Raw genomic sequence first — 72089 nt, 5'->3', positions numbered from 1 at the left:
TTAGCAGCATTGGACATACTGGCTAAGAGCGCTGCCCTCGACTCCATTCCTAGAGTGGGGGTCGGACGCAACCATGGACCTGGAGTACAATGGAACAGTAGAGTATTATGACAAGAGAATTTAAAGGGCAAGACCTACTGGTTTAAGGCTCGTTATTCCCCTTACCTCCTCGTGCGAATGCCAGGTTGTCCGCAGCAATGTCAGGTGTGAGAAAGTATTCCAGATGATACTTCCCCACATTGGAGATATGGGTGGTCTCGAACAGAAATGTGCGTCCGGTATCCTGATGGCAGAAATGGAAGAACCCCGTACCGTCTTGGTTGGGGTTGGACTTAAGGTCAAATAGATAATTGACCTCATGGGGAGAGGGGGCTGGCCATTTCTTGAGTTTATAAAGGATATAGAGCGCGGTCAGCATCCTATATCCATTCAGGGTAATCTGAAAAGGGGCCACCCCGAAGTAATTAGCCACCCCTTGGAAAAATGAATGAAGAGGCAAGGTGGCACCTGCCTCGATATGGTATCTCGACCAGGCGCTATAAGCCCCCCTGGCAGGTTGGCTCGCTGGTCGATGGAAGGTCTGACTAGGGTCACCCCCGTTAGATTGTACTTATTTAAATAATTGGAGACCATGCGAATGGTCACCGTGCTTGGAGACACCACGTGCCACTCAACATCCCGCTGGTTGGCATGACGAGGACGGGCACGTGCCTGGACTTCTGTAACGCCCTACTTCCTTAGAGCCGTTACTAAGTGAGTTTTTAAGACGAAACAGTGTGCAATGAACTCGCTAACCGAGGTTTTGAACAAAAGTGTGACTAATTAAAAGTTAAGGCTGTAATCTTTGAAAATGTGTCGTTTCATTAAAACTTCTATCATTAAACATTTGGGATCCCAAAATAAGGTTTGAAAACTAAGTACATCTTGAAATAAGGTTACAGTTAAGAAATCATAAAATCATAGATTATTACAGCCCTTTTCGAATAAACCCCCAACCAAAGCAGTCGGGCAGGCCAAACATGTACGCGTCGCTTCACGCTCTCCGTACTCATGGTTGGTTGACTCAGTCATTGCCCTTACCTGCAACACAGAGCACCCGTGAGCCGAAGCCCAGCAAGAAAACTCATGCAGAACATAACATATGCAATGTATACAGTTTATCATAACAGATAATCCACAAATAAACAAGTCAACCATTAGACTAAGCAAACACGGCCAAGCCGCCCCAGAGCCTTACCGAAGCCTGGGGTATCGGTTCTCACCGCGAGGATAACTCATGTATCCCTTGGGTCCCACCCTGAATATAGCATAACACATGTATCCACCGGGCCCCGCCCTGACTATAGCATCCCATGTGCTAGGTGTTACTTTCGGCCCACGGCCGCCCCGGCTTACGCCGTACTCGGCCCACGGCCGCCCCGGCCTACGCCGTACTCGGCCCTTGCCGTTCATTTCATCATAATCACACATATAGTACATTCGAAATAATCATTCACATACATCATGATTCATTTAAGGTTAAACATTTGCACATAATACAATCTGGGGCCATGCCCTAACCTCGGGTGTTATAGTTTTCTTACCTGCATTCCGAGCCTCCTGATGCACTAAAGCCGCGAGCACGGTCCTCTAGCACGAGCCTCACCAACAACCTAGTCACAACACACAAGAAACATCCCTCAATACTAATCAACCCAAAACCACTTCCCGGGACCAATCCCGCACTCTCGGGACCTCTAAAACCTTAAAACAACACCCCGGAGACATCCCCCGAACCCCCGGAGCAAAGGCCTAAAATTGCCAAAAATGTGAACCTGAAATTTGCCTTGTGCCGCGGCACAACTTTCTTGTGCGGCGGCACCCATCAGACAGGGGCTCCCTTGCCGCGGCACGAAAAACCTGTGTCGCGGCACGCCATCGCAGACCCAGAATTCTGGGTTTTCTCCTGCATTTTCTCCGAGCTAAAACCTTCCCAAATCATACCAAACCAATACCCAAACCCCAAAACCAATTTCAAGCTTCATATGAACAACTTAACAACCTATAGGCACTAGATACAAGACCAAAACATCAACACACTCAAGAATCCACCCCTTGATTCCTAATTTCAGCATCTCAAACCAAAAACTCAAACACACTAACTCAAGCTCTAGATTTCACAATTCAAAACAGAAATCAAACTTAAATGCTCATAAAATCCATACCTCAAGTGGAGAATCCACCCAACAAGCTCCCTTGATTCACCTCCTAAGCTCCCACTTCAGCCCATTTTCCTCTTCTTCTTCTTCTCTTCCTTGCCCTAACTCTCCTCCTCTTCATTTTAGCAAAGCCAACATATATCCCAAATGCCCAAACCGTGACCCACTAAAAACCCAGCTGAGAATTGCCTATAACCCTTGCCAAATGACCATTTTACCCTTTCCTACTAATCCTCCTTAGCTAAACCTCAAAGGACACTTAAGTCTTTTCATTTCTATTTCATTTCTACCACTTTTTACCTTAAAACTTGTTACCCACAGCAGTAACTAATGGTTACCCAGGTTACTAAATCTCCAATAACCATTACCCGCTAAATCTCAACTTAGCCATAAAATTCCCGAGATACCCCTAGGCTCCTCCCGAGCCGGGTATAGAAATCCCGTTGTGACTCTTAAGTTAACTAGCTCTCTAGGACCGTCTCGGCACGTGCATCACAATAATACAACCACACCCACGTGGTACAATTCACAGAATACAATTATCACATATCAGTACAGTTATGCCCAACATGGCCAAAATTACAATTACGCCCTTCTAACACGATCCGGGCCTACATGCATACTAGTAAACATAGCCATGCATCTCAGTTAAACAAATAGCCAAATAACATGCTTTAAATCATAACCATGCATTTAACTCATAAAATCACAAATAAATCCCAACCTGCCCTCCTGGCACACTAATCAAGGCCCTTAAGCCTTATTAGCGAAATTGGGTCGTTACAACTTCGGTCTCAGGAGGGAATTCTCCTCGACCACTCGTCGAGGGGGCATCAGCAGGAGGCTGACTGGGAGAAGGGTTGTGTCTTTTTCTGGCTTTGGTTTTTGTTCTGGCCATTTTCTGGGTAGGAGCTGGTGGAGGATTTGGGTTAGAACGTGAGAATGGAATTTCTGGAATCAACGAGGATGGATTCTCTTTGCCTTCGAGCAGTTGGGCTAAGAGTTCGTCTTCAATAGGTCTTTCTCCTCCCCAAGGGTCTTGCATATGAACTGCAAACATACAATGGAGGAGATAAGACAATCCACGAAGTAGTGTAGGAAGCTGGGATAACATTGCTCGTGCCTAAATAGCCAGTAGCATCCTAATCCTACGCTAACTTCAACGTGGGTAAATAAAAAAAAAGAGGGGAAAGAAGAACGTTTTCTGAAAGGAACTTTTTTTCTCGACTCCCAAAGGGCAAAAAAAAATTCAGTTTTTTCGTCTAGCTTAAAGGTTGAACCTTTCGACAACCTAACGCCCCAAACCAGAAACTCTATCTATCAAAGTGTTGATCTAACCCATACAAAGAATAAAGATGCACCCCTACAGAATATTAAGCGATCTATATCAAGAACCCTAAAAACCCTATTCAAGAATGCAGACATATCAGAGCACAAAAATAGCATGCATGGCATAGTACAGAGCTTAAAGGATGGAATCCTTACCTAAGAGAAGGAGGAGATTCAGAAGAAAATGAAAACTTGAGGCGAAAGATCTATGGCACAACGTCGGACTGGTTTTTTGAAGCTCTGAACACAGGTGCGAGTTCTTGAAGATTTTAGCAAAATGACGGGTAAAGGTTTCTTGAAAAAGAAGAAAGGCTACTTATAGAGATCAAGGGGGTAGCCAAAAGGCGGTAATCATCACTTCCCACTTTCAAAACGTGGGGATGTGGACAAGTCGTCAGATTGCCTTTTCAGAAACCGAAAAGACTTGATTAGACATAATTATGTCACAGTTTTCGAAAATGCACGGGGATTCTGACAGACGTGGGAAGACGAACGGTTGTTCCCTTAAGTTTCTTTATTACTGGTCGCACTAAACAAACTTGGGGGGCAAATGTTATCCCAAAAATCAGAAGTGAATGACATGGCAGGAATTAATTGCACGAGGCTGACACCTGGCAAAACCCGTGTTCGACTATCGACCAAGATGTTCGGGGGTATGCGGTCGGTCTCTTCATACGACCAGTCTGGTCGTAGGCACGTAACACGCGGAGGAAATCTTAGGCAGTTAAGATGGAATCCTAAATTCTCTCCCATGATTTCCTGAGTATCCGATTATTTAGGAAATAATATCTGTAACAAATCAATGAAAATCTTTCCTGAGCTTATAAATAGTAGAGGAGGGCTCAGGGAAGGGGATCCGATCTTTTTTCTCTTTTCCTGACTTCTAAATCGCTGAAGTTTAGAGTTATCATATCAATCACATTGTATTGTTCATCAGAGAATTAGTGAAACTCATTGAGCCCTAATTCTTTGATCACTCTCTTGACTCTCACATCAATAACAATCTAAGTGGACGTAGGTTATTACCAGATTCTGGGGCCGAACCATTATAAAGTATCGTGTTCTTATTATTTTCGCTATCACGTTCTTTTCAACGCATTCAATCACGTCAAGCGTATTTTGACTCTGTGTCAGTTGCCCAAAATCATGGTCAACATATTTGATATATTGTCTTGTCTTTCAGAGGTTGGTGAAACTCATTGAACCCTAGTTCTTTGATCACTCCTTTGAATCTTATATCAATAACAATTTAAGTGGACGTAGGTTGTTACCAGATTCTGGGGCCGAACCACTATAAACTCTTGTGTTCTTTATTGTTTTTTGTCATCACATTCATTTCAATGTGTTTGTCTACATCAAGCAAATTTGACTCCATGTCAGTTGGCCAAAATCATGGTCAACAGTGTGTTTATAATTTTTTTAAACTAAAAACAATTTCTATAAAAAAGATATAAATATTTGAATATTATATACATATTACATAAATTATATATTTTTTTCAAAATAAAACTTAAAAAAAGGTAAAAAAAAAAAAAGAAACCCTAAGACTAAATCCCCTCCACCTTTGTCTTCTTCCCGCCCGAACCAATTCTTAACTCTCTTCCTTTTCTCTCCCGGCAGCGGCTTGTCTACCCACGGCGCAACAATGGGAGCATAGGCAGCACGACAACAGCGGCGGCAACAGAGCCAGATAAATCTTCTAGTTTTCTTCTCTGTTTCCCTCTTGCTCTCCCTCTCATCTCTGTATCTCTCTGTCTTTTACAGGTGGTGTTGGCGCGAGGCTTGGTACGTTGACACAGGGATCTTATTACCCTCCCTTCTGCTACGTTACTGTGAGTATCGCTCTCTCTCTCTCTCTATTTCTGTGTTTCAGAAGGTTGAGGGTTTGGGTTGTCAGGTCAGGGCTTCACGAGACCTCTAAGGTCTGAGATCGGGGGTAACGGGGGCTTGGGGTTTGAAATCGGTGGGTCAAAGGGCCTGAGGTCCGAGGTCAGGGGGTCACAAGGCTTGAGGTCTGAGGTCGGGGGGTCTCAATGTTGTGATCACGAAGCTTTTTCTTATATATATATATATAATATAAATATATATACATTTGAGATATTACCAGTTGATTTGTTCTTTGAATATGGTTTTGTTACTGAACTTTGGGCTCTATGTTTAGTTTTGTCTGGGTGGATCACGGTGGTGGTGGTGAGGGATTGCTACGACACTTGGTATTGGTGGTGGGCTTGGGCTCTTGGCTGTGAAAAGGTCACCGATTCTACTCTCTTAATTTACTAGCACGGTTTTTCTTTTAATCGCAATCCCAATTTTTTTTTTCATTATTGATTTGGATCGTTAGTCGCCTGGTTTAGCAATTAACGTAGACTTTTCTTAAAATTGAATCTACTGGTATTTGTATTGGTATTGGGGCATAGACTTTAGTTGTGTTGATTTTAGTGAACTAGATATTAGGTGAATTTTGGGGTTGTTCATTATTGTAGAGCAAGAGAGTTCATGTTCCAATTTTAGTATATATGTGTACTCGTATTGTTCACTGATAGAGTTAATTTGCTTTAATTGTGTCACTCCATTCGATTTACTGAATATTAGAATTTGATTTGCTTTAATTGTGTTCATTATTAGAATTCAAGGTTCATAATTAATCAATCTCAGTTTCTTTATTTGCTAATTTTAAATCTTTACCATTGATTTGTGATGTTGCATTTGAAACAAATGATCGAATTGTTTAAAAATATAAGGGAGATGAAGTCAATCCTTTATGGCAATAGTGAATCTGAACCAGCCTCTGAATCTTGTGCACAATTGACTAGGATTTTTTTTTAGAGAGAACACTCTGAGACTTTTTATTAGGTGTCTTCCAAAATTGAACTTGGAGGTAAGCTTGCAGAGCTGTTTTTGGATATATTTGGACTGTATTTATTATTATTATTATTATTATTATTATCTTTTCTTACCTAGTATTGGAAGAGATTTTATTTTAATGATGGAAGTAAACTTTTAACTCAAGTTGAAGATTCCATTTGTGATATGTATGAATGTTTGTTTGGAATAAGTATAATATATTCCATGTTATAATATTTCAAGCATTCATTTTATTTTTAGATAGTGGAATTAGCAAGGTGTATTAGAAAAGTTTGCTATTAATTGGAAGATGTATAATCTTTTATTCTTTTTAATATTATACAAGTGTACGTTAAAGGAGTTTGAATATCTAAAATATTCATCCATAGTGAAGTAGGTTCTGGGATTATAATTGTGTGTTGCGGTGATAACGGATGGTTGAGAACTTGCATGTCTTAGTGAAGTAGCGTCTGTGATATATATTGTTTACCCAAAAAAGATTCACTTGATGATGTGTCAAGATTAGTACGCACGTGAGATGTGTGTGGCAATTTAAGTGGTTATGTTCTGGTCGAGCATCGACCAGAGGAGAATTCACATGACAAAGGGGATATTTCATAAGCGACCAGGGCTGGTCGCAGTATGTCAGATATTTCCTAGAGATATTTGATCTTGCATTTATGTAATAATTATAATTTCTATTATTATTCAGATATGTTTGTATTAAATGTAATCAAGACCCATCGGCCCATAAGGAGATCCTTGAGTCTATAAATAGGACTCAAAGGGCTCATGAGAGGGATTTTAGAGATTGAGAGAGAAAATCATTGTTCTTACGCAATTCTTTGTATCTATTATTGAGCTTGTGAAACTTGGTAAACCCTTGTTTACTGATCGCAGGTTTTCATTACATTAATAAGAACACTAAGTGGGCGTAGGTCATTACCATTACTTGGGGCCGAACCACTATAAATCTTTGTGTCATTTATCTTCTTGACTTGAATTCATCTAATTTTGGTTGTTTTATTTGACTCCATGTCGTTGACAAAATCGAGGGTCAACATTTTGGTGCTTTCATTGAGAGCTGAACTCAAGACCTCAAAGAAAATCAAATGGCGAAAACAACTAGGAAAACTGGGCAAACCTCTGGGAATGTGCCAACTCAACCTCTTCCACAAGGTGTAGCTGAGGATGAACCACATGTGGAATTGGAGGAGGAGGAGATGAATGCTGAAACTTTAAGGACGACTTTGATTGTGTTGCAAGGAGAATTAACTAATTTGAGAGCTAATCAAGAGAATGTGGCTGAAATAATGGTGTTGCAGCAGAGGGAGATCGATTGGCAATGCTAAGAACAGAATGAGCGGCAGGCTGACATGGACCGCCGGCAAAGGGATGCCACTGCAGCCTTAGAGGCAGCCATTCAATTGGCACGAGGACAGCCTACACCTGCCTCCCAACCAGATCAGCCACCTAGTACTCACCCACAATAAAACCCACATTCAAAGCACCCCCAACATCACCACAATCTGCCACAACCAATGCGTTCTCAGAGGCCAGAGCCACCCCGTGCTGCTCAACAGGAGAGACCTTTCCAAGATCCTGAGCAGTAAACACCCTATTGCGCTGGTCGAGAAAATGCCCAGCAGCCAAGGCAGAATAGGGCTAAGCAAAATCCTAGAAACCTTAGACGCCTGATGGCTAAGGAAAAAAAACCCCCGAGCAGAGGACAATGTCCTTCGGGGGGCAAAAGGCAGGTGGAATCAAGCTCTGTGGTCAGGGGTCCCCCACGACATAATAATGTTAGGGGACCTACCGACCAACGCAAGCCTTCACCTATCTAACGGGACGTTCCAGCGGGGAGATAAGGAAATAGTGCGAACAGCAGGTCGCACCGTCATAGGTCACAATTTAGAGATGGCCATGATTATAATGAGGCGGATTTTGGCAAGAGGAATGCTGGTCGACAGCAAGAGGAGAGGGGTGAAGGGCAGAACCCCCCGCCAATGGAGAACTGACCAATAAGTCAGAATGTTGGGGGACAACCTAAACAACCCAATGTTTTTGACCGACTAGGTGTGAGCGAGCAAAAGCCTAGGGATGAAGTTCTGAGGGATGTTCTTAATGATCGAATAGAGAAAGACACGACGAGTATTTCCCCCCAGCACCGGTCGCTCCAACTGTACCAGATGTTGTACAGGCTCAGCTAGATGCTTTAAATCATGTCGTCCAACAACTGGTTGGGAACCAGACTTCCCATATAAAATTTGATCGGAGAAAAAGCACTCCCTTTGTGCAAAGAATCGCTGTGGCGGAGACTCCAAGCAAATTTAAAATGTTGGTCTTTCCTAACTTCACTGGATTAGAAGATCCTGTATCTCACGTTAACAAATTCGAGATACAAATGGACATCCAAAAGGTTTCAGACAATGCTCGGTGCAGAATTTTTTCGTCAACTTTATCCGAAACTACTCAGGAGTGGTTTTTCAAATTCCCTCTGGCCAGTATAGTTTCTTGGGAAATGTTCGTAAATGAGTTTTATGGACAATTTTATGCTGGTCGAGTACATCCGATCGAGGCTAATCAGCTGGTTGAAATACACCAGAAGGAAGGAGAGACCCTGAAGGGGTCTATTCAATGATTCATGCGAGCAGCTGTTGGGGCCAAGATGGTTGGGGATGAGGGAAAGATGATGGCTCTCACTACTGGGGTACGATGCCACTCATCCCTTTGGAACAATTTGCGAAAGAATGGAGTCAAGAGCACTCAGGAATTTCTGGATCAAGCAAACAGGTATATCAAGCTCGAGGCCATTGCCAATGAAGGAAAGTCTCCTACAAATGACCACGGTCCGAAAGAAGATCCCACCAAAGCTGCCAATGGATCTGGGAAAACCAATGGCAACGACAAAAATAATGGGAAGAATGGGGGAAAAGGGCGAACCACGAGCCGACAACGTCTGATAACAAGCGCCCGAAACAGAATAGATACGAGTCGAGGTTCACCAACTACACGACCCTAGTCAATAACAGAGCGGAGGTGTACCAGGCCAGTCACACTACTGTTCCCTTTAGGCGACCAACCCTAATCAGGAAAGATATTTCCAAGAGAGACACTACAAAGTTTTGTCATTTTCATAATGACTATGGCCATGACAGCAACGAGTGCAACCAGCTCAAGGATGAGATTGAGTTCCTTATCATACAAGGACATCTGAGGAGGTATGTGCGAACAGCTGGAGGTTCTCAGCAAGGGGCTCAAGGAGGCAACGACCAGGCACCTGTACGCCAACGCTCGACTCCTTTACAGCCAGCTGCAGTTTCTGGTTCATTGCTAACCATCTACAAAGGACCACACATAGCAGGTGACAGTGGGAAGGCAAGAGAAAGGTATGCTAGAACCTTACGTCACAATCAGGATATTGAAATGCTGAACGTTGAGGAGCAAACTCCCAATAAAGCTCGTACAGAGGAAGAATCAATAACTTTCTTCGACCTAGACGCTCAGCATGTTCGATTTCCCCACTCAGATCCTCTGGTCGTGGATGTTCAGATCACTAACATGATGGTCAAGCAAGTGTTGGTGGATACAGGAAGCTTAGTCAACATTTTGTATAAATCTTCACTGGAAATGATGAAATTGTCAGTGCAATATTTGGAACCACGCAACCAAACCATTTATGGTTTTTCCGGCGAAGGACTCGCACTAACTGGATCAATCAGACTTCCAGTTATAGCAGGGGATGCACTTGCGAACGGGACATTACTCGCCAAGGTTTTGAAAGGCGAAATCGCGAGGTGAGGCGTTTTCTCTTAGTACCGCGAGGCGTAAGCCTCGAGGCCTCGAGGCGTACGCCTCAACTATAAGAACAAATAAAATTTAAAAAATATAATAAAATTCATAAAATATCCTAAAATTCATGAAATTTCATAAAATTCATAGAATTTATAACAAACAACACATAAGTCCATATCAAAGTCATAAAAGTTCTAGTTATAAGTCTTAAAATCATAAATAAAATGCATTAAATCTCCAAGAACTCTTCACTTTCTTCATCATCACTCATGAAATTGTATAGCTTGACCATCATCTCCATCTTCACTGTCATTTTCTCCTCCTTCAAATTCATCTTCCTCATCCAAATTCACTTCAATTGGTGCTTGATTTCTTTTCCTCTTCCTCGGTGCTAAACTTCCGCCCTCTATTTCAACACTATACTTCCAAGCAGGATCTTTTCTACTCATCCTTCCCAACTTAAATTCAGCAACTAAAAGCATAAAATAAAATAAAAAATTCAACAACTTTAAAACAAAAACTAAGGAAATTGAAAAACAAAAAACATAGAAGATTGAAGAAATTATTTACCTCTCTAAAACAATCAACTTTGAGAAAAAGATTGAAGGCTGGTAGCTGCCTTGACTTTGAGAAAAAGAGGTGAAAAAAAAAGAGATGATGAGTGAGAGGAGAGAGCTTCTTGCGTGAAAAGGAGAGAAATGAAGAATGTGAGGCAGAGCTGGGATGATGGAGAGAGGCTGCTGTGAAGTTGGAGAGAGGGGAGATGCTGCCGTGAAGATGGAGAGAAAGGAGATGCTCTTGCGTTAGAAGGAGAAAGAAAAGAGGGGATTGCTGTGAAATAAGAAAAGAGAAGAAACTTAGGGTTTTTTTTTTTTAACTTAAAATATGATAAAATAAGCCCATTTAGTTAAAAGAAAAGCCCAAAACACTATTTTAAAAAAGCCCCACGTGTGAGGCAATAAAACAGCCAAAAAAGAGCAAAAACATGAGGCATATTGTAATGCCCCAAATTTCCTAATAAGGTTTATGACCTTGATTAGGAGGCCGGGAGGGCCATAATTGATTTATTATGATATTTAATGATTATATGCATGTTTATGTGAATTATATTATTATATGATGGTGAATGCATGTATATGGGCTCATATTTTAAATGCAAGGACATTTTGGTAATTTGGCCGTTGGGGGGCGTGATTGTGTAATTTTATGCATATGGGTGAATTATAATTTTACCACATCATATGTGGTTTGGTTCGAGCCATTCGACATGAGACGATCATGGGAATGTAAGTGTTCGGTCTAGTCATAACGGGTTTAAGTTCGAGGCTCGGGGTGAGTCTCGGGGTTATTTTGATGATTAGAACATTACCGGGAATTAAAGGGCAATGGGGTATGATTTATTGGTATTTGAGAATATTGAGAATAGCGGGAATTGGAGAGCGTTAGTTATAATTAACGGTATAGGTTGGAAATGACGATTTTACCCTTGGAAGTGTTTAGAAGCTTTCAAGTGACCTAGGGGCATTTAGGTCATTTGGCAAGGGATATGTATCAATTAGAAGGCTGTAGAAAAACAGAACCAAAACAGAGCATCAACATCCTCATCCTTCTCTCTTTGCCGTACACCATTTCCCTTCTTTCTTCCTTTGGAATTTTGAGAGCCAATTTGAAGGAATAAGCTAGGAAATCAAGGGTTGAGCTTAGGAACTTGAATCAGCCATTGAAGGGGTTTGAAAACCGAACTTGAGGTAAGGAAACTCAGCCATGAAAGTCTGATTATACTCTGTTTTCTTTTAAGTTTCAGCTTGTGATTTTGATGTGTTAGTTGGGAATTAATGGGAGTTTAATTGATGTTTAACTTGGGTTTTGATGTGGGTGAGTTATGGGTGATGTTTGGAGGTTTAAATGAGTGTTTGGAAGAGGTTTTGAGTTGATTTGAAGGGCTGGTTTGAGAGGAAAAACGCAGGGGAGTTTGCTGGTGCGTTGCTGGTTTTTGGGCTAATCAGGGTAATGAGCCGCGGCCTGGCTTTTGTGTGCCGCGGCCTAAAGTGGTTTCTGAGGCAATTAAGCCTCTGTCAGGGGGATGAGCCGCGGCATGGCTATGGTGAGCCGCGGCCCATCAAGGCAGATTTGGCCAAAAATAGGTTTTTGACTTGGGGATGCTAGCTTAAGGCCTCGGGGTCGATCCTACTACCCGGTTATGTGTGGATTGATGTCCTGGAGGCTAGATATTGGTTTGGAGACCTTTGCTTTCATTTTCATTGATGGTATCCTATATTTTTGGTTATGACTAGGTGACCGTTAAAGGACCAAAGGACTGATCGTTCTCAAATGTCGTTTCTTTTATTAATTCTCGCTCGAACCCAATGTAAGAAAACTGCACCCCATATGTGACATGCATGGCTATGATTGATGCATGCTGGATGTTTAAATGTGAACATTGATAGCATAATGAATGCTTGGCAATCTTGCCCATTTGCATATGGTTGTTATTAAGGCATGCTGGGTGATTAAGTGTGATGCATGTGATGCACGAGAAACATGTGATTAGGGCATTCCATGAATGATGAATATGAGAATGGACAGAGCTTGAGTCTCTGTGTTTGTGCACGATTATAATTATGCTAGCAACTGTTTAGTAAGCATGCTGAATGCCCTGTTCTTGGATAATTGGTATATGATACACATTGATAGCATTGCTTACTTGTGCATGGTACTGACTAATTAGTCAGGTTTAGCAAAGGTGCTAGTATCAACTGTGAAGCCGTGACTCATTAGTCAGGTTCGGCAGTGGTACTGGGCACTGGTCACACAGGGCTGACTCATTAGTCAGAATTGGCAAAGGTGTTAGTATCAACTGTGAAGCCGTGACTCACTAGTCAGGTTCGGCAGTGGTACTGGGCACTGGTCACATTGTACTAACTCACTAGTTATGACAACCCTAGTGTGTAGTGCAAGCTATGTCGATTGGACCTAATCGACCCTCTGCATTGAATGACTCAAAGAGCATTAATGCAGGACCGACCTCAAGTTCGATGAATATAAACAAGCATTTATCTAGCCAGAGGCTAGTCATGTAGAGCCATTGCAGGAAATGGGCACTGGGCCCCTAGTGACCTGGTTGTCAGTCACTCAGTATGGTTGACCAGAACCTCAAGTGATATTCACTCATCTGATCAGAGCCATGAGCTCTGCATGATCAATTTGATCATCATATGCATGGCTTGGGCACTGAGGCCCCAGTGACTTGCTTGTTGGTCACTCAGCATGGTTTACCAGAACCTGTTGAAGGTTAGAGGCTTACCCAACAGCCACCCTTCCACTTGAATTAGTGATTTGCTTGTTGGTCACTCAGTATGGTTTACCAGAACCTCAAGTGTTACGACACTCATCTGATTATGATTGACTTGTTAGTCCTCTAATCAAAAGGCCAGGATTTCTTATCCTGGATACCCCAGCATCATTTGAACTCATGTGCATGCTGAATAGAGCTATGAATGCTAAGCATGCCAGATATGATTTGGTATCATGATATGACTGTATATGAGCATATAAGTTTTCTTGCTGGGCTTCGGCTCACGGGTGCTTTGTGGTGCAGGTAAAGGCAAAAGAAAGCTAGACCATCCTTGAGTTGGAGAGCTTAGGTGATGATGTATACATACGCAGCTGCTCGACCAATACTTGGGCGAGGCTTGAAAGTGGAACTAGGGCTGGAACCTGTTTTGCCGCTTAGAACGGCCTGTTGTAAACACTTTCTTGTAATAAACTCTGAAATTATATTTTTGGGATCCCAATGTATATATTAAACGTTTTAGTGAAACGTTGTACCTTAACCAAAATGTTTAATCCATAAACTGCTAATCATACTTAGTTACACGTTTATGACCAAACGACTCGATTAGCGAGTTTAGCACTGTTTGTAATGTGCACTGTAGCGGTCCCTGGAGTTGGGGCGTTACACATACGCCTCAGTCCGCCTCAGCCCGCCTCGCCTCAGACACGTTCGCCTCTGTCCGCCTCACCCATGTGAGGCGTGCGCCTCACTGCCACTCTATGAGGTGGCGCCTCAGAGGCGTTTTTTTACCGCCTTGCCTCAAGGCGCGCCTCGAGGTGTACGCCTCAACTGTTTTTTAAAACCATGTTACTCGCTACTTTCATAGGAATTGGATGCATGTTGGGAAGCCAGTGAGAAGCAGTGGAATGTTATAACTCCTCGATCACAAAAGCGAAAAGAGGCAGATCGAGAGAAAAAGCCAAGAAAAGGTTGCTGGTGACAAATGAAATACAAGCCCAATCAGGTGAATATGTCACCAAATAGGGTGTTGCCTAAAGTGAGGATAAGGACTTAGATCCTACCTTTGGGGATTTTGAAGAGAATGTTGGACCCGTGGAAGACCTCGAGGAGGTCCAATTAGAAGAAACAGATCTGACCAGGGTTGTGAAAGTCAGAAAAAGCTTTAGAGACAACAACAAAAAACAAACTTGTGGAATTTTTGAAAAAACACCAGGAGGTGTTTGCCTAGTCGCATAAAGATATGGTTGGGATAAACCCAGCGGCGATCAGCCATGTTTTAAATATGGACAAAAACTTTCCACTTGTGCAACAAAAAAGAAGGCTGCTCGACAAAGACAGATTGAAGACCCTAAAAGAAGAAGTCGAGAAGCTGAAGGAAAATGGATTCTTCAGGGTAGCGTTTTATCCATCTTGGGTCTCTAATCCCGTACTGGTTCCTAAGCCGAATGGCAAGTGGAGGACGTGCGTGGATTTCACAGACCTTAATAAAGCCTGGCCGAAGGATTGTTTCCCACTTCCAAGAATTGACCAGCTGGTCGATGCTACATTAGGGCATGAAATTTTATCGTTCATGGATGCATACTCTGGATACAATCAAATCAGTATGAATCCACCTGATGAGGATCACACTAGCTTTCGAACAGATACGGGACTTTACTGTTATAAAGTAATGTCCTTCGGTTTGAAAAACCCTGGTGTGACTTACCAGCGACTGGTCAACCATATGTTCAAAGAGCTGATCGGCGTTAACATGGAAGTATATGTCAATGACATGCTGATTAAGTCAAAGAAGGCCGAAGAACACATCAAGGACCTGCAAGAATGCTTCAACATCTTGAACAAATATCAGATTAAGCTAAAACCTCTCAAGTGTTCATTTGGTGTTGGATCAGGAAATTTTTTGGGATTCATAATAAACTCACGAGAAATCGAAGCTAATCCTAAAAAAATTCAGGCACTGATCGAGATGCAGTCTCCTGTCAAGATTAAAGATGTTCAAAGCCTAACTGGAAGGATTGCTGCCCTAAGTAGATTCATATCCAAGTCAACGGACAAGTGTGTTTCCTTTTTTAATCTACTAAGAGGCAACAAGAAGTTTGAATGGACAGAAGAGTGCGAGCAGGCCTTTCAGACGCTAAAGTCCCACATGTTACAACCACCAATCTTGTCCAAATCAGTCGGAAAAGAAACTTTGTTAATCTACTTGGCAGTCACAGAGTATGTTGCTAGTGCTGTTTTAATCATAGAAGAAGACAACTTTCAGAAAGCAGTATATTATGTAAGCAATTGCAGTATCCACCCATTGAAAAGTTGGCTTATTGCTTAATTCTGGCCTCTAGAAAGCTACGACCCTACTTTCAAGCTCACCCCATATGGTACTCACCGACCAACCATTACGGCAAGTCTTGCAGAAACCAGAAGTCGCTGGACGGTTATTAAAATGGGCAGTCGAACTAGGGCAGCTCGACATTTCCTATTCTCCACGAGCAGCTGTGAAAGGACAAGCTCTAGCAGATTTCGTCGCAGAATTCACCGGAATCCCAGTTAGCGAACTGATGGAAGAAACTGAAAGTCAAAATCAAACTCCTTCCTGGAAGTTGTTCGTAGATGGCTCTTCCAACGAGCACAATGTAGGAGCAGGTTTGATCTTAATCACACCTGAAGGACATCGGTTCCATTGTGCAATCAGATTCAACTTTACAGCGTCCAACAATGAAGCCGAGTGCAAAGTTTTGCTCGCAGGATTAAGACTAGCTAAGGACATGGATATAAAGTCACTAGAAATATATAGCGATTCCCGGCTAGTAGTTAATCAAATTATGGGAGAGTATCAAGCTAGGGGTCTCAAGATGGTTGTTTATTTGAACAAAGCAAATGACTTGTTAGCACAATTTGAACAGTATACTCTCCAACAAGTGCTTTGCGATCAGAATGCAAATGTTGATGGCTTGGCCAAGTTAGCAAGTGCGAAAGATGCCGACGCCTTGAGCATAGTACCAGTTGAACATTTATTGGCACCGAGCATTCAAATACAAGAATCCTCACTAGTGATTCAAGCTACAGACACATGGATGATGCCCATCATCAATTATCTCAAACAGGGATTGCTGCCAGCAGAAAGAAACAAAGCGAGGATGCTTCAAAGACAATCAACTCGATTTATTCTGGTCGACAGAATTTTGTATAGAAGAGGGTACTCAATGCCTTTGTTACAGTGTGTTTCTAAGGAGAAAGCCAAGGAACTGATGCAAGAGGTCCATGAAGGTTTCTGTAGAGATCACGCTGAGGGTAGAGTTTGTCAAAAAAAAATTCTAAGGCAAGGGTATTTCTGGCCTACCATGAATGAGGACTCTATGGATTTCGTTAGAAAATGTGACTAGTGCTAGAGATTCTCCAAGATACCACGAGCAGCCCCAAATAAGCTCAAATAGATGCAAAGCCCGTGTCCATTCGCAGTATGGGGAATTGATCTAATCGGGTCTTTACCTGCAAGAAAAGGGAATGTCAAATATGCAGTAGTTGTTGTTGACTACTTTACAAAGTGGGTCGAAGCTGAGCCACTAGCAACAATAATGACCAAGAAAGTATTGGGCTTTGTTGTCAAGAACATCGTATGTCGGTATGGGTTGCCGAGGAAAATTGTCTCAGATAATGACACACAATTTGACAGTGATCTTTTCACTGATTTCTGCGAAAGGCATGGAATTATAAAAAGTTTTTCATCGGTAGCTCATCCACAAAAAAATGGTCAAGTTGAGGCCGTCAACAAGACTTTGAAGGACACACTAAAGAAAAGGCTCGAAGAAGCAAAAGGGGTGTGGACAGAACAATTACTAGAAGTACTCTAGTCGTATAGAACATCCCACCAGACAGCAACAGGCCATATGCCATTTTCCTTGGCTTATGGGTATGAGGTCATGTTGCCTATTGAGCTAAATCCACCATCACATAGAAGGCTAACATACGACCAGAGCACTAATAACCAATTATTGATGGAGGCTTTGGACCTAGTCAATGAAAGGCGCGAGCAAGCTCAGCTTTGAGTAGCAGCTTACCAACAAAAGGTCGCTTGATATATTAACTCTAAAGTACTTGAAAGATAACGTAGGGGATTTGGTACTTAGAAGAGTTTTTCTCAACACTCGCGACCAAGCTGTCGGAGTGCTCGGACTAAACTGGAAAGGTCCGTATCAAATTGAAGAAATTCTTCAACCAGGCACATATAAACTTGCTCGCTTAAATGGAGATCTCATTCCTCGCTATTGGAATGGAGAACACCTGCGCAAGTATTATCAATAAATAATTCTTTTTAAAGAATTGACTTCTATTAATTTTACTTTTTACAAGTTTATGAACAAGGGTTAGTCAGTTAATTGACTGGTCGCTTATAGGTGTAAGATCAATTCTTGATCACTCGTATAGACACGATTTTTTCCATTTTATTACAAGAAATAAAAAGAATTGTGCGTAGCCAGTTATTCTTGCTAATTATTGTATTTATTACAAGTATTTGCTCATTACGTGTGCTGTTTTGCTATATTATCGTTTTAATTACAAGTATGCGAACAGTAATGTTCGAACAGGACTTGGTCATGGCAAGTGACCGAGAACCTGAAAGCTCCTCAATCACTTGGGGGGCATATAAGATACTAAGCAAGCAAAGCATATCAATAAGCAAAATAAGAGAAAGTATACTACGACACTTAGAGTAGTTTTTAAAAAAAATTGGTTTAATTTTGTAAAACTAAAACAAAGTGTTATGCTAAGTTTAGTCATACGAACATATGTTATAATAATAGCAAATATTATGATATCAGAATGGAATGTCTTTACACCGCGAGCAATTGTTGCTCGGATGTTATTAATAATTAAAAGAAAAACTGCCTTATGTAGCAAAATTGTCTCAACAATACTAACCGTTGTTCGTACGTTTTAGTTACAAATAAAAATAATTAATTATAAATCATTGTACAGCTGGAGGAGGGTCTTGCTGAGGGTGTTGGTCGACTGTTGTCCCCGCATCTTCTTCGGCTCCATCGAGGCCTGTCACTAAGGAAATTTCAGGAGATTCCTGAGCTTTCTTTTTCCTCTTCCAAGTGAGCAACGCACTTCTCCAGTTCGACTTGCCTCATCTGTTCGGGAAGGTAGTCGAAGTTCGCCCCTGGGTTATTCTTCCAAAGCAGGTAGAAACAGTTGAAGGTCGCTCCTTTGAACTTCTCCAGGTTCTGGGAATTGGTTTCCTCGAGCAGCTTGACTCGCCCCTCCAGCTCATTGGCCTCTTTCATGCTGGCCGCCAGGTCCTTTTGGAGTTTGGTCTCCTCTTTGAAGTTGTTCTCCGAGGCCACCTTGAATTTTTCTTTTGGTAGCAAAAGCTTTGGCCAACTCTCCTTGGCTCCTCTTAACCTCCTTGGTTAAGCTGGCAACTTTTTCTTCAACCACCTTAACCTTCTCCTTGCACGCCTTGGTCTCCTTGGCATGTTTGGCCTCGTCCTCCTCAGCACGGCACCAACTATGGCTCATGGTTAGGATACCCTGCGAACAGAAAAAAAAAATAGTGAACCAGTCAGGGGCAATTAGAGAAAATGTTTCTCGACTGAAACTAAAAAAAAAAAAGAGAAACACACTTACACTAAGGACTTCAGATAGCCCGCGACTCATGATTTGGTTGTTCTTCAGTGGAGGAAGATGTGAAAATGCTTCTTGGCTGCGGTGGTGCCTGGACAATCTTTACAGCTTCTCGTGGGTAGCGTTGTAGGTGCTGCTTAGCAAATCGTTGGCTAGAGATCTCCCCGCCTGCTCGGAGGGAGGGCCATTGCGAGGAGGAGGAGGAGGGGCGTTGTAGTTCTTGAAGGAGCTGGAGTCGGAGGATCTTCTGTTCGAGCCCTTTTTCTAGAGGGATCACTGCTTCTCTCCCCAGGATGCGTCCTACTCGGTTTCTTTTTGCTCGCAGGAGCTTCAACATTGGCGTACATATCGAAAGTGTCTTCAGAAGGCATGACTGCAAAATAAAAACAAACGATTAGACAAATTAGTTTGGAGAAAATGGAATAATGGAAAGGGAAATTCTAAGTAGTATACCCGAACTATTATTACTGGTCGATATATTACTTATAGATCTAGAACTACACTAACTCTCTGCCTTGAAGAAGTCCGAATTAAAATTACTGGTTGTAAATTTAAAGTTGCCATCCCTGTCAAATAAATGACAAGGGATGGGCAAGTTATCTCAGAGTGGGAAGTCTATACCGTTCTCGTCAGAGGACTCAAGTATAGAGCCGGTATACTTTGGTAGTTTTTTATTTCCCCTCCCATGGTGGGTAGGGGCAGCAGCAGCCCGAGGGTTGCTGCGTGGTTCTCGGATGGTCACTCCTGCTGGTCGTTGCCTTTGGGGTTGTGACACATCTTGTTGTTGCTTGGGGATTTCCTCTCCAGTGGCACTCCCCGCGGTGGATTCCCTCACCTCTTGATGTGGTTCTAGAAGGCCGACCAGCCTTAGATTGCTCTCAGTTACCAGCTCCTTGACGCTATTCTCTATGTTTATCATGTTGGCTAAGGTTGTGGCCCTTATCTCCATTTCTGGAGTGGGGTTTGGTCGGTGCCATGGACCTAGGCGCAACACCAATTTGCTAAGGACAATGAAAGGAGAAATCGACAAAAATAAATGACCAGAGATTGGAAAATTTACCTTCTCGAGTGAAGGCCAGGTTATCGGCGACCAGGTCTGCCGTAAGGAAGTACTTTCCTACGTTGGATTTGTAGGTGACATCACTTAGGAATATGCGAGTAGATTCCTGGTGGCAGAAGCGGAAAAACCCCGTGTTGTTTTGGTTGGGGTTGGGGTTGGATTTGAGATCGAACAAATAGTTGATCTCATGTGGTGTAGGCACGAGCCATTTTTTGTGGTTATAAAGAATATAGAGTGCTGATAGTACTCTATCCACTGGGTGCTATTTGGAAAGGGACGACCTCGAAATAATTGGCCAACCCTTGGAAAAATTCGTGCAAGGGCAGGATTGCCTTTGCCTCGATGTGAAACCTCGACCAAGCGTTGAAGGCACCTCCAGGCACGTTTGCCCTTTGGTCGGGTGTGGGTTTATGTAAAGTAATTCCAGGAAGCCCATGCTTCGTGGAATACTTGGCCACCATCCTGCTCGATATGACATTAGGAGGGGCGACGTCTTGGTCCATTTATGCTCGAGGGCCATCACGAGGATGGGCTTTTGGCTTAATGTCTGGTCATGAGAAATTTAGGGGTTGAGGGTCATTTGATGGGCCCTCAGTATTAGTTGCTGGTTGGTTAGAAGGAGAATTGGTGGTTTTCTTTTTCTTACGAGCTGTGTATTTGACACGACCCATGTGTGGCTGGCGGTTTGAAGGACTGGTCGTGGGATTGTGATGTGGAAATGAAGGCTCGGGGAAAGGAAAGGAAGGTTGTTCTTGATCCTCAAACAGCAACACGAGAAGATCGTCGTCTATTGGTCTCTCACCTCCCCAAGGATCGTGCTTGAATATCTAAGAAGAGCAAAAAGGAAGTGAGAATCTACGACCAATCGATAGAAGAAGAGAAATATAAGGATAACGTTGCTCGTGTATAAAAGTTAAGTTTTTATACGACCATCAGCATCCTAATATAAACACTACAAACATGCGAGCAGTTTGAAAAAACAGATCAAAAAGCGAATGTAAAAAGTTTTTTCAAGAAATTTTTTTTACTCTGAATACAGGCGGGAAAAATCCAATTTTTTTTCGAAAACAGTAAAATCGAATTTTCACTTCGATTTCGGGCCCTAAATCAGTACTCCTATGTCCCACGTTAATTTCTAAACTCCACCTAGTACTTTATACTACCTAAAATTCCTATTCTGGCATGTTTCCATACATCTTTGTATGAACCTGATTACCCGAGAAGCTTTTTATCAAGAACAATGGAGGCACAATCAGAAAAACTCACGAAATTTATTCTAGAATGCATAAAAGAAAAGGTGGGTACGAAACTTGGATTACGGTTTGCAGAGGAATCACGAAGATTGTTGCTCGAAGCTAGTCGAAGACGTCTCGGATCACAAAGGTTTTCTAGGTTTTTTTTTTTAAAAAAATTTGAGTTCTTGAAGAGAGAGAAAGCTTCGGTAAAAAGTAAAAATTGGAAAGGTGGTATATTTATACTGATTGTGGTGCAGTTAAAAAGTAATGATGGGAGTAAGATTTCGATGTATGAGAAATCGCATTAGCCGTCGAAATATTTTTGGAAAACTGTAAAAGTCATGATTGCTTACTTTTTCAAAAAAGTGCTGACAAATGTGACAAGTCAGACGAATAACTGATCGAGTAAGTTTATTAAATGTTGGTCGTAGTAAAATAAACTTGGGGGACAAATGTTTACCCAAAAAAGATTAACATGATGACGTGTCAAGATTAGTACGCAAGTGAGATGCGCGTGGCAATTTAAGTGGTTATGTTCTGGTAGACCATCGACCAAAGGAGAATTCACATGGCAAAGGGGATATTTCATAAGCGACTAGGGTTGGTGGCAGTATGTCAGATATTTTCCAGAGATATTTGATCTTGCATTTATGTAATAATTATAATTTCCATTATTATTCAAATACGTTTGTATTAAATGTAATCAAGGTCCATCGGCCCATAAAGAGATCCTTGAGCCTATAAATAGGAATCAAAGGGCTCATGAGAGGGATTTTAGAGACAGAGAGAAAATCATTGTTCTTACGCAATTCTTTGTATCTATTATTGAGCTTGTGAAACTTGGTAAACTCTTGTTTACTGATCGCAGGTTTTTATTACATTAATAAGAACACTAAGTGGGCGTAGGTCATTACCATCATTTGGGGCCGAACCACTATAAATCCTTGTGTCATTTATCTTCTTGACTTGAATTCATCTAATTTCGGTCATTTATTTGACTCCGTGTTGTTGACCAAATCGAGGGTCAACATATATAATTGTGTGTTGGGGGAGATATAAGGAAGAAAAATTGCATGTTGTTTGAATTGATTGAATTATTTGAACTGGTATTGACCAAGGTTTACAAAAGCGTTTTTAAGCCTTAAGACGATTTTAAGCCTCAAATTGAGGCATGCCTCAAAAACGTTGTTTTAAACTATGGTATTGATAGATGGTTAGGTTACAAATATAGGGGATGTGCTGTCCGTTTTAAATTTAGCCATGATAATTATGTGTTATATTATGGTTGATTCAAAGCTGGTTTCTTTCATGGCCTTAAATTGGTCTACAAGTAGCGTTAACATGCTAATAATTTACCTAGTAACACATTTTTTTTGTTTGTTAAATTTCCTTTTGATATTGGAAAATGGAACAATAAATGTAATGCTAAATTTCTAGTTTGAAAATTTTGATTTATTGATTTTGTTTTGATATAAAGTATTAGAGAGAAAAAATTAGTTCATTGAAACTTTTGATTATGGAAAAATATAAAAAAAATTATTTGGTTCTTATTATTTGTAATTGTTGCATAATGATTATTGCCAAGAGCCAAGAAGTGAGCATAAGAAGCAAGCAAGCATGTCATTGTCTTGATTTGATATTTAATAATATGTTTAATTATAGAATATGCAAAACATTACATTCAACATAATAGACAAGCTAAACTTATTTATGTTAGCAAGAGAGTTGTGTATCAATTGTGAGTAAACTTATTTATTTACACTACAATAAAAATTTAGTTATAATTTTTCATGTTTGGTGTATTATAATGTGATTTTTCATGTTTCAGAGATGATTTTAAAAAGAAATTCATGGTAGCCAATCCTTACTTTGGAAAGACTATTTGTGACGAGGGTGAGTACAAAGATAAGAAGAAGAAATATATGTTGTATGACAATGAATTTAGTATTTTATTTTATTTGCAACTTTTATTAGAGTACAAGATTCTTTTTTGAGTGGTTAATTATTTACTTTGTAAATCTAGTTATATATTTTTTTAAGATCAAGACGATTATGTTTATAGACAAGGTTATATGATTTTTGAGTCAAGTAGTAGTGTTATATTTGTTCTAAAATTTATTTTATTAGATTTGTAAATACTTTGTATAAGTTTTATTATTTTAATCTATAATTTTTTTAGATTTGTATATAAATGTTTCATTTAAATCATAATTTTTAATATAAAATATAAATAAATAATTTTTTTGCAAGCAACGGCGACGCTTAATAAATGTCTGTGTTGCATTTTAACTATTGGCGTTGCCAGCAACAACACCTAATAACTGTCGGTGTTGCCAGCAACAACACCTAATAATTGTTGGCATTGCCTCACAACAGCGACAATTTTTAACTGTTGGCGTTTCTAGCAACAGTGACACCTAATAACTGTCGGGGTTGCCCGCAACAGCGACAGTTTTTAACTTTCGGCGTACCTACTCCTACGCCGGCATAGGCAAATACGATAGTTAGTCGACTATCGTTGTTGCTCAATAGCGATAGTCAAAAATTGTCGGGAAAGCCTACTTTTGTAGTAGTGTGGTAAAAGATCTAGCTTTATGCAAAAAAAAGATTGGTCTCGGACCAAGGAGTGAACCATAATGGGAGAAAAATCTCATATTAAATAAAATAAGAAATACTATGGCATAAGAACATTAATTTTTTCTGGAAACTAGGATTTTATAGTCAAGCCAATAAATTTAAGAAAAATTGATTGAGGTTTGAATTCCAATCAACCGGGCTTAAGGGCATTTTGGTCAATTTGATAAAATTACCAAAATTATGTGATATGTTAAAAAATTTATTTTTGGGTCACATTTAATTTAATTAATTAAGCTTCGAGATATTTAAAAACTATAGGGTAAAAATTTAGGAAATTTTAGAGAAACAAAATTCCCAAAAGGCCCTTGGATTCCTTATATGTGAGGTAAAATAAGCAATGGCATAAAAGTAAATTCCAGGAGAAGAGAGAGAGAGAGAGATGGGCAGCAAGGCTAGGGGTAGATCCTAGGGCTCTCATAAGCTAGGTTATTTACCCCAAAAGCTAAAGAATGAGAAAAGTCTCTTACCTTCTTACACAAGCCAAAACCTAATGATTTCTCTCACAAAAATTATTTTCTCTCAAGAAACACTCTCTCTTCCATTTTCTCTCTCTAACCCGAAACCCCAATAAACCCTATCCTCCATTTTTGCAACTTATTTCTCCATAAGCCAACTACACGCATCCGTCCATTGAAGAAGGGAGAAGCTCAAGAGAAAAAATTTCTAGTGTAAGTTTCGAAACCTCCATCTTTTCTTCTCTTTTCCTCTTCAAACCCAAAACCTTAAGGGTTTATTATGCATGCATGTGATTTAATTGTAGCGTACTAATTTGCTAATAAGGCTTAGGGTCTTGATTAACGTGCCTTGAGAGCAATACGTGGTTTATTATGTTAATGTGTGAATTTGATGAGTATGTGATTAGAAATGCATGTTTAGATGAATTAAATAGGCATGTGGGCCCGTTTGGTTATTAGGGGCATGCTTGTAATTTTAGCTCATTGAGGGCATAAATGTGAATGTTATGATATATTTGTGATATATCTGTGTTGCACAATTCGAGACAGTCCTAGAGAGCTGTTTAGCAAGAAAGTCACAATGCGAATACCCGACTCAGGGCGAGTCGAGGGGTATTTCAGGCATTAGACGTTTTATGGGGTTATTGGGTTATGAAAATAAATATTTGGAGATATATTTGAAGTTAGAGTGTTTAGGAGGGAATATCGGGAAAACTTACCATTTTGCCCTCAGGGACGTTTTTGGTACCTCGAGCCTTTGAGGTAACCTTAGAGACTTAAGTTAAGAAGAAACAAAACTAAGGAAGCCTTCAGAAACTAAGGAACCGAGTCTCTCTCTCTCTATCTTTCGCTTCTTTCTTCTCCCTTGGAAGCTTGGAGGTTTTGGTGAAAAACTAACCAGAGACTAAGGAATCAAGCTGGAACTTTGAGGGCTATGAGCTTGGAACTTAGGGGATTAACTCAGAGGTTTAATTAAGCACAAAGGTAAGCTTTTAACTTGATAAATTATGTTGATTTTCTGCTGGTATTTCAGAGTTATGCATGTGAGCTAGATGTAGAATCATTCTTGAGTTTTAGATGAGGTTTGGGGTTGATTCTTGTTAGGTTTTGTTGCTGAGACTGTAGTAGAACTTCTGTGATGATTGACTTGAAATGTTAGGTTGATTTTGAGATAAATTGGCTTGAATTTGGTGGAGAAAATGGAGGATTTTTTTGGGTTCGAAGGGTTGGGCCGCGACATTGTTCTTGCTGAGCTGCGACCCTCTAGAACATTAGGGAGGCCAGGAAGAAGGGCGGGCCGCAGCACACCCTAGCTTGGGTCGCGGCGCGCATGGGGTATTTTTGGGGGTTGGCTTCTGGTTGAGGCGGGCCGCGGCATAGGATCATGGGGCCGCGATACTTAGTGTGTTTTTTTTTAATCCAAGAAGGTTTTAGGCTCGGGAATCCAAAAGTTAAGGCTCAGGATGGATTTTATCACCCGGATTGATAGAATTCAAGGTCTCAGAGACTAGAATTATGACCCAAAGTTATTTAATGGATTAGGACTTGATGGATGGATGTTGTTGATGCGTTGTGACTAGGTTTTCAGCGAGGCTCAGACTAGGGGACTGTGCTCGGAAAGCTCGGGACACAGGTAAGAAAACTATTGTATCCGTAGATCAGGGCGAGGCCCTATAGTTTGTGTTGCAGGGCACGACCCTATGTGATTGTGTTGCAGGGCGTAGCCCCCCATTGATTGTGTTTACATGTATTTAAGTATTTGTTTAATTATGCTATGTGTGCATATATGCGAATGAACGGCAAGAGCCGGGAACGGCAAAGGCCGAGAACGGCGAGGGCCGGGAACGGCGAGGGTTAGGAACGGCTAAGGCCAAGTACGGCATGGGGCCAGGAGCAGCGTTAAGCACGTGGAGTGCGAGTTGCCAAGGTGAGACCATATAGGATACCTGAGATATCCTTACAGTGTAGACCGCGAACCCAGGGCCTGGTAAAGCACCTGGGACGGCATGGCCGTATGTGTTTTAGCCTGTTGGCAGTTTTGTTATGTGTTAAATGATGGTCGTATATGCATATGTTATTTGCTTGTGTGGAGTTTTCTTGCTGGGTTTCGACTCATGGGTGCTCTATGGTGCAGGTAAGAGCAAGGGGAAAATCGACCAACCATGAGTATGGAGAGCGTGAAGCGACGTGTACATGTTTGGACTGCCTGGCTGCCACAGCTAGGGGTATTTTTGGGAGATGTTTGTATTAAACCTAATTTTGTCGCTTAGTCGAATTTAAATATATTTTTGAGTTGTAAATATTTCTAAACAGAATTTTGGGATCCTAAATTTATATCGCTTTATCATTTTCAATGGTTGATTACATTTTCAAATTGTATGACTTTTATTACGGTTTAGCTACACTATTAACCTAAAACCTTGATTAGCGAGTTAATTGCACGTTTTAAACTCACTTAGTAACGACTCTAAGGAAGTAGAGCGTTACATTAATAATCATGCATGTCATTGATCTTGTGTTCTAGGGTTCAAGAGAAGCTTGTACTAGTTGGATCTCAAGGATTTAGTGTAGCGCACCAATTTATTTATTAATTTTGTGCTTTGTTTTATTTTTAATTCTTTGAATTGTTTGGTAGGAATTGTGTGAATATAATTGTTAGTTGTTTTATTTATTAATTAATTTAATTATATAAGAAAATGAGTTTTGGTTGAATGCACCAAGGTGCATGGTAGGTAGTGATGTACCTTAGCAATTGGATGTGTGCATGTGCATGGTTGCATGGTGAGCATGCAATCGATTTCCTACACATTATTTCCTTTTATTTGAATTATTTTATTTAATTAAAATAATTAAAAATAAATAAAATAAAAGAAGAGGAAAGAGAGGAGTGGGCGTGTAAGGCTTAGTGGGAAAGGAATGATTTCTTTTCCCATTTGGTTTGGTCTTAAATCAATTATGATTGGATGACTATAGCTAAATAGGAAGACGAGTTGTCATATTTTATGTACTCTTTATTTTTCTCTAATTAGGAAAAATCAAATAAAAATAAAGACAGAGGAAACTTACCCATTTTTATATTAGGACTAGTTATTGCCTTAGGTTAGATAAAAGGGAAAGAAAGAAAAGAAGAGGTCATTTTTTGCTGTGTCGTCGGCTAGGAGGAGAGAGAGAGAGTGTGTGAGAGCTAGGAAGAGAAAGAGAGAAAAGAAGATAGAAAGAAAGAAGAGGAAGAAGAAGAAGAAGAAGAAGAAGAAGGTTTCAGAAAAGGAGTAGGTTGGTGTACTCGATTCTTAAGTGATTTAGATCCTCTAATCCATATCCTCATCTTTTTTATTTCTTAGCTTTCATGTTAATATTTTGTTCTTTCTTTATGTGGGTTTCGAAACCCTAGGCTTGAACAAGTGGTGGCCATAGTTTGGGTTCTTGTCACTATTGTGTTCTTGATTCTACAATCAAGGGAGGTAATAGATCCACTTTTATTTTCCTTGTGTTTGATTTGGTGTTAATGATAGTATGTGGTTTTGAGTATGGAATGAAATTGACAAGGAAACTATGTTGATCTCTTGTTATACGTATTGTTTGATCTTAGAATCATGAGCATGGTGATATTTGATGTTATGATACCTAGGGTTTTTCCCTATGGCATGATGCTATGGCTTGTTTGATTTTAAGGTTCTATGTAAAAGCATGCAAGGGTTTTGGTTTTGATCCACTGAATATGATGATTTTGGTATTGTATGTTTATGAACATGAAAGTTTAGGCCAAAACATATGTAGGGATTGCATATTGGGTTTTGTATATGTATCTCTTGATGTTCTATGAACTTTGTCATGTTATTTGGTAAATAGGAATATGCTTAGGATTTGTGATGATTTCTTTATGTTCTTGTAAAATGCAAAAAGAAAACATGGGATGATGATGAATGTTTCGGCTTATAGGGTGTTGACGTATGATGTGTTGTTTTTATTTTTGTGTCACTTATACTCATTAGAAACATGCTAGGTTAATTGGTTAAATAGAGAATTTTTTTTGAGTCTTTTATAAATGATAATTTAGTGATACATGAAGGTTATAGTTTGAGCATTTTTTTGAAAAGCATGAATCAAAGATGAATTTCATGTTAATTATGCTTGCAGATTTTTTTTATATATGTTGATCCCAAAAGAGGGTGTTTTAATATTTAAACTCGCAAGTGCACGAATCGTTTCGGAATATAATGTTCATGTAAGTATGAGGTCGAACCCATGAAAGTTGACTAACATCAAAAGAAACTATTTCAAACAAAGAAAGAATATTATAACCTAGTTCCAAATAATTGATGAGATTTTGTTTTAGAAAAATAAAAGACAAGTAATAAAAAGATTTAAGTTTAGATAGAAAAAATGGTTTTCAAATGAGATAAGTAAAATAAGATTATTAAGATATTAGAATCCACAAAATGCAAGTTCAATAGTATTTATAAGTATATTGATTCCCAAGCTTAGATATAGTTAAAATAAATCACACTATATTTTTTTCAAAATACATTTTCTATTCAAGCACAAGTTACTTTTTAAAAAAGGTAGGATTTTTCTTCACTTATATAAGATATAATTTCTAAGCATTAGTTGTGTTATAACCTAATGAAACTACAAAAAATCAAAGAGATTATGTTTAGGCAAAATATGATACTTATGCTCTAAGAATTAGATGTGAACAATTTAATGAAAAACATTTAATCAAAGAATATCATATTTTTGCATAATGAAGAAATAAGTGTAATATGCTTTAACAATCAACACTAGATGAAAAATGCATATTTTGATAGAAAAATCCATAAACAATGTTGTACAAATGGGAAATCAACATACAACAAAAAATACTATCTAGTTACATTTTGCTTCATCATCATCTTAATAACCTTTGAAAAAGATTAGAAGCTCATAACTAGATTGAAATAAAAATTACAAAATAGCATACTTGACATGCTCTTCAAAAGATGAAAATGGTAGAGAGAAAATAATGAAAAGAAGAGAGAAAAATATGTGTAGAAGATGTTGAAAAGATGAAGAAGAGCACTCCAAATGGTCTTAGAAGACTCTATATATAGGCAAAATATGAAGATTAAATTAATCAAATTAAAATAAATAAATTGATTAATTTAATTGTGTTGGGAAGTGGTAGGATAAATAGAGTAAGTGTAAGAGTATTGGAAAGATGAAATGTTTGGTTGGGTAAAATATTAGTGAAAAGCTAGGGTAAAAAAATGAATTAGGAATGTTTATTTAGGTAAGAAAAATAGGGAAAAGTGAATTGATATTTGAGTGAAAAATATTGGGAATAAAAATGTGAGTTTTTGGTCTTATTTTTGTGGATTTGGCAGGGTTGACTTGGGCTAGGCAGATGGTGCTTAGGTATGGTTGAGCTGAAGTGAGGACTTGCTGAAGTTGAGGAGCATGCGGCTGGGAAGCTTCAGATTGGGCCAGGGAGAAGGATGATGGGCCGTGGTTGGTGCAGGCCCACGATGGGCTGGTGAGGAGCTGCTTTGTGTTGAAGAGATTGGAACCGTGGGTGACTAGTTGCTGGCAAGGGACTTCGTGGTGTGCTGAGGTGGTTTCGGCATGGTGGAGAGCTGAAACATCATGGAGTTGGGAGAGGAACCGTGGGCCTAGGAGTGCTGGGCCGAAATGGGCAGGAGGAGCTTCATTGGGCTTTTAATTGTCAAAAACGCCAATTTCTTTGAAATTTGCCACTTTTTCTTTCTTTTCTTTATTCTTCAAACACAACAAAGATACAACATAATTCCTACACTATAAAAAATTAAATTAAATAACAATAAAATATTTTCACTTATAAATAAATCAGATTAATTATTTGAAAATACTTAATTAAAACTTAATTTAATTTATCAATAAAGATCAACAAAATTGCACTTTTATTTTACTTCTAACTAAACTATATTAATTACACATAATTTAAACTACAACATATTATAATAAAATATCTAAAAATATATAAAAATCTAAAAAATTACAATAAGACTAATAAATGTAAAATTACTTAAAAACTTAATAAATCAATTAAGAACTCAAGAACTAAGCAACAATTAACACATAAAAAGTGGTAAAATAACTCTATTTTGTAGAGTTATCACACCCCCAAACTTAAAGTTTTGCTAGTCCTCAAGCAAAAGAAAAAGTAAAAACACACTTTTTTTTTTATTTGGTGATATCAAAAATGTCAAATATGAATTAAAATTAACCTTAAGTAATTAATTCCATAGTCACTCTTGCTTTGAAAATATATTTTAAATTAGAAGTCCAAAACTATTTATCAAGTTATTATGTGAATTTTGGAAAAATTGTTGTAATAAACTATTTATTTTCACATATTATGATGAATAATTATTTTTCAAAATTTCATTTTTTTAAGAAAAATTGACCCAAGAATTAAACAAAAACCTTAATAAAGATTCATAAATTTTTTTAAACTAAAATCAAACTCAATCAAGGGTATTATCATAGGAAAAATGGATATCACCAAAGGGGGTTTTTTTTTTAATTTTTTTTTAATAGTTTTTGATAGAAAATAAAGTATAAAAGTACAAAACTATATATATATATATATTACTAGAAAGATAATATTTTTAGTTTTTTTTTTATAATTAATATATAAAATAGATACTCTACCATCCAATTTTTTGTTTTTTGTTTTTTTTTTTAAAGAAATTCTACCATTTTCAAACACATGAAAGAAGAAACCATATAAACTCACTACCCCCAAACTTAATTTATGCATTGTCCTCAATGTATCCAAATACAAATATAAATTGAAGCTTGAAAGAGTTTAGAGTTTAGAATGGTCATACCTCATCATTGAGCATTGTCAAGAGGGCAACAAAAAGGAAACAAAAATCAAAACAAGAAGTTAACCTAAAACATAAATAAAACACACATTTACCAATAAATGATGAGAGCGATCAAGGACCATGGTAAATAAGATCCTCAAGAAGGATTTCATCCACTTTAGCAGTTTTCAATTCTAAAAATGGTTTCAATTTTTGTCCATTCACTTTGAATACATTACCATTATTAGGATTTTCAATTTCAATGGCCCCATGTGGAAAAACAGTGCGAACAATGTATGGACCTACCCACCTAGAGCGTAACTTTCCCGGGAAGAGATGCAAACGAGAATTGTATAAAAGAACTTTTTGACCGGGGGAGAAATCTTTTCGCAAAATGTTTTTGTCATGGTAAATCTTCATTCGATCCTTATATTTTTTGGAATAGTCATATGCATCATGCCTAAGCTCTTCTAACTCATTTAATTGAAGCTTTCTTCTCTCACCCGCTTTGTCTAAGGAAAAATTCAATTGCTTAATTGCCCAATAGGCTCTATGTTCTAGCTCAACGGGTAAGTGACATGCCTTTCCATACACAAGTCTATAGGGTGACATTCCAATGGGTGTTTTGTATGCAGTTCGATATGCCCATAATGCATCAATGAGTCTTAAGGACCAATCTTTCCTTGTTGGATTGACAGTTTTCTCTAAGATGTGCTTGATTTCCCTATTTGATATTTCAACTTGACCACTAGTTTGTGGGTGATAAGGTGTAGTGACTTTATGTGTAATACCATATTGTTTCATTAAATGCTCAAAAGATCTATTACAAAAGTGTGTACCGTTATCACTAATGATAGCACGTGGTGAGCCAAAACGGGAGAAAATATTTTCTTTCAAAAACTTAAGCACAACTTTATGGTCATTTGTGTGGCATGCAACAGTTTCAACCCATTTAGACACATAATCAACACCAACAAGAATGTACAAGTTACCACAAGAGTTAGGAAATGGACCCATAAAATCAATGCCCCAAACATTAAATATTTCAACAATAAGGATAGGATTCAAATGCATCATGTTTCTTCTAGTTACACCTCCTAACTTTTGACAACGTTCGCAAGATTTGCTATAAACATAAGTGTCATGAAAAATAGTAAGCCAATAAAATCCACATTGTAAAATTTTCAAAGCAGTTTTCTTACCACTAAAATGTCCACCACATGCATGATCATGACAAAAAGATATGATTTTAGTTTGATCACAATTTGGAATGCATCTCCTTATTATTTGATCATGGCAATATTTAAACAAATAAGGATCATCCCACATGAAATTTTTCACTTCAGAATAAAATTTAGATTTGTCATGCTTAGACCAATGAGAAGGAATTTCACCAGTGACCAAATAATTCACAATGTCAGCATACCAAGGCAAAGAAGATATATGCATGAGTTGTTCATCAGGAAAAGTCTCAGTTATAGTGGTAGAGTCATTATTAGTCTCAACAACAATTCTAGACAAATGATCAGCAACAACATTTTCAGAACCCTTTTTATCTCGTATCTCTAAATAAAATTCTTGTAAAAGCAAGATCCAACGAATTAAGCGAGATTTAGCATCTTTTTTCGACAAGAGATATTTCAATGCAGCATGATCAGAATAGACAATTATTTTAGATCCTAACAAATAAGACCTAAATTTCTCCAGTGCAAACACAACAGCAAGCAATTCTTTTTCAGTTGTAGAATAATTTAATTGAGCATCGTTCAAAGTTTTGCTAGCATAGTAGATTACATGAGGTAACTTGTTAATTCTTTGTCCTAGAACAGCACCAATAGCATAATCAGAAGCATCACACATTATTTCAAAAGGAATATTCCAATCAGGAGGGCGAATAATGGGTGCACTAGTCAAAAGGGATTTCAATCTTTCAAAGGCAACATGGCAATCATTATCAAAGACAAAAGCATTTTCTTTTCCTAGCAAATGACATAATGGGCGTGAAATTTTGCTAAAGTCTTTTATGAATCTTCTATAAAAACCGGCATGGCCTAAGAATGATCTAATTTCTTTTATTGTTTTAGGTGGGGGAAGTTTTGAAATAAGGTCAACTTTTGCTTTATCAACTTCTATTCCCTCAGATGAGATTACATGACCTAAAACAATTCCTTTTTTAACCATAAATTGGCATTTTTCCCAATTAAGAACTAAATTCTTTTCTTTGCAGCGAATTAAAACAAGAGAAAGATGGTGCAAAAAATCATCAAAAGAATTTCCAAACACAGAAAAATCGTCCATAAACACTTCAAGATTTCTTTCAACCATATCAGATTATATTGCAATCATACATCTTTGAAAAGTTGCAGGAGCATTACAAAGACCAAAATGCATGCAACGATATGCAAAGGTTCCAAAAGGGCAAGTGAAGGTAGTCTTTTCTTGATCTTCAGGGGCAATGGGGATTTGGTTATATCCCGAATAGCCATCAAGAAAACAATAATATGCATGGCCAGCTAAACGTTCAAGCATTTGATCAATAAAGGGTAAAGGAAAGTGGTCTTTTCTAGTAACATTATTTAGCTTTCTATAGTCTATACACACTCTCCACCCCGTTTGTACTCGAGTATGGATTAATTCATTTTTCTCATTTTCAATAACTGTGATCCCAGACTTTTTAGGCACTACTTGAACTGGACTAACCCATTGACTATCAGAAATAGGGTAAATGATACCTACATCTAATAGTTTAAGTACTTCTTCCCTAACGACCTCTTTCATATTTGGATTTAACCTTCTTTGACATTCCCGAGAGGTTTTAGCATTTTCTTCTAGATGGATTCTATGCATGCATATATGGGCTAATTCCCTTGATGTCTCCAATAGTCCAACCTATGGCTTCCTTATGTTTTCTAAGGACATTTAAGAATTTATCTTCTTGTTCTTTATCTAAAGCAGATGCTATGATATCCGGCAAGGTTTCATACTCTCCTAAAAAAGCATATTTTAAATTTTCTGGCAAAGGTTTAAGGTCTAACTTTGGAGACTCAGAAATTGATTGAACATGATCTAAGGGTGAAAAGGGTTCAACTTTGGTTTCATTTAAGGGTATAGACTCTAACAAAGAATTCACATCATCATTAAAATCATCATTATGCAAGTTCATACCAAAGTATTTTTCACAAAAATCAAGTAAGTCATTTCCATCATCTTCATACATACTCCCTATCATGTTAACTCCATGCACTTCCTCACACTCAACAGATTTAGCAACATTAAAAACATTTAATTCAACAGTCATGTTTCCAAAAGATAATTTCAATACACCATTACGACAGTTGATAACTGCATTAGATGTAGCTAAAAATGGTCTACCTAGAATGATGGGTATTTGAGCATGAGCATTTTCAACAGGTTGAGTGTCAAGAACAATAAAGTCCACAGGGAAATAGAATTTATCCACTTTAATTAAAACATCTTCTACAATACCTCTAGGGATTTTCACTGAACGATCGGCTAATTGAAGTGTTATAGAAGTTGGTTTTAATTCTCCTAGACCAAGTTGCTTATACACAGAATAAGGCAGTAAATTCACACTAGCTCCTAAATCAAGTAAGACTTTGTTAATAAAATGATCGCCAATGATGCATGAAATTGTTGGACAATCGGGATCTTTATATTTCACAAGGCTTTTATGTTGAATTATGGAGCTAACTTGTTCAGTTAAAAACGCATTTTTTGGAACATTTGTGTTTCTTTTAACAGTGCAAAGGTCTTTTAAGAATTTAGAATAGGCAGGAATTTGTTTAATGACATCTAAGAAAGGAATGTTGATGCTTACTTGTTTGAAAACTTCTAAGATGTCACTATATTGGTTGCCTTTCTTGAGTGGAATTAATCTTTGTGGAAAAGGAGCTTTTGGGATGGAAGGAAGGATTTGAGCATCATCTTTTGAAAGGTCATTTGTGTTGGAACTTTGAGGTTGGCTTTGGTCTTTTTCAACTTGAGGTATGTAATCGGGTTTGACAATTTGTTTTCTGGACCTAAGAGTTGAAATAGACTTAGCTTCTTCTTTATGACTAGGAGTTCCTATTTCATATTGGCCTTTAGGATTTGGGATGGGTTGGCTAGGAAATCTTCATTTTTCTCTCTCGGTTACAACATTAGCAAGTTGACCCAATTGTGTCTCGAGTTTGGCAATGGATTGAGACTGATTTTGTAAGATTTGTTGGGTGGATTGCATGAATTGTTGTAAGGTGTCTTCTAAGGCAGTTTTCTTTGTGGAGGGTAAGGTTGACTTGGTTGGGCATGATTTGGATTTGGCATGTTGAATTGGTTTCCTTGATTCATTTGTGGTTGGTTTTGTCTCCAGGAAAAATTAGGATGGTTTCTCCAATTTGGATTGTATGTGTTGGAAAATGGGTTATCAGAAGAAGGTTTTCCATATGAATGTATTGCATTAGCCTCTTCAGAAAATGTTTCAATAAAAGAAGGACATGAATGAGCATTATGACATGAACTAGCACATAAAGAACAAACATCTTTGTTATGTTGCACATGAGAATTCATAGATTGACTTATTACTAAGGCGTCTACTTTTCTTGCTAATTTTTGAAATGATGTTCTTAAATCACTTTCTTCTTTTATTTCATATTTTCCTTCTCTTTTCGGTGAAGGGTTGGCTCTAGACCTAGGCTCAGAATAATTCCATTGTTGTGAATTAACAGACAATTCTTCAAGAGCGTCCCAAGCCTCTTGCCCTTGCAATTTTAAAAAATTTCCGGTATGCATGGATTGAATCATTTGTCGGTTTGAAGGGGTTAAACCATCATAAAAATATTTTACAAGTCTCCATTTTTCAAAACCATGGTGGGGACATTTTAATAATAAATCTTTAAATCTTTCCCAACATTCATAAAATTCTTCGTTATCTTTTTGATAAAATTCAGAGATTTCTCTTCTTAAACTATCAGTTTTGGACATGGGGAAAAATTTAGCAAGAAATTTATTAAAAAGTTGATCCCAAGTAGTGATGGTTCCAGTTAGAAGTGAGTTTAACCAAGCTTTGGCTCTATCTTTTAAAGAAATAGGAAACAACCTAAGTTTAACCGACTCATCTGAAAAATTTTGAAAACGAAAGGTTGAGCAAATTTCCAAAAAATCTTTTACATGCATGTACGGATCCTCTCTTTCTAAACCATAAAATGATGGTAACAATTGAATGATTGATGGTTTAAGTTCAAAATGAGTGGCATTAGTAGTGGGCAAAACAATGCATGATGGGGCATTAGATGAAATCGGTGAAAAGTATTCAAGAAGAGTTTTTTCTTGCACAACATTAGGTTCTTGTTCCATTATGCTTAAATTTTCAAAAACATTTTCAATTTCACGTAAAGACACTAATTTTTTCACCAAACGATTTTTTGAATTACGTTGCCACTGATGCATACAATATCACAAATTTCACCAAGTAACACAAACAATCACAAGAAAACAAATTTCTGATGTGGAAGATCAGTTAGAACCGCAACCACAGAGCATACTTATAACAAGAAGAGATTATAATATTTATATATATATTTTTTTATTTTTATGATTTTTTATATATATATATATATATTTTTTTTTGTTTAACTTGTTCCCAGGCCTATTTGATTCCACTTACTCACAACTTAATAACAACTCCCCGAGGTTAATTAATAAGCGTGGATGGGAACTTTGTCAAATTTCCTTTAAGCAAAAATTGCTTATGTTGAAAGAACAAGCTTTGTTTTTTAATTTTTTTTTTCAAGTATTTTCTTAAACAATAAAATTACAACTAACTAAATGCGATAATTAAGAAGAAAAAAAAATTGACAATAGCAATAGTAAATAGTTATATAAAAATTAGGAGGCACTAATGCCATCAACTAAATGATCAACAAAAAATAAAAATTAGGAGGCACTAATGCCATCAACCAACACTAATAATAATAATGATAATAATAAAAATTAGGAGGCACTAATGCCATCAACTAAGATAATAAACAAAAATAAAAGCTAGGAGGCACTAATGCCATCACTAGAGGAGATAAATTGTTCAAGTATGTAGGAGGCAAAAAATGCACTCAACTATCATGTATTTAGGAGGCACAAATGCACTCAACTAAAAAAAAAACATAAAAAGTAAAAGAAAAAGAAAAGGTTTAGGAGGCACTAATGCACTCAACTAATAAGTAAGTAGGAGTCACTAAATGCCATCAACTACCAAGAAATATATATAATATAATATATAATAATATAAATAAATATATGTATAACTTTCTTTTTTTCTTTTTCGATTTTTACTCTTTTTTTTTGAATTTTTTTTATAGATATATATTTTTTTACTTTACTTTTTTTTTTTAAGATGATAGTGCAAATAAAAATAAAATAACTAGTAGAAGAATGTTACTTACCTTGTAGAAAGATCGTTTCTTTCTTGCAACTCCCCGGCAACGGCGCCAAAAACTTGTTGATCCCAAAAGAGGGTATTTTAATATTTAAACTCGCAAGTGCACGAATCGTTTCGGAATATAATGTTCATGTAAGTACGAGGTCGAACCCATGGGAGTTGACTAACATCAAAAGAAACTATTTCAAACAAAGCAAGAATATTCTAACCTAGTTCCAAATATTTGATGAGATTTTGTTTTAGAAAAATAAAAGACAAGTAATAAAAAGATTTAAGTTCAGATAGAAAAAATGGTTTTCAAATGAGATAAGTAAAATAAGATTATTAAGATATTAGAATCCACAAAATGCAAGTTCAATAGTATTTATAAGTAGATTGATTCCCAAGTTTAGATATAGTTGAAATAAATCACACTATATTTTTTTCAAAATACATTTTCTATTCAAGCACAAGTTACTTTTTAAAAAAGGTAGGATTTTTCTTCACTTATATAAGATATAATTTCTAAGCATTAGTTGTGTTACAACCTAATGAAACTACAAAAAATCAAAGATATTATGTTTAGGCAAAATATGATACTTATGCTCTAAGAATTAGATGTGAACAATTTAATGAAAAACATTTAATCAAAGAATATCATATTTTTGCATAATGAAAACTAAGTGTAATATGCTTTAACAATCAACACTAGATGAAAAATGTATATTTTGATAGAAAAATCCATAAACAATGTTGTACAAATGGGAAATCAACATACAACAAAAAATACTATCTAGTTACATTTTGCTTCATCATCATCTTAATAACCTTTGAAAAAGATTAGAAGCTCATAACTAGATTGAAATAAAAATTACAAAATAACATACTTGACATGCTCTTCAAAAGATGAAAATGGTAGAGAGAAAATAATGAAAAGAAGAGAGAAAAATATGTGTAGAAGATGTTGAAAAGATGAAGAAGAGCGCTCCAAATGGTCTTAGAAGACTCTATATATAGGCAAAATATGAAGATTAAATTAATCAAATTAAAATAAATAAATTGATTAATTTAATTGTGTTGGGAAGTGGTAGGATAAATAGAGTAAGTGTAAGAGTATTGGAAAGATGAAATGTTTGGTTGGGTAAAATATTAGTGAAAAGCTAGGGTAAAAAAATGAATTAAGAATGTTTATTTAGGTAAGAAAAATAGGGAAAAGTGAATTGATATTTGAGTGAAAAATATTGGGAATAAAAATGTGAGTTTTTGGTCTTATTTTTGTGGCTTTGGCGGGTTGACTTGGGCTAGGCAGATGGTGCTTAGGTATGGTTGAGCTGAAGTGAGGACTTGCTGAAGTTGAGGAGCATGCGGCTGGGAAGCTTCAGATTGGGCCAGGGAGAAGGATGATGGGTCGTGGTTGGTGCAGGGCCACGATGAGCTGGTGAGGAGCTGCTTTGTGTTGAAGAGATTGGAACCGTGGGTGACTAGTTGCTGGCAAGGGACTTCGTGGTGTGCTGAGGTGGTTTCGGCGTGGTGGAGAGCTGAAACATCATGGAGTTGGGAGAGGAACCGTGGGCCTTCGGCTGGGAGAGCAGAGCTGGGACCAGGTGGGCCTAGGAGTGCTGGGCCGAAATGGGCAGGAGGAGCTTCATTGGGCTTTTAATTGTCAAAAACGCCAATTTCTTTGAAATTTGCCACTTTTTCTTTCTTTTCTTTATTCTTCAAACACAACAAAGATACAACATAATTCCTACACCATAAAAAAATTAAATTAAATAACAATAAAATATTTTCACTTATAAATAAATCAGATTAATTATTTGAAAATACTTAATTAAAACTTAATTTAATTTATCAATAAAGATCAACAAAATTGCACTTTTATTTTACTTCTAACTAAACTATATTAATTACACATAATTTAAACTACAACATATTATAATAAAATATCTAAAAATATATAAAAATCTAGAAAATTACAATAAGACTAATAAATGTAAAATTACTTAATGTGGATGCCAAAAATCCACCAAGAAAAAAATCCCCAGTAAATGGTTAAAATACGCACTTAGTCACATTATCAGGCTCAGACCTGTAAGTCTTGTGAAACCGGGAGATTATCCCAAGGGAAGCATCACCTTGTGGGCTGTGAAGTATGGCCTTGCTAGGCTAGGAGGCCAAGCTACGGGTCACAAGGGGCCAGGCGCATCAAGGGCCTTGCGCCATGCACCCCCCGACCACGCACAAGGGTCTCACTATGCGAGGCTGCCCTTCCCCTGCATGCGGGGGAAGCATGCGAGGCTACCCTTCCCCCGCATGCGCCTGCCAAGGCCACAAGGGTCTCGCTATGCGAGGCTGCCCTTCCCCCGCATGCAAGGCTACCCTTCCCCCGCATGCGCCTGCCAAGGCCACAAGGGTCCCACTTTGCGAGGCTGCCCTTCCCCCGCATGCGAGGCTACCCTTCCCCCGCATGCGCCTGCCAAGGCCACAAGGGTCTCACTATGCGAGGCTGCCCTTCCCCCGCATGCGAGGCTACCCTTCCCCCGCATGCGCCTGCCAAGGCCACAAGGGTCCCACTATGCGAGGCTGCCCTTCCCCCGCATGCGAGCCTACCCTTCCCCCGCATGCGCCTGCCAAGGCCACAAGGGTCTCACTATGCGAGGCTGCCCTTCCCCCGCATGCGAGGATACCCTTCCCCTGCATGCGCCTGCCAAGGCCACAAGGGTCTCACTATGCGAGGCTGCCCTCACCCGCGCGCCTCGCGACCCAGATGCGCGCCAATGCCTCGCACAGCAAGACACACCTCACCACGCTCATGTGCGTCTCGCGAGGTATGACCACACTAAGGAGCCTCGTACCACCATCGTCTTGTGGCCCTCATGCAACCCCATCACGTCTTGTGAGACCCATGTCCGAGCCTCGTGAATGCCCGGGTCATACATGGGTACTCACTTAGGCACCAAGGGTATTGCCTTGTGAGACCCATCCCCAAGCCTCGTACATGCCTATTTCCAGGCCTCCTACTTGGAGGTAAGGACGGGATAAAAGAAGTATGGATCGACACTTACTAAAATATAAAGAAACCTAGAGAAGATATTTAGGTAAAGGGGACCACTAGGGATGAGATAAATGTACAAGCACGGGATGTACAAACCTGAAAAAGGGCAAAGGCATGACTCTGACATCTGTGTCCTACAAGTAGTGGAGGTACGGATTTGTACAGAGAGTGGAAGCACTACATGCATACCTCTGACTATGTACCAGGCCGACACCGTAACCTTCTGCTCCACCACGACCTGTGCCACTACCCTGACAATGTACCTCTGTACAATCTTGTCCCCTAGGACCACAATGTATGGGGAGCCATTAGAGCTCCAGTATAAATAGGTCATCACCCCTCTAGAAAAGGGGTTGGAAAATTGATTGTATGCTAAGGCTGTTAAATAATATACAGTTTCGACTCCATTGCAGTTCTACACATTTACTCTTTCAAGTTTTCTCCATCTTCTTCTGAGATACATTTGGAAATATAGTCTTAGTTTTCTAACCTTATATCGTTGACGAGATTTGATCGTCAACACTTAAAAACTTAATAAATCAATTAAGAACTCAAGAACTAAGCAACAATTAACACATAAAAAGTGGTAAAATAACTCTATTTTGTAGAGTTATCAATATAATTGGTGAGTAAATTGGTGCAACAATGTTTTAAAATGCACATGTGATGCCTCTAGTGATATTTGAGTTTAAATAAATAAAAGAGTATTTTATTTCACATTTAAATGGTGTTTTTCTCAAATTAACACAGGCTGATTTTTATGAAGAAAATATGATTTTAATCCAAGTTTGTGATTTTGAATGAATTATTAGTTGTTGGAATTTTTGATTAAAAATAAGAAATGTCTTTTTAGATGATATAAATAATTTTAGTGCATCAAATGAATAATGTATACGAATGAATATGATATGGTTACGATATGATTTTCCATGAGATTTCGATGTGTATGTAGTTTTCCTTGTAATTTATTGAATATTGTTGCATTTATTTGTATTTCTTTACTGGCCTTTTAGCTCATCCCCCCATACTTTCCCCCTTTCAGGTAGGCAATAAGGATTCTCCTTGGCACGCACAGTGATATGAGAAGCTCTGATGTCTAGGCATGTATGACACAGGGTGTGCTATGAGCGATTAACGATCAAGATGAGCGCCAAGAAAGATTATGAACTTATATGATTTGAATTATGTTTTATTTACATCAGCGGGACTTGTTATTTTATTTTGTTTTTTTAAAGATGGCATAAAGATACGACATTTTATTTTGAACTATTGGGACAAAATTGCATATTTATCAAGGCCCCACTGAACCATTTTCTCAAAAATTGTATTTTTCTAATAAATATGAATTGAGCGACGTTTTTATAAAGTAATAGATTAGGGCGCTCTTACATCATCAAAAAATATTGTAATATTATGTGATGGATTGTGGAAAATGAATGAAGACTCATGGAAATAGATTTCAAATGGCTTGCGATCAAGATCAAGTTTGGTACAAACTAACTTAACTTTTGTGAAGTTAGTTGAATATGCATATGAAGTTACAAAAATCAATCGCAACCTCTTCGATATAGAATTAACTTACATGATTTATTTATTTTGGACTTGGAATGGATATGTAATATTTTAATAATTTTATGTAATTTTAAATTTTATGCTATAGATATGATTTTATAAGGAAAAATTCATACTGGTTATACTTAATTCAGACATGTTGTACAAATTTTACATTGCCTGTCGAAATATATAGACAGGTGATCAAAATTTTCAAACAAGTGGTCGAATTCTCAGAAGGTTGTCGAGATATACAGTGGTTGCTGATAAATTTATTTGAAAATGTTAATTACGATACAATAATGATAATATGAACCTTTACATAGCATTATTTCAGATTTTTAGACATTTTCACACTTTTAAACGGGTTGTCGAAATATGTAGAAATGTAGTCGAAACATTCAGACAAGTAGTCGAAATACCAAACGAAGACCAATTTAACAATATAAAGTTGATCTAATACTGAAAAAGATACAATTAGATCAATTTAACAACTATAAAGTGTTCATTAAGATCTAATTGGTCATCTTATTATTGATGGACCCAAAACGGGTATGTTTTAAAAATTTATACTTGCAAGCGCACGAATCGTATATGGAATATAGTGTTCGTGTAAGCACGAGATCGAACCCAAAGAAGTCGTCTAAAATACAAAAGAAAACTATTTTAAATCAAAAGTAATAAATTCTAACCTATCTCCAAAGATTGATGAGTTTTAATATTATGAACATAAAATAAATGATTGAAAAATAAAGCTATTTAAGATAATAAAAATAAATCAATAATGATTTGAAAATAAGTGTTAAAAGAAAAGATTATTAAGATACTAGAATCCACAAAATGTAAGTTTAATAATATTTATTAGTATATTGATTCCCAATTTTTAGTGATAGTTAAAATAATCCAAACTATCATTTTCCAAATAGATTTATAATTTTAAGCACAAATTACTTCTAAAAAGATAGGATTTTTCTTCACTTTTCAAAATTTTAATTTCAAAGCATTTAGTGTAAATCAATCTAATGAAATAACAAATAAATCAATGAACATTATTTATAAGGCAAAACATAATATTTTTGTTCTAAGCATGGATGTGTACAATTTAATGACACATCTTACACAAAGAATATTATGTTTTTGCAAAATGAAGAACAAAGTGCATATTATCTAACAATCCAAAATATGAGATATTAAAGATGAAAGACATATATGAAGAAGAAAAATCCATAAACTTTATTGCATTACAAGGGAAATTAACATACAACATAAATATTACCTAGTTACAAGTTGTTTCATCATGATCTTAATAATCTTATGAAAAAGATTAGAAGCACATAACTAGTGTAGAAATTACAAAATAAATGACATACATACTTGCAAAATGCTCTTGAAAAACCCAAAATGGAAGAGAGAATGGTAGAGAGAAAATGGGAGAAAAGAAGATGATAACCAAAAATTAAGCACCAAAAAATGGTCTTCAAAACCCTTATTTATAGCCAAAATGAGATTATTAAAATAATCAATTTAAATTAAGTAAATTGATTAAATTAATAATAATATGGTAAATAAGGGTAAATTGTAGGAGTGATGATAATTTTGGGGTAAAAAGTGTAGAAAAATTTGGGTAAAAATTGGCATTTTTAGACATAGGGGACAAAAAGTACATTGTGGGCTCAAGAGGGGGCTGTTGGTGGCTTGGTGTTGGTGGCAGTCGGCTGTGGCTGAGTGATGTTGGCATTGGGCCTGGCTGGGTCAAACTAGGCTTGAAGATGTAGGAGTGTGATGGCTGGGGACAGCTTGGGTGAAGGAAATGGCCAGGTTGGGAGGTGCTGACTCGTTGGTGACAGCTGGCGACCTAGGAAGCATGTGGTCTTAGTGGTGTACGGCTGGAGGTTCGGGTGCAGAGGCTGAAGAGGAGTTGCTGAGAAGGTGCATGCCTGGGCCTGGGCAGGAGGCGCGGGCCTGGGCCGAGAGGGAAGGCTGGCTTGGGCCTTTGCTCAAAAACATCAATTTTTCTTTCTTTTCTTTCAAAACTAACATTTTTTCTTCTCTTTTCAAGAGCAAAAAAATGCAACAATTTATCTACAAAATAAGCAAACATTAAATTAGAATCAAATATTTTCAATTGTAAAATAACTCATATTAAGTCCATGAAAATACTAATTGAAATTTAATTTACTTTGGCAATTAAGATCAATAAAATCACATTTTTTAACTTATAATCTAACAACACAAATTTCAAATAATTAAATTACAACATATTATAATAAAATATCTATAAAAATATATAAAAATCTAGAAAACTACAATAAGACTAATAAATTAAAAATTACATAAAAACTTAATAAGTTAATTAAAAACTCAAGAACTAAGCAATAATTAGCACATAAAAAGTGGCAAAATAACTCTATTTTGTAGAGTTATTACACCCCCAAACTTAATATTTTGCTAGTCCTCAAGCAAAAGAAAAATTAAAACACACATTAAAACACACGAATCGTTACACATTAAAACACAAACATTTTTTTTATTGGTGATATAAAAGGATTTTCTCAAAAATTGCACAATGAAAATAAATATCAGAAATTATTATGAATAAAAGTTAAGCTTATGTAATTAATTAAATTGTCAATTTTTCTTTTAGAAAATAGGTTTTCATTAAAACTATTTTTCACTTATTCTTATAGGAAATAAGAGTGTTCTTGTTATGAAAAATGTAATTTTTGTTACAAGCAGAATTGACCATATAATTAAAAACAAAGCTTAAGAATTATTCATATTTTTAAGAGAACTAAACTCAAACTCAATCAAGATTTTTATCATTGAAAATGAAAAATATCACCAATTTTTTTTTTGAATTTTTAAGAAAATGAACAAATTAAAAAAAAAAATTTAACAAAACAACAACATATATATAATTTTTTTTTTTCAAACAAACATAAATAAAACACAAAAATTAACACAAAACATAAAAATTAAAAACAACGCAAAGCATAAACACAATAAATCATACTCTCCTTAATGATAATAACCATATAAACTCGATACCCCCAAACTTAATTTAAGCATTGTCCTCAATGTGTCAAAATATAAATATAAATTAAAATTGACAAGAGTTTAGAGTTTAGAATGGTCGTACCTCGATATGGTGCACCGCTAAGAGAGTAGAAGATACAATAAACAAAAATTAAATCACACATAAAATAAACAAAGCAAATAAAACACAAGTTATCAAGATCAAATAGGAATCAAAGAGCATGGTAAACAGGGTCCTCAAGGAGGATCTCATCCACTTCATCGGTTTTTAACTCTAAGAATGGTTTTAATTTTTGTCCATTAACTTTAAATACATCACCATTTTTAGGATTTTCAATTTCAATAGCTCCATGTGGAAAAACAATACGAACAATGTAAGGACCGGACCACCTAGAGCGTAACTTTCCCGGGAATAAATGCAAACGAGAGTTGTATAAAAGGACTTTCTAATCTGGAGAGAAATCTTTTATCAAAATATTTTTGTCATGGTAAAATTTCATGTGATCCTTATACTTTTTTGAATAGTCATATGCATCATTCCTAATTTGTCTAGTTCATTTAGTTGAAGCTTTCGTTTCTCACCTGCCTTGTCTAAAGAAAAGTTTAACTGCTTAATTGCCCAAAAGGCTCTATGTTCTAACTCAACAGGTACATGGCACGCCTTCCCATACACAAGTCTGTAGGGTGACATGCCAATGGGTGTTTTATACGCGGTACGATACGCCCATAATGCATCAGTGAGTCTTAAGGACCAATATTTTCTAGTTGGATTCACAGTTTTTTCTAAAATGTGCTTAACTTCCCTATTAGACACTTCAACTTGACCACTAGTTTGTGGGTGATATGGTGTTGAGATTTTATGCGTAATGCCATATTGTTTCATCAAATGTTCAAATGGCTTATTACAAAAGTGTGTACCATTATCACTAATGATAGCACGTGGTGAACCAAAACAGGAAAATATATTTTCTTTTAAAAACCGAAGCACAACTTTGTGGTCATTAGTGTGGCATGCAATAGCTTCAACCCATTTAGACACATAATTAACTCCAACAAGAATATAAAGATTACCAAAAGAGTTAGGAAATGGTCCCATAAAATCAATGCCCCAAACATCAAATATGTCAATAATAAGAATAGGATTTAAAGGCATCATGTTTCTTTTAGTTAAACTTCCTAACTTTTGGCAACGTTCACAAGCTTTACAATAAACATATGTATCATGAAAGATAGTAGGCCAATAAAAACCACATTGTAAAACTTTAGCAGTTGTTTTCTTACCACTAAAATGTCATCCACATGCATGATCGTTGTAACGACCCAAATTCGCTAATAAGGCTTAAGGGCCTTGATTAGTGTGCCTGGAGGGCATAATGGGATTTTGTGTGTGACTTTAATGAGTTTAATGCATGATTATGATTTAATGCACATTATATGACTATTTGATTATTTGAGATGCATGACTATGTGAATTAGTATGCATGTAGACCTGATTATCTTAGAAAGAGCATAATTGTAATTTGACCATTTTGGGCATGATTGTGTTGATATCTGTGATTTGTGACTCGAGACGATCCTAGAGTGAGCGGGTTAGCGGAAAAGTCAAAGCGGAAATCTATACCCGGCTTGGGTTAAGCCTGGGGAGTTTAAATGAGAATTTGGAAAATATATTGAGGTTAATCTTGATGATGAAGAATGTATAATTGGTGATTAATCAGGTATTGGGTAGCAAGCGGGAAATTATTAGGAACACTTGAGGAATTAGTGGGAATTTGGGTAATATGACTAAAATGTCCCTACATGGGCATAAAGGTTTAGAATTATTAAGGGAGGGCATTTTGGTCTTTAGGCTTGTTAGAGATAAGTTGAAGGGAGCTTTATACTTAGTGGATTTAGTAGAAACAGAGTTAAGGCTGAAAAAGAAAGAAAGAAGGAAGAGAAAAGAAAAGAGAGAAAACAGAGGGGTTTGGCTTTAAAGAATCGGTTTGTGGCTCTCCCAACCATTTTCCTTCATTTTTCTTGGAGTTAAGCTCAGTGGAGAGCTAGGGTAGGCTGAGCATCAAGGATCCTAAGCTAGACTTGAGGATTGGCAAGGGATTAGCAAGATCACATCAGAAATTTGAGGTAAGTTCTTGGAGATTTCAGTTTTAGGGCTTGACTGGTTTGAGCTGTGTATTTGAGCTAAATAGATGGGAGTTTTGGGGAAATCAGGTCAAGGTTGTGAAGGAGCAAGCTAAGGAGGTCTAGGGTTCAACTCAAGGTCGAATTTCCATCCACGGTATGATTTCTAAGACCTTATATTTGTTGTTTGAGTGAATTTCTGGTTTTTGGGTTCATTATGGTAGATCTTGAGTTTTGGGTTGCTTGAGCTTGGGGTATGAGTTCTTGGGATGCTTGGGATGAGTGTGAGGTGTTGATAAGTTTGTTTTTGGGCTTGGAAATGATTTGGACAAGTTTGGGGTTGAAATGGTAGAAGGAAATCGCAAGAAGCAATTTTGGGTTTTGCTGGTCTGCAACTAGCGCTACAGCGCTAGTCAGGGGGCGCTGTAGCGCTAGCCCCTGTTTCTGGGGGGGTGGTTCTGCTTGTAGCGCTACAGCGCCCTCTTTAGAGCGCTGTAGCGCTGCACTGTTCACAGAAGGGGATTTTTGGGCTTTTTGGACTTGAGGTTTGGTAATGACTTTGACTTATGGATTTTGCTTAGGTAAGCGCTAGGGCTCGAGTAGGATCGTGCTCAAGGAGTCAGGTGATCAAGGCTATCGAATTTAAAGGTAAGAAAACCGTAACACTCGGGATCAGGGCATGGGCCCACAGTGTTATTGCAGGGCATGGCCCTAGATTGTTTTACTTGCAAATGTATGACCTTGGATGAATTATTATATGTTTGAATGATTATTTCGAAATGTATTATGCGTGCGATTATAATGAAATGAACGGCTAAGGCCGAGAGCGGCAAGGGCCGGGTACGACCTTGGGGCCGGAAGTAACACTCAGCACATGGGGTGCTTATAGCCAGGGTGGGACCCAATGGATACATGAGTTATCCTTACGGTGAGGACCGAGACCCTAGGCTTTGGTAAGGCCTCTGGGGCGGCATGGCCGTGCTTGATCAGTCTGATGGTTTTCCTATTTATCAATGGATTATATGTCAGCTATATTCTATGCATATGTTATATACTGTATGGGTTTTCTTGTTGGGCTTCGGCTCACGGGTGCTCTGTGTGGCAGGTAAAAGCAAGGAGTCAGTCAACCGGCCATGAGTATGGAGAGCGTGGGAGCGGCGCGTACATGTTCGGCTTGGCCGACTGCTTTGGTTGGGGGCATTTTGTATATGGCTGTATTAACTCATTCTTTTGATAGTTAACCTGGTGTAAATCTATTTTTGAGTTGTAAATATTTTGTAAACCTTATTTTTGGGATCCCAGATGTTTGATACTTAATGTTTTCAATGAAACTAAACATTTTCAAAGAGTACAGCCTTAAATTCTGGTTTATTCACACTTTTGGTTTTAGAAACCACGTAGAGTCAGTCAAAAGCACGATTTCTGTTTTAAACTCACTAAGTAACGGCTCTAAGGTAGTAGGCCGTTACAATCGTGACAAAAAGATATGATTTTAGATCGGTCACAATTTGGAATGCATCTTCTAATTATTTGATCAGGGCAGTATTTAAACAAGTAAGGATCATCCCAAATAAAGTTTTTCACCTCAGAATAAAATTTAGATTTATCATGCTTAGACCAATGAGATGGTATTTCTTTAGTGACCAAATAATTAACAATATCAGCATACCAAGGTAAGGAAGAAACATGCATCAATTGTTCATCAGGAAAAGTTTCAGTGATAGGAGTGGAATCATGTATAGTTTCAACTACTAGTCTAGATAAAAGATCAACAACAACATTTTCAGATCCCTTTTTATCACGTATTTCTAAGTCGAATTCTTGTAAAAGAAGGATCCAATGGATCAAACAAGACTTAGCATCTTTTTTCGATAAGAGATATTTTAATGCAGCATGATCAGAATAAACAATAATTTTAGACCCTAACAAATAAGATCTAAATTTCTCCAATGCAAAAACAACAGCAAGCAATTCTTTTTCGGTTGTGGAGTAATTTAATTGAGCATCATTTAAAGTTTTGCTAGCATAGTAAATTACATGAGGTATTTTTTCAAGTCTTTGTCCTAAGACAACACCTATAGCATAATCAGAAGCATCCCACATTATTTCAAAATGTATTTTCCAATCAGGGGGTCGAATAATGGGTGCAGTAGTCAACAAATTTTTTAATTTTCAAAGGCAACATGTCAATCATTATTAAAGACAAAAGCAATTTCTTTTCCAAGTAAATGACATAAAGGCCGAGAAATTTTGCTAAAGTCTTTTATAAATCTTCTATAAAAACCAGCATGGCCTAGGAATGATCTAATTTCTTTCACAGTTTTAGGTGGGGGAAGTTTTGAAATAAGATCAACTTTAGCTTTATCAACTTCTATTCCATCAGAAGAGATTACAGGACCTAAAACAATTTCTTTTTTAACCATAAAATGACATTTTTCCCAGCTAAGCACAAGGTTTTTCTCTTTGCAACGAATTAAAACAAGTGAAATATGGTGCAAACATTCATCAAAAGAGGAACCAAACACAGAAAAATCATCCATAAATACTTCAAGAAATCTTTCAACCATGTCAGAAAAAATCGAAATCATACACCTTTGAAAAGTCGCAGGTGCGTTGCATAATCCAAAAGGCATGCGGCGATAGGCAAAAGTCCCAAAAGGGCATGTAAATGTAGTCTTTTCTTGATCTTCTGGGGCAATGGGGATTTGATTATATCCCGAATACCCATCAAGAAAGCAATAATATGCATGGCCAGCTAATCGTTCAAGCATTTGATCAATAAAAGGTAATGGAAAATGGTCTTTTCTAGTAACATTATTCAGCTTTCTATAGTCTATGCACACTCTCCACCCCATTTGCACTCTAGTAGGGATTAATTCATTTTTCCATTTTCAACAACTGTGATCCCAGACTTCTTAGGCACAACTTGAACTGGACTAACCCATTGACTATCAGAAATAGGGTAAATGATACCTACGTCTAACAATTTTATGACCTCTTCTCTAACTACTTCTTTCATATTTGGATTTAACCTTCTTTGACATTCCCGAGAGGTTTTAGCATTCTCTTCTAGATGGATTCTATGCATACATATGGATGGGCTAATTCCTTTAATTTCTCCAATGGTCCAACCTATGGCTTCTTTATGTTTTCTAAGTACATCTAACAATTTATCTTCTTGTTCTTTATCTAAAGCGGATGCTATGATAACAGGTAAAGTTTCGGATTCTCCTAGAAAAGCATATTTTAAATTTTCTAGCAAAGGTTTAAGGTCTAACTTTGGAGACTCGGAGATTGATTGAACATGATCTAAGGGTGAAAAAGGCTCATTTTTTGTTTCATTTAAGGGTATAGACTCTAGTAAAGAATTCACATCATCATTAGAGTCATCAACATGCAAGTTCATACCAAATTATTTTTCACAAAAGTCAAGTAAGTCATTTCCATCATCTTCACAGATACTATCTATCATGTTAACTTCATGTATTTCCTCACACTCAACAGATTTAGCAACATTAAAAACATTCAATTCAACAGTCATATTTCCAAAAGATAATTTCAAAACACCATTACGACAATTTATGATTGCATTAGATGTAGCTAAGAATGGTCTACCTAAAATGATAGGAATTTGAGCATGCATGTTTTCTACAGGTTGAGTATCAAGAACAATGAAGTCAACAGGAAAATAAAATTTATCAACTTTTATCAAAACATCCTCTATAATGCCTCTAGGAATTTTCACAGAACGATCGGCTAATTGAAGAGTTATAGAGGTAGGTTTTAGCTCACCAAGACCAAGTTGCTTATAAACAGAATAAGACAATAAATTCACAATAGCACCCAAATAAAGTAAAGCTATGTTAATAAAATGATCACCAATAATGCATGAAATTGTGGGACACCCAGGATCTTTCTTTATATTTAACAAGACTCTTATATTGAATAATGACTAACTTGTTCAGTTAAAAACGCCTTTTTAGGAACATTAGTGTTTCTTTTAACAGTACAAAGATCCTTTAAAAATTTAGAGTAGGTAGGAATTATTTTAATGGCATCTAAGAAAGGGATATTGATACTAACTTGTTTAAAAACTTCTAAGATGTCATTATATTGGCCGCCTTTTTTAATTGGAAGTAGTCTTTGTGGGAATGGGGCTTTTGGAATGAAATGATGGATTGGAGTTTCCTTGTTTGAAGAGTCATTGGCATTAGAACTAAAATGCTGACTCTTTTCTTTTTCTTTTTCGTTTTCAACCTCGGGTATGTAATCGGGTTTAACAATGTTCTTTCCAGACCTAAGAGTTGAAATTGATTTGACTTCTCCATTATGACTAGACTTTCCTATCTCATATTGACCTTTTGGATTAGGGATAGGTTGACTAGGGAATGTTCCTTTTTCTCTATCAGCTAAAGCAGTGGCGAGTTGTCCTACTTGTGTCTCGAGTTTGGTAATTGATTGAGACTGATTTGTAGGATTTGTTGAGTGGATTGCATGAATTGTTGTAAAGTATCTTCTAAGGAAGGTTTTCTTTGTTGTGGATTTGGTTGATTTTGTGGGGCATGAGCTTGGTTTTGTGTGTTGTATTGGTGCCCTTGATTCATTTGGGGTTGGTTTTGTCTCCATGAAAAGTTCGGATGGTTTCTCCAATTTGGATTGTAGGTGGATGAAAATGGGCTATCATTTGGTTTCCCATAAGCATGAAGAGCATTGGCCTCCTCAGAAAAGACTTCTTGGTAGGAAGGACATGATTGGGCATTATGGCAAGGACTAGAACATATAGAACAAACATCTTTTCTTGGTTGTATTGGAGAGTTTATAGTTTGGCTTATGGCTAAAGCTTCTACTTTTCTCGCTAATTTGTCTAAGGATGTTCTTAAGTCTAATTCTTCTTTTACTTCATACCTTCCTCCTCTTTTTGGTGAATTAGTTGACCTAGACCTAGGATCAAAATAATTCCATTGTTGTGAATTGACAGATAAATCTTCAAGGTCATCCCACGCCTCTTGTCCTTGAAATTTTAAAAATTTTCCAGTATGCATAGATTGAATCATTTGACGATTAGAGGGAGTCAAACCATCATAAAAATATTTTACAAGTCTCCATTTTTCAAAACCATTATGAGGACATTTTAATAATAAATATTTAAATCTTTCCCAACATTCATAAAACTCTTCATTATCTTTTTGAAAAAACTCGGAGATTTCTCTCCTTAGACTATCAGTTTTAGACATAGGAAAAAATTTCAACAAGAATTTATTATAAAGTTGATCCCATGTAGTTATAGACCCTATGGGAAGGGAATTTAACCAAGCTTTTGATTTGTCTTTTAATGAAAAAGGAAACAATCTTAGTTTGACCGACTCATCAGAAAAATTTTGAAATTTAAATATTGAGCAAATTTCCAAGAAATCTTTGACATGCATGTAAGGATCCTCTCTATCTAACTCATAAAAAGATGGAAACAATTGAATGATTGCTGGTTTAAGCTCAAAATGAGTAGCAGAAGTTGTAGGTAAAACAATGCATGAAGGAGCATTAGATCAAATAGGTGCAAAATATTCAAGCAAAGTTTTTTCAGGCACAACATTTTCATCAACAGGATTAGCAATAGGTTCCATGATACTCAAATTTTTACTAACACTTTCAATTTCAAACAAAGATAAACGTCTTTTTACTAATCGTTTTTTAGAGTTACGTTCCCAATGATGCATATAATTTTAACAAACAAAACAACAAAAATAATCTCAAACAAACAATTTTCTGATGTAGAAGATCAGTTAAAACCGCAACCACAGAGCATACTTATAATTTTTTAGAGATTTCACAACAATATAATTCTTATGGTTTACTTGTCCCCAGGCCTATTTGATTCCACTTACTCGCGCACTACTAACAACTCCCCGAGGTTAATTAGTAGAGGCGGATTGGGAATTTTGTTCAAATTTCCTTTAAGCAAAAATTGCTTATGGTGAAAGGACAAGATTTAGGTTTTTTTTTTCTTTTCAAGTATTTTTCACAATATTACACTAAAATATTATAAAAGACAAAGAAAAATAAGGCAAAAATTAAATAAGACTAAAATTTAGGCAAGAGTAGGGAGGCATAGCATGCCATCAACCATAACAAAATTAAGGTAAAAATTAGGAGGCATAAGTGCCTTCAACTAAAACATAAGATAAAAGACTAGGAGGCAAAATTGCCATCAACTAGTAACTTGCGGAAATTAAATAAAATAAAAATTACAACAAGATAATTACAACAAAATTATAACAAAATTAGGAGGCACAAGTGCCATCGACTAAAAAAAATAAAAAGATAGATAGGAGGCACAAGTGTCGTCAACTAAAAAAAACAATAAATATAAATATATATAAGTAAGTTTTTTTTATGGGTGGTAGAACCATCCCAAATTTTCTTTTTATCTTTTTTTTTTAAGTGCAAAAAAAATTAAAATAACTAGTAGAAGAATACACTAACCTTGAGATAAATTTCGTTTCTTTTTTCTTGCAACTCCCCGGTAACGGCACCAAAAACTTGATGGACCCAAAACGGGTATGTTTTAAAAATTTATACTCGCTAGCGCACGAATTGTATATGGAATATAGTGTTCGTGTAAGCACGAGATCGAACCCAAAGGAGTTGTCTAAAATAAAAAAGAAAACTATTTTAAATCAAAAGTAATAAATTCTAACCTAGCTCCAAAGATTGATGAGTTTTAATATTATGAACATAAAATAAATGATTGAAAAATAAAGCTATTTAAGATAATAAAAATAAATCAATAATGATTTGAAAATAAGTGTTAAAAGAAAAGATTATTAAGATACTAGAATCCACAAAATGTAAGTTTAATAATATTTATTAGTATATTGATTCCCAAGTTTTAGTGATAGTTAAAATAATCCAAACTATCATTTTCCAAATAGATTTATAATTTTAATCACAAATTACTTCTAAAAAGATAGGATTTTTCTTCACTTTTCAAAATTATAATTTCAAAGCATTTAGTGTAAATCAATCTAATGAAATAACAAATAAATCAATGAACATTATTTATAAGACAAAACATAATATTTTTGTTCTAAGCATGGATGTGTACAATTTAATGACACATCTTACACAAAGAATATTATGTTTTTGCAAAATGAAGAACAAAGTGCATATTATCTAACAATCCAAAATATGATATATTAAAGATGAAAGACATATATGAAGAAGAAAAATCCATAAACTTTGTTGCATTACAAGGGAAATTAACATACAACATAAATATTACCTAGTTACAAGTTACTTCATTATGATCTTAATAATCTTATGAAAAATATTAGAAGCGCATAACTAGAGTAAAAATTACAAAATAAATGACATACATACTTGCAAAATGCTCTTAAAAAACCCAAAATGGAAGAGAGAATGGTAGAGAGAAAATGGGAGAAAAGAAGATGATAACCAAAAATTAAGCACCCAAAAATGGTCTTCAAAACCCTTATTTATAGCCAAAATGAGATTATTAAAATAATCAATTTAAATTAAGTAAATTGATTAAATTAATAATAATATAGTAAATAGGGGTAAATTGCAGGAGTGATGATGATTTTGGATAAAAAGTGTAGAAAATTTTGGGTAAAAATTGGCATTTTTAGACATAGGGGACAAAAAGTACATTGTGGGCTCAAGAGGGGGCTGTTGGTGGCTTGGTGTTGGTGGCAGTCGGCTGTGGCTGAGTGATGTTGGCATTGGGCCTGGCTGGGTCAAACTAGGCTTGAAGATGTAGGAGTGTGATGGCTGGGGACAGCTTGGGTGAAGGAAATGGCCAGGTTGGGAGGTGCTGACTCGTTGGTGACAGCTGGCGACCTGGGAAGCATGTGGTCTTGGTGGTGTACGGCTGGAGGTTCGGGTGCAGAGGCTGAAGAGGAGCTGCTGAGAAGGTGCACGCCTGGGCCTGGGCAGGAGGCGCGGGCCTGGGCCGAGAGGGAAGGCTGGCTTGGGCCTTTGCTCAAAAACATCAATTTTTCTTTCTTTTCTTTCAAAACTAATATTTTTTCTTCTCTTTTCAAGAGCAAAAAAATGCAACAATTTATCTACAAAATAAGTAAATATTAAATTAGAATCAAATATTTTCAATTGTAAAATAACTCATATTAAGTCCATGAAAATACTAATTGAAATTTAATTTACTTTGGCAATTAAGATCAATAAAATCACATTTTTTAACTTATAATCTAACAACACAAATTTCAAATAATTAAATTACAACATATTATAATAAAATATCTATAAAAACATATAAAAATCTAGAAAACTACAATAAGACTAATAAATTAAAAATTACATAAAAACTTAATAAGTTAATTAAAAACCCAAGAACTAAGCAACAATTAGCACATAAAAAGTGGTAAAATAACTCTATTTTGTAGAGTTATCAATTATTAAGGTTGATTATGACACACAATCATCTTAGTAGTTTGACTAGAATATCCACCACTCATTCCTTAATCATTAAGTGATGGTTAGTTAGCAAAGTTTTATTTGAAACATGTTAATTAGGATCCAATAATAGCGCTATGCACCTTTATATAGCATTATTTGATCTTTTTTCTTTAGACATTTTCACACTTTTAGATAGGTTGTCAAAATTTTAGACAGGTTGTAGAAATATATAGACATATAGTTGAAACATTCAGAGTAGTAGAAATATCAAATGAAAATCAATTTAACAATATAAAGTTGATCTAATACTGTAAAATATTCAATTAAATCAATTTAGCAACTATAAAGTGTTCATTACAATCTCATTGGTCAATTTATTATTAAGGTTGATTATGACACACAATCATCTTAGTAGTTTGACTAGGATATTCATCACTCAATCTTTAATCATCAAGTAATGGTTGGTTAACAAAGTGTTATTTGAAACATGTTAATTAAGATCAAATAATGTCTGTATGCACATTTATATAATATTATTTCAGTTTTTTTTAGACATTTTCACACTTTTAAACATGTTGTCAAAAATTCAGACAAATTGTCAAAATATATAGACAGGTAATCAAAACATTCAAACAAGTAGTCAAAATATCACATTAAGATCAATTTAACAATATAAATTTGATCTAATGCTGTAAAAGAATAATAATTAGATCAACTTAACAACTAGAAAGTGTTCATTACGATATAATTGGTCATCTTATTATTAAGGATGCTTATGACACTCAATCATTAATCATCAAGTGAGCTGGTTAACAAAGTTTTATTAGAAAAATATTAATTAGGATCCAATAATGATGATATACACATTTAATTAGCTTTGTTACAATTTTTTTTTGAAACATCGATAGAAGTCTATAACAGTTTGATACTTCATCTTGATCGCGAGCCATTTGAAATCTATTTCTATGAGTCTTCATTCTTTTTCCACAATCCATCACATAATATTACAATATTTTTTTACGACATCAAAAAAACGACAAACAAACAAGTATAAATTATTGGTATTACTTATACTAAAAAATTATGCATAAAAAATTAAAATCACAAAAATCATGAAAATCTAGAAATTCAATAACTTGTCTGAAAATTCGAATGCCCGTCTAAAAATTCGACAAGTAGTCAAAATATATGACATGTTGTTTCAAAATTAGACATGTCTAAAATTTAGACGGGTGGTGGAAAATATACGACGACTTGTCTGAAATTTAGACGACTGGTTTGAAATATTAGATACCCTGTCGAAAAATTAGACAGCCTATCGAAAAATTCTGGGTTTCTCTATCCCTGAAAATGGTCGAAACCACCATTAATTTTTTTTTTCAGATTTTCAAGTTTTAAGTTCCATTAAACTCTAGAAATAAATTAATTCTTTACTAATACTTTCAATCTACTAAGAAAATCATTTTGCATTTTTAATCTACAAAAACAACATTGAATCTCATTTTAATAAAAACCTATATAAACTATCCTTTTAAATATTTAAGAATGTGGGTGGTGGTTGTATTTGTAGAGAGACATGGGCGGCGGCATGTGATGGGCAGTGGTTGTGGCGGCAACAGGATGAGGGTGGGTGATTGTGGATGGGTGTGGGTGGGTGGGTGAGAGAAGTGAGGAAGAAGATGATAATTTTTTTGTTTTTATTTTATTTTAGTATTATTTTATTTTTAGGGAAAAAGGGGTAATAACAAAATTTCTTTGTTTTTGCATTTTTTTTAAAAAAATTTCATTTTTTCTACCCATTTTTTTCTTCTATATTTTTTTCTTTCCATTTTTTCCATTTTTTTTTTCATTTTTATTCATTTATCTGTTTTTTTTTCTTTTTTCCCTTCATCATTCAGTTTGTTGTGTTTATTTTCATATTTTTTTAGTTTTCCTTCCTTTATTTTTTTTTTCCTTCCTTTTTTTTTTTCATTTTTTTCCTTTCATTTTTTCTTCTTTTTTCTACTCATTCTTTTCTCTTTCCATTTTCTTGTTTATTTTTTTTTTCACATATATTTTTAACATTACATAATTATTTGACTATTTTATTATTTATTATCTTTTATTATTGTAATTATTTTTTTCTACAATTTTTTCCCACTATATGTAAAAAAAAATTCAAATAAATTTTTTCATCATTTTCTTTTTAGCGTACCTTTATAGAAACATCCAAATTTGGAAAGAAAAATAATAAAAATATAAAAACGTGAATGGGTAACCAGTTACCCTGATAGGAACATTCAAATTTGGAAAAAAAATTATGAAAACGTGAATGGGTAACCACTTATCCTAGTGGGAACATCCAAATTTGGGGAAAAAAGATATGGATATGAAAACTTGAATGGGTAACTAGGAACCTTGATAGGAACATCCAAATTCGGAAAGAAAAAAAAATAGATATGAAAATGTGAATAGGTAACCAATTACCGTGATGAGAACATTCAAATCTTAAGAAAAAAATCTGATGAAAATGTGAATGAGTAACCAGTTATCCTAGTGGGAACATCCAAATTTGGGAGAAAAGAATTAGATATGAAAACTTGAATGGGTAACCAGTAACCCTTATAGGAACATCCAAATTTGGAAAGAAAAAAACAGATATAAAAAAGTGAATGGGTAACTAGTTACCATGATGTAAACATTCAAATTTGAAAGAAAAAATTCTGATATGAAAACATGAATGGGTACCCGATTACCCTCATTGGAAGATCCAAATTTGAAAAAAAAAAAAATGAAAACTCGAATGGGTAACCAGTAACCTTGATAGGAACATCCAAATTCAGATAGAAAAAAAGATATATATATATTTATATATATTATATATATATAAAACACGAATGAGTAACCAGCTACCATGATGTAAACATTCAAATATTAAAGAAAAAAAATATATATATATATATATGGAAACGTGAATGAGTACCTCGTTACCCTAATTAGAACATCCTGTTGATGCCGTTTTTCGTCAACCGTGAAAGAAGAGCACGTAAACAACAAACAGTGATGGCCAATATAAATATGATAATACAAAACACAATTTTTACGTGGTTCAGCAGTTAAATCTGACTAGTCCACGAGTCTTTCGTTATTAAACTCAAGATGATCTATGAAAATTCTTGAAGTATGAATTCTTCAGAGTTTTCTCTCAAGATTCAGAGATTCGGTCCCTTACAATGGTGCACGACCTCTCTATTTATAGAGAAGATTGCAGAATACTATCCCACATATTTTGGGTGGTTACTCTTTTTGTGCAAATAAATCAAATGACCTTAAATGCCTATAATCCGATATAAAAGGAAACGTCCCTGAAGACCAGGGGGCGTATAACTAATCAAATAATATCCCATGATTTTAGGGGATTTACAGTAATAAATGTAGATCACGTCTCTTATAGACAACACTTTAAGATATTCAAGGTTATTATCATATATCACTAAGGCCTTATTCTCCCAAGTCTCACGTCAACTTTCGAGGTAATAACATCTCCCGAGGTCACATGGCTTTCGAGATCGTATGCGCGTCAAGCTCGGAACCCGTGATCCGAGGTCATCCCTGAGGACAGATGCATCTCGGGAGCTACCCTTCGAGATTGTGTGGATTTCGAGGCCACCATATTTGAAGTCGTCTCAGCTTTGCAGGCTTGATGTCTAGTCTTGGAACATACTTCAGACTTTACAAGTTCATTTGCTGCGAATCCAGCTTTCGAGGTCACATTTATCATGGCTCGAAATCTGGGTATAACATCTTGCCCCCTCAAAAGTATTTGTTCGAATCCTAAGAGAAGGAAACTTTTGAACTACTTTCTTCGGGAACCGTACCGTCACACACTTGAGAATGGACACGCGTCAGTTGGATATTGCTCATTTATGGTACTTGAGTACCTTGGAAACCTGTCCACGATCATTCGTCTGCCACCTTTTCGGTACCATCATGTCATCGACCCCTGACCGTTGGATTTCATGAGGATTCTGGCCAATGGCCCAGATCAATCCTTCTTTTCACTTTTCTCCCTTTATATATTCAAGGTCTTCTTCTTCCTCTTATTTTACATGCATCAGAAACAAAAAGGGAAGGGACGAAACCAGAGGCCATCCCAGAGAACTTCTTTCTTGTGCATGTTCTCTCAACCGAAAAAACAAAGGACCTCCGGTTTGTTCGAGTCCGTGAGCTCATATTTGCAGCCTCTCCTTCAGTCAGCAATTTCTCTGCAATCGCCATTATTGTGTAAGTGTCCAATCTTTGTTTTCCCTTATCCCAGTTTTTGTTCATATTGTTCTTGTTATCACTGTGAATGTACTAGTTTATTTTCTTAGTACAATGCGTTAGGGAATTTTTATCCGATAGGCTTTTATGTTTTAAGTTTCCATACTGGGTTTACATCACTGGTTCATACCCAGTTTTGATGTTTGAGCAAGATCTCTGTTTTCTGGGTTTAAAAATTTTAAAAGACGTTTCTTGTACACCAAGATATTGGGTATAAAACCTTGGCCTTGACAAATGCACGATACCCAAGGTTACCTTTTCTGCTCATCCGCCACTCTTTTTCCCCTGATTATCGGGATTTTCAAAAAAAAAAATTGTCCACTCTCCTCCCTTTCTCGAGGAACGCACATTCTGACTCTTTAATAAGGGTCTTAGTATCTGTTCACCCACGATTTAGCCAACTGACACGGAGTCAAAATATGAATGATATAGACGAATGTATAGAGAATAACGTAATGACAAAAGTAAAGAAAACACAGTGATTCATAGTGGTTCGGCCCCAGGATCTGGAAATGACCTACGTCCACTTAGAATGATATTGATATGGAATCAAAAGTGTGATTAGAGAACTTGGGTTCAATGAGTTTCAACACTTCTGACAAACAATACAAGTTTACTAGGAGAGATTCTATAATCTCTATGATTCCGAAGCTCCAAAAAAAGGTCCCATTCCCTTTAGCTATCTCTTGCTATTTATAGGCTCATGGAGGGTTACAAAATATTGTTACAGATATTATCCCCTGAATAATGGGATATCCAGAAGATTGCATGAGATAAATTCGGGATTCATAAAGATCTTCCCATAAATGTTGCCCTGTTTCTATCTGCTGGCAATGTTCCATTTGTCAGATACTCCAGGTAAGGCGTCATCCATGTATCTTCTGCACGAATCTCCATGTTGGCTTCGGCCACTTCAATGCTTGGCTTACTCAATCTTTCTACTGGGACTATGTTCAAGGTGTCAGCATCCTTTGCACTTGCGAGTTTAGCTAAGGCGTCTGCATTCGAATTTTGGTCTCGCGGAATTTGCTGGAGGGTGTACTTTGTAAACTGGGCTAGCAAATCTTTCGTTTTATTAAGGTAGGCCATCATCTTTAATCCTCACGCTTGATATTCTCCCAGGACTTGATTCACGACCAGCTGAGAGTCGCTGTAAATATCAAGCACTTTTATACTCATATCCTTGGCCATTCTCAGTCCAGTGAGGAGCGCTTCGTATTCTGCTTCATTGTTTGATGCTGCGAAGTCAAACCTGATTGCGCAGTGAAATCGATGCCCTTCGGGCGTTATCAATATCACTCCCGCTCCAGCGTGGGATTCATTGGATGAACCATCCGTGAATAGTTTCCACGAAGGAGTCTCGTCTTGAGGCATGGGCGCTTCAGGCTATTTGCACAGCTCACTGTTGGGGAGTTCGGTGAACTCCGCAATAAAATCGGCCAAGACTTGCCCTTTTATTGCTGCTCGCAGTAAATAAGTTACATCGAACTGTCCTAATTCAACCGCCCATTTTAACAGTCGTCCGGCCGCCTCAGGTTTTTGGAGGACTTGCCGAAGGGGCTGGTCGGTCAGAACTGTGATACGATGGGCTTGGAAGTACGGACGCAACTTTCTGGAGGCTAGAATTAAGCAATATGCTAACCTCTCGATTGGTGGATATTTCAATTCCACACCGATAAGCCTTTTGCTGACATAGTAAACAGCTTTCTGTACGCCTTCTTCCTCCCGTATTAGTACCGCACTAGCAGCAACTTCGGTAATCGCCAGATAAATATACAAAGTCTCTCCTTCGATTGGTTTTGATAGGATGGGAGGTTGTGACATATGAGCTTTTAAGGCTTGGAATGCTTGCTCGCAGTCTTCCGTCCATTCAAACTTCTTATTCCCCCTGAGTAGATTGAAGAATGGAACGCACTTGTCAGTTGATTTTGAGATGAATCTACTTAGGGCAGCGATCCTTCCGGTCAGGCTTTGTACATCCTTGATTCTCTCCGGCGACTTCATGTCGACCAGGGCTTTTATCTTGTCAGGGTTGGCCTCGATTCCTCTTGAATTTACTATAAACCCCAAAAACTTCCCTGATCCGACTCCAAAGGAACATTTGAGGGGATTCAACTTCATCTGATACTTGTTCAACACATCAAAGCATTCTCGCAAATTCCTCACATGTCCTTCTGCCTTCTTGGACTTTACCAACATGTCATCCACATATACCTCCATGCTTACCCCGATCAGCTCCTTGAACATGTGGTTGACCAGTCGTTGGTAAGTTGCGCCTGCGTTTTTCAGCCCGAAGGGCATTACTTTGTAACAATATAAGCCCGTATCGGTCCGAAAGCTGGTATGATCCTCGTCAGGGGGATGCATGCTGATCTGGTTGTAACCTGAATACGCGTCCATGAACGAGAGGATCTCATGTCCTGCAGTAGCATCGACCAACTGGTCGATCCTTGGGAGTGGGAAACAGTCTTTTGGGCAGGCTTTATTGAGATCTGTAAAATCCACGCAGGTCCGCCATTTGCCGTTAGGCTTGGGGACTAGCACCGGATTGGAGACCCACGATGGATAAAATGCCACCCTGATGAACCTATTCTCTTTAAGTCTTTCGACTTCTTCTTTCAAGGCTTTTGATCTGTCTTTATCGAGCAGCCTTCTTTTTTGCTGCACAGGTGGAAAGGCTTTGTTTATGTTCAGGACATGGCTGATCACTGCTGGATCTATCCCAACCATGTCTTTATGCGACCAGGTGAAAACTTCCTGGTTCTCTTGCAAGAATTTCACCAGTGCCTGCTTTGCGGTAGGCTCTAAATTCTTCCCAACCCTCACGACTCTGGTCGGGTCTTTTTCATCGAGTTGGACCTCCTCCAGGTCCTCGACGGGTCCAACATTTTCTTCAAAATCCCCAAAGCGAGGATCCAAATCTATATCCTCACTTTGGGCAACACCCTATGTAGCACCCACATTATTTTGATATATATAGCCAATAATCACATGATTGCATTGCATTACATATCATACAATATGTATAATTTGAGCTTATGCATATTCTTATAAGTGTTTTCATGTATAAGTATAAAAGTTGTGTATGTGATGTCTATATGTATGCTCAATATTATTAACCTTGTGGCATTTGAGTTGTCTTTTATGGGTGTTTGATGTGCTCAAGATATAAGAAAGTATGAAAAATATGGACAAGGCATGGAATTAAGTGTTGAAAGTGAGATATAGAAGGCAAAATAGGTTAAGTAGTGGAAAATAGTACAATGTCGATTACTAGTATTTCGGTGTAAAATTGAGTATTTATGGATTTACCAAATGTAATCGAGGTAGGATTAAGGTCTCATTGATGATGTAAAAATGGTTTTAGAACCATTAGATCAATTCTTGATGGGAGGTATACATAATCAGTGGTATGGATGCAAAGTCAAAACGAGCTTAGCATAAGTGCGCTACGCTCGATCGGGTAAGCATAACTATTGGGTATGAAGTCATATGGACCTAAGGTTTGGTGTGAGTGTTTTACACATAAGGATAATAGGCCTAGCAGATGATTAAGTCGAAATTATTGAAGTGATAAGGTTTTCATAAGTCAAAAGGTGAAATGATGAGATGAAAGGTGTCAACTTTTGACAATAAGGCTAAATCATTGAAAATAAGGAATTTTCATCAAACCTTATCACTTTGCACGACCATTATTCTGAAAAACAGAGAGAAAAGAAAACCAAAAACCATTTCTTGGCTGGTTTGAAGAAATTCTAAGGAGATCCAAGTGAAAGCAAAGCCAAAGAAGTAGATTAAGCTTAGTTCTAGCCTTTTTATGGTAAGTTCTTGTACTTGGAAGTTAAACTATGTTTTTGAATTTTTCTGAGAACTTATATATGGTGTTTTATCATTTTTAAGATATTTCTTGGGGTTTCCAAGTGGTTTGAGGTTTAGAAAAGCTTGAAGAGATTGTTTTCGCCGAAAAGTTGCTCGGTAAGTGAAATTTTGTGTTTTATGAGGTTTTTGGGGTTCTTGGAGTACAAGATGATTTTTGGTTATTTGATTGAGTTTATAAGAGAGTATATATGTTTATAAATGTTTGAATATATGTGGAGACTCATTTAATTTGGGTGATGATCTAGGAGATAAGAATTTTATCAAAATCGGTATATGATAACTTTATGATGAATCATGTTGGTATTTGGGATATATGGTTATGGCAGGTTAATTGATTTTGATTATTGGTGTATTTTGATATTTGAGGATAGCTAAAATTAAGGGGAAACTCTGTCAAAATTTCCCCAAATGTCTAAGATAAATCTAATGCTCGATCTAGGTGGTTTAAGGCATTTTAGGCATGTTTTGGGTATGAAATTTGATATGAAGTCTTATGGGTATTTTTTTAAATGAGAGTTCAATGTATTACTGCCATCATTATGATGAGAAATCCATGCTATTGTCAGGATAAGCACATCAATACCTAAGACATCACTTGTTACACGGTGAAATATATTGTGGACAAAAGGTAAGTAAAGTACTCAACTGCAACACAAGAATTATGTGTTATGTGAAAGTATGCATTATATGAATATTTTGTGAGTAAGTGGTATTAACATACAGTGACACTTCATCATAAATTTGTATGCATGGCATAATAGTGATATGGTAAATTATTATATGATATAAGACCATGCATGATATTATGATGATTAATTATATAATGCCTTTGCAAGTTTTGTGCAACATAAAAGAAAGTTGTAATAAGAAGTTTAAGTTCAGTGCCACTGTTTTGAAAAGGCAAATGAAAGTGTTAATAAGTGTAAACGGATGCCTATAGTAGGCTTATAGTGGCTGCCCAATAATTTGGGCTAGGTTTAGTGAACCAATTATATTGTTTGCCATATTTCCGTTTTTATTCTCCTCCATATGAGTTATTGTTATATGTATTGACACCACAGTGTGTGGCCGCCTTAACTCTTGAGCCTGACGGGGCAACGATGGAATAAGGATTTTAATGTGCCCTACTGTGGTGAAGGCTAGCCGGAGGAGAACCCATGGGATTTTGTATTATATGTGTAACAAGCCCTGCAGGCATTGACCAATTCAAACAGTGTGCACAATATTAAGGGGCCCAAAATTTAAAAAAAAAGAAGTTGTATATGTCCATTGATATTGGGTAATCATTAGCATTGCATGCATTACTTTGCTTACTGAGCTTTAGGCTCACAGTTGTCTTGTGTTGCAGGTAGAGAAAGAAATATGTGAATGATATGAGGAGAACTGAAGCATGGTCCTGACCCTGATTTGTACATATGAACACATCGACCTTTTTGTGGGTTATTTCAGTTATCAGTGAGATGTTTGTAATAAAGTGTGAAGTTATGTTTTGAAAATAAATTGGGTTATTTAATACTTATGTATAATATGTTTGAGACACACTTTATGTTTAATGTAAATAAGGTGAAATAAGTTTTCAAGTTTTAAAAAAAAAAATATATATATATATATATGTCCAGACTTCCGCAGAAATAAATTATGATATAGTTTTAAAACGTAACACCTCAAATATGGTTTTGAACTAAAATAAGTGAGGGTGTTACACCCTATTTGGTGACATTACCATCTGATTGGGCTTGTCTGTCTTCTGTCATCTGCAATCGTTCTGGGGTAGCGCTCTTCGATGCTCCACTTTTTGCCTTTGTGATCGAGGCGTTATAGCACTCCCTGGCTTCCCTTTGGTTTCCTAAGACGCATCCTACCCTTGCGTCCGTCGGGAACTTCATGGCTAGGTGCCACATGGAGATGATGGCCCTTAGATCAACCAGTATGGGCCTTCCAATAACGGCGTTATATGCTGAAGGACAATCGACCACTACAAAAGTGGTGAGTAATGTCCTTGAGGCAGGCGCTGTACCCGTTGTTACTGGGAGTTTGATCATTCCGGCTGGGGCGAGTCCTTCTCCAGAGAAGCCGTATATGGTTTGATTGCAGGGCTCTAGGTCTTTTATGGACAACTTCATGCGTTCCAGTGTTGACTTATACAGGATGTTCACTGAACTTCCTGTATCGACCAATACTCTTTTTACCATCATATTGGCCATCTGGATGTCCACGACCAGCGGATCAGAATGTGGGAACCGGACGTGTTGGGCATCGCCATCAGAGAAGGTTATCCCATATTCCTCTGAGCGAGCCTTTTTTGGCGCATGGTCCTCCACAATCATCATCTCGATGTCCTGGTCGTGACGTAGAGTCCGAGCATATCGTTCTCTAGCCTTTCTGCTATTTCCCGCGAGGTGCGGGCCTCCACAGATGGTTAAGAGTGTTCCGGCTACGAGGGCAGGCTGTAATGGTGGCGAGCGTTGGCATGTGGACGTCTGCTCGTTGCCACCTGGAGCTTCTCGTTGGGAAGTTCCCGAGGCCCGTACGTACCTTCTCAAGTGTCCTTGTCTAATAAGGAACTCGATTTCGTCCTTAATTGGTTGCATTCATTAGTGTCATGTCCGTAGTCGTTATGGTAACGACATAACTTGGTAGTGTCTCTTTTCGAAATGTCTTTTCGAATGGGCCCAGGTTTCTTGTAAGGTACACTAGAGCTTGTGGCTTGGTAAACCTCTCCCCGAGACTCGATGAGGGCAGTGTAGTTAGTGAACCTAGGTTCATAACGATTACCCTTGGCTCGTTTATTATCGGAGGTTGAAGGCTCATTGTGCGGCCGTTTCCCACCGTTCTTGCCATTACCATTGCTGTGCCCGTTGCCTTTGCCGTTGCCATCAGGTTTGGAACCATTGGCGGCTTTGGCGGGTTCGGCGGCCTTCTTACCCTTGTTCGAGGGTTTTCCATCATCAGCAATGGCCTCTTCGAGCTTGATATAACGATCAGCTCAGTCCAAGAACTCCTGGGTGGTTCTAACCCCGTCCTTACGAAGACTCTTCCATAGAGGCGAACGGCGTCTCACTCCTGCGGTTATAGCCATCATTTTTCCTTCGTCTCTGACTGTCTTTGCTCCAGCTGCTGCTCGCATAAAGCGCTGGATGTAATCCTTCAGTGATTCTCCATCCTGCTGGTGGATTTCGACCAGCTGGTTTGCTTCAGTTGGGTGCACACGACCCGCATAGAACTGTCCGTAGAACTCCCTTACGAACATTTCCCAGGAAACTATGCTTGCAGGTGGGAACTTAAAGAACCACTCCTGTGCTGCTTCAGAAAGTGTTGCAGGGAAGATCCTGCACCGAGCGTCTTCGAACACTTTCTGAATGTCCATCTGAATCTCAAATTTATTCACATGCGAGATTGGGTCCCCATATCCATCAAAGTTCGGGAGCGTAGGCATTTTGAACTTGCTGGGAGTTTCGGTGTTAGCTATCCTCTAGACGAAAGGAGTACCTTTCCTCCTGTCGTGGTCGATGTAAGAAGTCCTTCCTCCGACCAGCTGCTGCACAGCCTGATTGAGTGCGTCTATCTGGGCTTGCACTGCAGCAAGAATTGTGGTGGCCTCTGTGGCTGGGGGGATGTTCTCGCCGTGCCTTTCTCGACGATCGTTGAGTACATCTCTCAGGTCCTCTTCTCTTCTTCGTTGCTCGCTACCTCCGAGCCGGTTGAAGACATTATTTTGTCTGGGCTGCCCCCCAGCATCTTGTCTATTTGGCTGGTCACCTTGAGGTATTTGACTCCTGCCTTTACCTCTTTCTCCATTCCTCCCACCAGCATTTCCCTTGCCTGATTCGGCCTCATTGTATCCATGACCATCTCTGAACCTTGACTGGCTGTGGTGAGACTGACTGTTCCCTCTGTTACCATCTCTGGCAGAAACGCCCCGAGCGTTAGAGGGTGGCCTGCGCTGGTCGCGGTGTCCCTGTGCATCGTTATGTCGTGGGGGTCCACGGACCGCAGAGCCTAGTTCTGAGTCCCTTCTGTTACCAGGAGGGTAGTGACCTCTGTTCGCCTGGTTTGGCCTGTCATTCTCATGGCGCCTAGGACTACGAGGCTGACGCTCGGTCCTATTCTGCCTTTGCTGCGGGGAATTACCCCGAGCAGCTTGGGATGGCGGATTTGCCTCGGGGTCCAACGGGACATCGTCATGGGGCGTCTGAGGCTGCTCAGGCCTTTGCGGACTTGAAGGCTGAACTGGTGGGCTAGGATTGGGACCCTTCTGAGGTGGCCCATTTTCAGGTTGGTTAGGCTGCGAGGCAGGTGCGGCCTAATTTCTAGCCAACAGCAAGGCTGCTTCAAGGGCTGCCATGGCCTCGGTTTGGCGGCGATCCACCTCTGCTCGTCTCTCGCTCAACTCTGCCCGCTGACGATCAAGCTCCTGCTGCTGTCGCGCCATAACTTCTGCGGCAGTCTCTTGATTGGCCCTCAGACTAGCCAATTCTTCTTGCAACGCGCCCAGGGTGCTCTTCAGCGTCGCATCGTCCATTTCCTCCTCTTCAAAATCTAGTTGCGGCTCATCTTCCGCCATGCTTGCAGGGGGAGGAGGAGGTGGTGGGTTCGACGATGCAGCGGCAGTTGCCTGCCCAGTTTTCCTTCCTGCTTTCGCCATTGGTTTTCTTAATAGCAACAAATCAATCTCTCAATGAAAGCACCAGAATGTTGACCCACGATTTAGCCAACTGACACGGAGTCAAAATATGAATGATATAGACGAATGTATAGAGAATAACGTAATGACAAAAGTAAAGAAAACACAGTGATTTATAGTGGTTCGGCCCCAGGATCTGGAAATGACCTACGTCCACTTAGAATGATATTGATATGGAATCAAAAGTGTGATCAGAGAACTTGGGTTCAATGAGTTTCAACACTTCTGACAAACAATACAAGTTTACTAGGAGAAATTCTATAATCTCTATGATTCAGAAGCTCCAAAAAAAAAGGTCCCATTCCCTTGAGCTATCTCTTGCTATTTATAGGCTCATGGAGGGTTACAAAATATTGTTACAGATATTATCCCCTGAATAATGGGATATCCAGAAGATTGCATGAGATAAATTCGGGATTCATAAAGATCTTCCCATAATTGTTGCCTTGCCTGCGGAACTACCGACCAGCCTGGTCGTGGGTAAGACAGGCTTGTCCTGCTTCTGCTGTGCATCCTAGTTGATACTCTAGCAGACGCCTTCCAGGTATTAGCCACGTGTCAAGAGATTATCTGCCACGTCACAAATGCTAATCTATTGGATAACAGTATCGAGCTTGTTTTGTTCCTAAACTCCGAGCTCGTCCTGTCAAGCTCGTAATTCTTGCATGCATGGCCCTCACCATTTTTTCTTTCTCGCTAGATGTCACAGAATCTGGAAAGACGTTGGGGGTCGTTGCTGGCAATCCCTTATTCGCCCAAAACCCCGAGCCCGGAATCGCTGTTTGCTCGAAATCAACGTCGAATTCGCGAGTACGATCTCGCCCGCGAACGGAAGGACATTCGAGCTCATTACCGTCGCCAAATTGACGAGGTCATAGAGAAGAAGAGGTGGACCCTTCGAGAGGCTATTTACCCAGAATCCAATTCAGGGCCCAGGCCGGTCCCACTCGACCCTAAACTGACAGTGACTGTTGCGTACAGCCCGGGAGAGCTCCAATTTTCACTTATGGGGGAGCCTTCTACCTCGCAACCGAGGAGAGAAATCTTCGAGGCCGAGCACTATTGGAGCTCGGTTACCTCGACAAGTCAGATAACTGACATTCTGGCCTTCCATGGCCTCAGGTTGTCAAGTTCCTTGAAGTGTCGAGCTCCGGCCGCTCACGAACGAAGCTGTTACGCCCCCGGGGACCGTGACAACAGGCTGAGATACGCGACATGGAGCCAGGAACACATGAAGGCAGGGGCGCTGTTGCCTTTGAATTCTTTTTTCAAGGACTTCACGGATTTTTTTGGGTTGGCTCCGTTCCAACTCAACACCAATTCTTACAGGGTTCTGTCTGCCCTGAGGTCGCTATACCACGAGCTGAAGTGGAAGGGGCCTTCACCGCAAGAGATTTTATATCTCTTTTGTCTGAAAAGCAATCCCTCCCGAGCTCGGGGAGGAGATGGCTTTTATTACCTTTCGAGCTATCCCAAAGAAAAAAAGGTATTTGAGGACCTTCCCAATCACCCACCTGATTTTAAGAAAGCCTTCTTCTGGACAGATGGCTTGTCTCCGACTCGATGCTACTCATTCAGGCGGATTCGTAAGTATTCCAACCTTTTTTTTATCTCTGTGCTCGGGATTTTAGCTGTAAGATCCGTACTTAGTTGAAATGTGTCTTGCTTTCCAGCCAATTTTCAGCATCCTACTCCTGACGAGGCAATGAAGGGGCATAGAGAGACCCTGCTCCAACTCCCTCATGGCAGGAGGTCTCTCTTATACCTTTTACATGAGGATAAGCTCCGAGATTGCGGACTTTTGGGAGAGGGCCAGTCCACCTTTGACTGGTCCAATAAAAAGTATGAACATTGGGAGCAGGTGCCTTTGCCCACAGGCATCCTCCCTCCGAGGAGAGAGGTGAGGCCCCCACTTCCAGTTCGCAGAAGGAGTCCGCCATCGAGGAATGAGGCTAATGATGAAGCCTCGAGCTCAGACTCGGATGAAGAAGGTAAAGTCATCCTTAGCTCGAGAATGTGGTCCCCCACCTTACTAAAATATAAACTCGATAGGTTAGTCTTGTGCCCAGACGATAGGGACCACTTCTATATTTGGACTTGGGTAGACGACCGAGTTCATAGGTTTGATAGTTGGCTCGGGAAGTATGACTCCATGTATAGTCTGAATGAAGTGTGGGACGGGATAGCCGTCCAATATGGGACAAACGACTATAGGGACCTTTCGAGGTTGACGTCCACCTATAGGGAAGGTACTCCCCCCACCTCTTCTGAAGATGGGGGAATTTCATGGTCCCCGAGCTCTAGTTCGGGGGAGAGTTCCAGTTAGGTCTTTCTTAACTTGGTTTTTTCTTTTTTATTTTCCAAGCTTATTATCATTATGTCTAACTTCGATTTGAACTGTGCAGGTGCCATGGACTCCGACCTCGACAATATCATCGAGAGTGGTGGCGCCAAAAGGAGCAAGCGTCCCAGGGCGGGGTCGCGAAAGGTGGATTAGCCCACCAAAGTTCCCAAAAGGACCGAGAAGACACCTCCTCACCCAGCTCCTCCTGTTACTAGCTCCATCACGGCGCCGTCTTCGCAGGTCGGTGCCGCAACTGTGGTATCGACTTCGCAGGTCAATGCCTTTATCATGACCGGGCCCTAACTTCCTGTAGTGGTTCGGCCTACAATCGGTCCACTTCCTAGAAAGCCTTCTGCTTCTTGAACTCAGAAGCTGTCAGTTTCTACCCACATGGAGGAGTACGTAATTGATAATGTAGCTGGGTCCCATGGGTCGACGCTGGGCTCGGATGTTATGACCCGAATCGGCCAGAGCTTTAGCAGTCTCGAAGCACCTCAGTGGCAATACTTGAACAATGCCCGAGACTGCACTGCCCTCTATGAGAAGAGCATCGAGCTCGCTGCCGTGGTAAGTTTTATTCTACTTCTTAGTTATAATCACACAGTTCTGGCGCTAATGACGATTTCCTCTTTTGTCAGTCTCTCGCTTTTACTGCCCAGCTCAGCTATAAGTTGAACAATGAGATCCATTCGAGCAAGTCTCACGCTCAGGAGGCGAAGGATCTCCACCTCAAAGCAAGTGATGACCTGAAGGCAGCAAATGCTAAGCTTGAGGAAGGAGCTAAGGAGCTTGAGGCCAAGGTATCCGAGCTTGGGAAGCTGAAAGCTAGGCTCGAGGAGCTTGAGAAGGAGAACGCTCGGCTCCAGGAGACCAACAAAAAGCTCGAAGAAGATAAGGCCGCCACCTTTGATATTATGGAGGGTGAAAAAGCTCGTCTCCTTACTGAGTACAAAGAGAAGAAGGACCAGGTGGTTG

The 72089-nt window shown here is 37.9% G+C and overlaps 1 protein-coding gene, 1 long non-coding RNA gene and 2 other non-coding genes across 4 annotated transcripts; 3 read left to right on the top strand and 1 right to left on the bottom strand.

Moving 5' to 3' along the window:
• Positions 1–30959: 30959 nt before the first annotated feature.
• Positions 30960–36652, bottom strand: LOC133779424 (uncharacterized). The gene is made up of 4 exons (XM_062219387.1): positions 36208–36652; positions 34842–35299; positions 32566–32686; positions 30960–32430 (listed from the first exon to the last, which is right to left on the bottom strand). The coding sequence occupies exons 1-4, from the start codon at positions 36650–36652 to the stop codon at positions 31433–31435; spliced, it is 2022 nt and encodes a 673-aa protein (XP_062075371.1). The 3' UTR covers positions 30960–31432.
• Positions 36159–36265, top strand: LOC133781055 (small nucleolar RNA R71). The gene has a single exon (XR_009869852.1). It is a non-coding gene; the product is annotated as a small nucleolar RNA R71 (small nucleolar RNA).
• Positions 36653–52584: 15932 nt separating the features above from the next.
• Positions 52585–52691, top strand: LOC133781153 (small nucleolar RNA R71). The gene has a single exon (XR_009869947.1). It is a non-coding gene; the product is annotated as a small nucleolar RNA R71 (small nucleolar RNA).
• Positions 52692–63768: 11077 nt separating this feature from the next.
• LOC133780581 (uncharacterized) lies at positions 63769–65419 on the top strand. Its single transcript, XR_009869424.1, has 2 exons — positions 63769–64182; positions 64653–65419. It is a non-coding gene; the product is annotated as an uncharacterized LOC133780581 (long non-coding RNA).
• Positions 65420–72089: the final 6670 nt, after the last annotated feature.

The sequence above is a fragment of the Humulus lupulus genome, chromosome 5, assembly GCF_963169125.1.
Source record: "Humulus lupulus chromosome 5, drHumLupu1.1, whole genome shotgun sequence".
Classification (NCBI taxonomy): Eukaryota; Viridiplantae; Streptophyta; class Magnoliopsida; order Rosales; family Cannabaceae; genus Humulus; species Humulus lupulus.
The sequence above is the reverse complement of the archived record's forward strand: the minus strand, read 5'-3'. Positions and strand labels throughout refer to the sequence as shown.

Bases quoted from the DNA above. Each gene is read 5' to 3' on its own strand.
- LOC133779424 (XM_062219387.1), bottom strand. From the start codon at position 36,652: ATGGAACAAGAACCTAATGTTGTGCAAGAAAAAACTCTTCTTGAATAC. The intron at 35,300-36,207 runs GTTGGGAAAGAT...ACATACCTCAAG, and splicing joins TAACGAAGAATTTTATGAAT to TTGAAAAAGACCAAAGCCAA. The intron at 32,687-34,841 runs AAACCAACTTCT...ACTGGTGAAATT, and splicing joins AACTTGGTCTAGGAGAATTA to CCTTCTCATTGGTCTAAGCA.